This window comes from Dipteris shenzhenensis, chromosome 11 (genome assembly GCF_047967505.1).
Source record: "Dipteris shenzhenensis isolate YYH24624 ecotype China chromosome 11, Dip_SZ_1.0, whole genome shotgun sequence".
Taxonomy (NCBI): Eukaryota; Viridiplantae; Streptophyta; class Polypodiopsida; order Gleicheniales; family Dipteridaceae; genus Dipteris; species Dipteris shenzhenensis.
Window position 1 is genome coordinate 11,673,312 of NC_141606.1, and position 72,089 is coordinate 11,745,400.

General features: G+C 43.9%; 1 protein-coding gene across 4 annotated transcripts; it reads right to left on the reverse strand.

The window, feature by feature from the left end:
- Positions 1–4,322: 4,322 nt before the first annotated feature.
- LOC147896613 (Saccharopine dehydrogenase) lies at positions 4,323–43,354 on the reverse strand. 4 transcript variants are annotated; one of them, XM_087381325.1, is made up of 13 exons: positions 42,969–43,354; positions 36,104–36,201; positions 35,892–35,974; positions 35,625–35,751; positions 35,440–35,515; positions 13,162–13,259; positions 12,967–13,051; positions 10,441–10,564; positions 10,122–10,223; positions 9,945–10,009; positions 5,334–5,415; positions 4,999–5,078; positions 4,323–4,825 (listed from the first exon to the last, which is right to left on the reverse strand). In XM_087381325.1, exons 1-13 carry the CDS (start codon positions 43,217–43,219, stop codon positions 4,768–4,770), a joined length of 1,329 nt encoding a protein of 442 aa, XP_087237451.1. In that variant the 5' UTR covers positions 43,220–43,354; the 3' UTR covers positions 4,323–4,767. The 4 variants fall into 4 exon arrangements, 3 of the variants coding, with proteins under 3 accessions (XP_087237451.1, XP_087237450.1, XP_087237452.1); XM_087381324.1 differs by having other exon boundaries at positions 4,780–4,903; XM_087381326.1 differs by having other exon boundaries at positions 4,780–4,903; positions 36,104–36,146; positions 42,969–43,060.
- Positions 43,355–72,089: the final 28,735 nt, after the last annotated feature.

Consider the following 72,089-nt stretch of genomic DNA (forward strand, 5'->3'; position numbering starts at 1 on the left):
AGTATACGCCTTTGTTGCAGTGTTAACCTCTCCTTGGTGGACCCAGATAAGATAAAAAATGGAACATGAGAAATGTGACTGCAAAAAAAACTTGTTACAAATGAAGACAAAATGATTGAGCATTTGTCTACAATCACAAACTCTTGCTGGACTTTACACAAGGATATCTCATCCTCCGAAGAGAGAGCTACCAGTGTCAAAGCTGTGAACCAAAGGAACTTCTCTTAAACTAAATTCAAAACTATCGACTTCCAATGTGAGAAGAAATCTTGGACCCTTCAGATTCTTCCACTTGGATAGCAAAACTTGAGACTCCTTTCTCTATGGCTTTTAATTTGCATGAATCCTTAGAAGGAAAAAGTTATAATTTTGTCCCTTAGAAAAGCTCCCTAGAAAGGCAATAGGAAGGACAAAAGTATCAACAGACACAACACGTCCTAAAGACCTATCAACAAATTTGCAAACTTACTACTAGTAGTACAACTAGGGCTACTAAAAATGGCTAGTTTTCCATGCATTGTAAGGTTTCTACCAATGTCTTACATATGTAAAGGCCTTTTTCCTAATGTTTTCACATATTTCCAAGCAATCACAGGATGCTTCCAAAATCCCCTAACCCAATGATGAAGAGCACTCATAACTTGAAGTGACTTCAATATAGAACTTAAGTCTACCTTATCAAGCCTAGGAGAAGCAAATATAGTGATCATAAGCTCTTCTCGTAAAATGGGAGCACTATGAGACAAAGAGCTTGAGATAGTAGAAACTTACTCTAGCAACACTTTCAATTGAAAACAATGTTGATTTCTTAAATTAAGATCTTGACAAGAGAAGTTTTCTAAAGTATGTAGAAGCTTAAAATGAACCTTAATGTTATTAGAATATCTACCCAAAAACATAACAATCCAAGAATTGGGACCTTTTCTTACAGTCTATATAGGCAAAAATTCTCTAGTTTGCGTAGTCAGGAGAATTATAAGAAACATGATGTAACAGTCTAGAAGTAGATGCTACATTTCTAATAGAAGAATCAAAAGAAGCATGATCCATCAATCTACAAGTAGTTGCGACATTTCTAATATCATCATTAGGGGAATTGGGAGAAGTAATAGGAATCACAATTGGCCTTCACACTTTAGTTGGATTACGACGATAAGAAGAAACATTCTTAGTCTTTGGGAGTTCTCCAAACCATAGGATTCTTTTGACAAGCCTTTTTACTCTTCAATGAGCTGACATGCCTTCTAAATTAAAACCTCTAAAAAAGAACGTATGTAAAGTTTTCATATGCTCAATAGGAATTAGCAAAAGGATTCAAAACCAAATTTTCCCATTGCTGCATATATGGGTTTCAAATCTCTAATCAAAGAATCCTTTCTATGAACTTTCCTAGCTTCCCTAGTGTGCTTTTGAAAACGAACGAAAGCAATAAAATAAGTCTAACCTACATAAAGCATACTACTATCGTGAATATTGTAGATAACACACCTTAGTTGGGAGATATCAATGGACTAAGGGGTAGAAGCCTAAGACATCTTAATTTATTGAGAATCCTTATATTTTTATTTGTATAATGTGTGCTAACCAATATCAACTTAAAATTAGACCATCTGATAGAGCCTTTCCCAAAACCATGAAGTTTATTCATATTCGATCTACCTAGGAAATCAAATCTATCTTTGTACAGGTTTTCACCTATCTAGAAGCAAACAATTAGTGTAAGAGCCTAAAGAATGTACCGGATTTTGTAGAAATCATGTTTGATTTTCTAGTGTGTTTAAGCCAGGCCCGCCTGATCCGAGTTCATAATTGGGTGACAATGACCACACCGCCCACTCTTTTAGCGTGGTTGCTGCCAAAGCACCATGGCCCTAAAGAGGTTGCTCAATATTTTTGAGAGATCATCGACAATCGTGTGCAGTAAAGTGCCCACGGCTTCTTGTTAGAATCCCTACTTACTTCCCCCACACACCACCAACCTTTCAAGAAACTGCACAAGTCCTTGGTCCCCAACCCACTTGGTCCCCAAGCCACGAACGAAGAATAGCAAGATAGACACGAAACAAAAAAGAAGGAACTGCTGAGGAGGAAGAGAACAAGAAAAGCTTAGCAGCCCAAGAAAAATGGCACACATCCAAATAAGAAACTCAGCCAGACTAGAGATATCATCAACTAAGTAAATAAGAAAGGAGGGCAAGAACATAACAAAAGGGCAAACTCATTGAAAGGAGAAAGAGACTCGGCAAGTAGATGTGTTGTCCACTAGCTCACAATCAAGAAGAAGCTCCTCATCATTGCTGATGGGAAGACCAAGTCCAATTATTTTATCTATCAGCAAAGGAGGAGACTCGTCACCTCAAGTACAACGAGGCAAACAAAGGGGGCAAGTTGATAGCCTTAATTAATAGATCTAAAGATCTAGAATCTATCTACTTTCCCATCCTAAAGTGAACCCACTCTAAGCTAAGTAATAAATGAGGAAGACTCCTATGATCCACGAGGTAGGGACTGGAGGAAGAGAGAGGAGTGGTCCACAAAGAAACAGTGGCGTCTGCAATCATGCACACTCTCCAAGCCTGAGCCTAAGGATGAAGAGGGAGGCAGGAATGGAGGGACGGAGAAAGGGGAGTGTCTGGGACGTCCCCTAGTTTTAGGGAAGCCCACCGGATGTCTGCAAAGCTACACAATCATCAAGTATCTCAAGACTGTGTAAGGACCCTAACTATGAGCACGCTGTCTTCCTCTAGGGTGGCTGCAGAGGCTGCAAAGGGACAGTCCGAAGCTGAGGTATCTCAAGGACCTTACAAGGGCATAATAAAGAAAGAGCAAAGGGCTTGACAAATCAAAAAATTTTAGACAATCCAGTTTGAACCTTAATCTAAAAGCAGATTGATATAAAACCTTAGCATGATGAGTAGAGATCTGTTACTGAGAGGTGGCAGTAGAGATCTGTTATTGAGAGGTTCGTCGGTACTACCACTCTCTCATTTAAGATGTATTCCATTGCAGTAGAGCATAGATCTTAAAGACTTTTATGACCCTCTGTAAGCATTTCTACAACTGACCCCTAAGATCCTTGTCCTCTCCCATTTACGAGAATATGTATCCTCCATTCTTAATTCTCTTTCATCTCATCATAGATCTGTAAAGCTTGTCCAAGTTTTGCTTCTATCAGAGAAAGAAAGATATATTAACGTCGACAGAAGCCCTCGCGGGGCTATGCGACCAAACACACATTCAAAAGGGAGCTTACAATATCTGTATATGACCAGAAATTAGAGTGCCCATGGCAACTCAGCTCTAAGTTATTATAGCAGCCTATTCCTAGATTTTTCTTAGAAAAACTATAGAAAGGTGGCCTTCATTACATCAGTTTAAGACTGAGGGTCTTCAGGTTTGGATTTAAAATCCCTGATTAATGCTACTCCATCTCGGTAGACAGCCCATTTTCCAGCTTTGCATGCATCTTTCACTTTAGCTAGTTCTGTGTTCCGTTGCTTGAGCTGAGCTGAAGTAAGCTCCTCTGATATCCAAACTCAGGTACCCTTCAGCTTATTTGTCTGTGGGAGAATCTTTGTTCATCCTGCCCTCTCATTAAAATGTACTTGAAGCTGTTTTCCCTTGTGAGTGACACCGTTGATGTCTTTGGTATTCCATTCAACTTGTGGTATAGCTTTATTGAGACAAGTGATGCCCTCTTCTTCATCAAAAAAGTATTCCTCTTCTTCGAGGCAGCCAAGGCAGTCCTCTGGCAAACCCCCAATGCGTAGTGTTTTCCTATTGCTCACTATAGCTTCCTGTTCTTTTACCTTAGCATAAAGATCTGCTTTGTCGAGCTTGGTGCTAGCCATAGTGATAATTTCCTGCTTGGCTGAGCTAACTTCACTGGTGATCATCTCTTTGACCGTGGAGACAAGTGCAGGTGCGGGTGGAGATGTGCTGCATTTTTGTATGACTTCTGAAATGATGTCTTGTTTCCCATTTTGCTCCAGCTCCTTCACTTTCGTAGTTAGAGCTACGACCATTAGTCGGAGCTCCTTGACTTCCTAGTGTAAGAAATATATCTGTTCCTGGGGGTCAGAGGCAATCCTCCTCTTATAGTGCAATGCATAGAGGTTGGGTGTGTGTGTGTGTGTGTGAGAGAGAGAGAGAGAGAGAGAGAGGCCGAGCCCGGAAACACATAGCAACTCAAGTTGATTGGCCCGTAGTGAAACTGAACCAAAACTGACCACCTGCAACATCACAGGCTGCTTTTTGTTCCATCTCAAAACAAGCATACGTTTTAGAGAAAACAATTCATAAGTAACAACATGAAGACAGAAAAAGCATTGAGCTGTTTTGCTTGCTTGAGAGACCTGCTATGAATAAGGTTCAATTCCGATTCACCAAAATTTTTATTATGGAAAATTTGTATGTGGCCCTGAAAGGGATCTTCAGACAGATAAAATAAAGTGCAATTCAACCTACTTAATGTGCCGGAAACCTCAAGAGGCTATCATTTTTGCTGTAGCAACCGTAGAATGTTTGGCAAGTATCTCTGCTCACTCCAGGGGAGTAAAACTTCTCATCATCCTGTTGTGTACAGAAATCCATAAAATGAAATAGCCTGTACAATTCTGAAAAGCTAGTCCTCACATTTAGTCCTCACATTCTGAAAACTAATTTCATGATGAAGAGCGAGCAGCTAGCAGCAACCACCTCCATCTATCTCTGGGAAATTTTACAAGATTGTTTTCTTTCATAGCTCATCCAGCCTGATTGATTTGTTCAAAGGTATATGCCAAATCCAATTTCCTTTGGATCTTCCTCAATCATCCAAGGTGAACTGTGTCAAGACAGGCCATCACTCGAGTGAATACACAGACATAATAACAACGTCACAATTGAATCAATACCATGGATGCTGGCATTTAAACAGGCATCATGTTGGTACCATGTAACAGCAAATTGTGTAAATGTTCACATGCTGAATTAAACTGCCAGAAGCATGATAATGACCTGTTCAAGACAAAATTTGATGTGCCCTCTGCGGCACGTTGCAATAATTTTTTACGTGCCTCTACTGAAATGCCTTCAGGCTGTTCAAGCCAGGAATCTCTAGTTAATTCTTCACAACCATAGACTTCCAAATCATGTTAATAAGCCTGCTCTTAAAAACAATTGTATTGATAAAGCAGCTATCTTCTTTGCAATTTTATTTTATTTTTAGCTCTTGAAGCAAATATGACAAGATATGCACTTGAATTGGCTTTCAAAATCTTCAAGCAGCAGCAGCAAAAGTCTAAAGTTGCAAGCTAAAATTTCTTGTAATATGAGCACAGCTTAAATTCTACCTCCTCAGGAAACCAAACACCTGGCTGTGTGCTTCCTTCCAAAATCGCCCTCACAAATGCTGCAATTGCTACTCCTACACACCTGCAAACACATTAAATAGCAATCAAAAGAAATCTAGAAATTCAAATGAACAACAATCAATTACAACTTATCCATCCCGAAAAATTTTTAACATACATGGCATCCGGTAGTATGTAAATGACTGATAAAGCCCTTGTGTCTATAGGAATGTAGCTGCGCAGACAAAATCTCACTGATTACTTGGCATTTCTATTGCGCTTTTTCAATTTTTAGAGGAGATATTCATCAATAGGACCCATATATGAATTTTGTGGTTAACATTTGAGAGTTTAATATGAATGACTGAACAAGTGAGTATCAGTCAGATCTTATTTCCAGCATGCAAGCGCCTTGCTGTTTGGCCCTTCGTATTGCAGTTTTTTGTATCTTGGATTAGAGAATTCCTTTCAATGTCATAGTCTGGATTCTATGGACCTTGTAACCTTGTAACAAGTTTTGACTTGGGTATTCCAACTTTAATCACTCCAAACTGGAATTTACAAATTACACAATGTAGAATCTACATGAATTGTATCGCGAATATTTCAACTATAGTTTCCAAATTTCAAGTTTTAAACTTAAGTTTAAATTTGAGACTTATTTCATTGGCTACTTGCCATGTTCTTTCATGGCTGTATATTTGGGAATTTCAATATTTTTACATTGCAAATCCTATACGAATCTATAAAATTTTATTACTTTAAAATGCTCACATTTGTTTCAATTTTATTACTTTAAAATGCTCATATTTGTTTCAACAGCTTCTCTATGCAAAAGTTATCGAATATTGCTTGCAAATGAGTCCCCCTCTCATACCTATAGAATCAGCTAATTAGTTAAAATGTTTGCATTTGCAATACAGAAAAGAACTTTGTATTAGAAAATTGAGAAAACAATACAGATCAGCAGTCAATGGGATGCTTGACCAATCGAAAGAGAAAGCTGGCTGCTATGCTACCTGCTTCTCAGGACCCCAGATACTGCCTAGAGTGTCCCGGAAATAGCTTCCAACCACGAGAGTGGGGGGCTACACAACCAACGGATTCCTCAATCCGTGTTAAAAGGCTATGCCTTGCAGAAACACTTCCTAGATCCCTCTGTGCCTTGCTCCCATGTGGCCCACAGGGTTAGATGATATGCCATATGTTGACTAGGGTTGCTGCAGACCAAATCTGTTGTCCCCCCATCACTACACTGCAGCACCCTACCCAAATATTCCAGGATGTCACGCTGGCCCCTGGATATCCAAGCGAATGACACTCAGACCATCTATCCTGTAGGCTGGAGAGACCATCTCCATGGAGAAAGCAGGTTGTCTGTCTGTCAACCAAGCTACCATGCCCCAAGTGAAGTCCTAGTAGGTACGTCACATCCTGGCCACCATCCTGACAGAACAATGCCAGATCTTCTCGCCCCTCAACAACTCCACAAAGCAATGAGCTATCATCTCAAGGTCCCAGTGTCATCACAGGGATAGGCCCCATCTACTCTCATCTTATCAAGCAATGGTCCTACTGCATCCCTCCATGGCTACCAGCCAAAAGAAATAGGATATTTTCCTCATACAGAGGCTACTCCAGAGGCAGGCAAAGCTGGTAAGGACCTCATGCAGCACTTGTTCTTCTAGCCAGCCACTCTACAAAGTCTGTCCCTTTGCTCTGATTACATCTGGAGTAATCGACTCAAGCCCATTAAACCAGGTAGTGCTCACCATGGTGCTGTAGGTGAAAGACTCTGAGAGCTTGACCACACAATCACATGACGTCGGAAGACAATGATAGACACATGTCATCCAAAGACAACACGACGTCACATTGGATACATGCTTTAACCTATTACCGTATAGAAAATGTTTCCATGTTTTAAAGGCATGGATCACTGCACATAGCTCTGTATCATAAACTAACTACCTGGTCTCGGCTAGAATCAGCTTACATCCCATGCTACTGGATGGCCGTCCTGCTCTAGGCCTGCTCTGACAGCATAGTCACTGGTGTCGGTCCAAACATCGAAGGTTTGATCCCACTGTGCCAATGCATGGAACTATGATGATTGCTTCCTTCAACTGAGCGAAGGCTGAAAGGGCTGCTAGAGTAAAGGTAATGGGCTGTTTCTATGCCTTCGCCCCCTATAAAATATTGGTGATGCGCACCACAATTTTCGCCAAGTCTTTGATGTGCTTCCTGTACGCATGGCAAATGCCCATGAACATGCGGATCTCCTGAGCTGTTGTAGGAACCTCCCGCTCCACCTCCTGCTCCACTATGTTCCACCTTGCCTGGATCCAAGAGAGCACATGTCAGATTGATGATGTACCCCAAATAATGTACCTCGCCCAAGAAAAACTACTCTTCTTGGCATTAATGTATAGCTGGTTGTCCTTCAAGAGATGAAGAACCTATTGAACATGCTTCACATGCTACTCGAGATCCTTAGAAAACATGAGAATGTCATCTTTAAAAAACACAGCTCTTTTACCGATCAAACGTTTGAAAACACACAACATCATGCGATTGAATGTCGCGGGTGCCCCCATGGGAGAAAAGGGCATCACCACAAACTCATACTGGGCCTTCTCTGTGCAAAAGGTCGTCTTTGGGATATCCCGCTTTTGAATCCAGATCTGATGGTACCCACTCTTCACATCAATCTTTGAGAACATTTTGGCCCCTTAAGGCGCCCCAAAACGTAGTCGATCCTCGACATGAAAAACCTCCTCTTTATTGTGATCTTGTTCAGTGCGCGGTAATCCACACACATTTGGGCTGTACTATGACAGCAAAGCAATATGCGGTTGGATAATCCACTATTCGAGAAATGAAAACTTAGACTTTGCTCGTCACTATGCTCTAATGTAATTGTGTCACTTTGGTGACAACCTCAATTAGGTTGGTGTTCTAGAGGTTGGATACACTTGAGCCCACCTAAATAAAGGAGAAGGTTTTTAATCTCAATTCCTTTGGTAACTCTAGACTAAGCACGTGATAAAGGAATGCTGAGTGCCGCTCATAGATAAACTATGGAATCCCTTGTTACGTGTTGTGCCCGGAGTTGGTGGGTGTGTTAAAGGTATAGATAAGGGTTTACTCTCCTGTAATTTGTTACAGCAAGGAGAGATTGTGTGAAGCTGAATCTAGGATAAGGATTGCTTCTGTATCATGAAAATATGACTAAATGTTACTTTGATAAGAGTAAGCCTTGCAAACACAGATACTCAGCATTGAGTGAATCTCATGTCAAATTTGACATCGAGGAGTGAAGTTGTGTACTTGACTGAGTTTCCACCCCCGCCTCTCCCCGTATATTATTCTAAAGGGGGGAAAGTATGGAATGATTTTCTAGAATCTAGCAATAGATTCACAAGACAAAATGGATTTGTTTGGACCTTGACTTTAAATTTGGATCCTACCAAGGCCTATGCTTAGAATGATCCAGATAGGTCATCTGGATGGATGGTTTGTAGTGGTATGGAACACTACAGATACTATTGATGGATGCATTAGAATTCCTAAAATGGTAGGATTCAAAACCAATACTAAGGGGTCCTTAATTTCAAATAATGATATATGGTTTAATACCTTCCAAGTGGATTGGTATTTAGTATTTGGGCAATTTTTAGTAAAGTGGATCATCTATAGGGCCAATGTGATTATGAAAGAAGTTCTAGTTGAGAACTTCAGTTGCTTGATACTCTATAGTATCATGGTTTGCCTTGTGAAGAGACCTACCCGATGGATTTCAGGAGCCTATATTTCAGGTCATAAGTAGAGAGAGATATATATTGTAGTCATGCGCACAGGTCATCACACCATGACACTCATGCTTATGCTAACTACTACCTTTACTCTTTAGGTTGGAGCCTAGCAATGATTAGCCTTCAAGGCTATAAAAGGTATTTCCCTTCAGTAACGTCTTCAGTTCCAGCAGCAGTCAGTGCATCGGGACACCTCATCAGCTCCAGCAGCAGCATGAGCCAGAGTAGCTTCAGCAGCCCCAGCACCAGCAGGATCACACCCTGCAGGCAGCTAGGAGTCAGATCCCCCTGCCATAGCCTTGGCAGCAGCATCTGCAGTCCGTACAGCTGCAGTAGCCCATATACAGCCAGCTGCAGTTCTACAGCAGCCCTAGCTTCTACATGTGCTATCATATCATGGGATCAGTTGCCCAGACAGTTCGCCCCAGCCATGGACAGCTTCATAGCCTCGGCCTTGTCCTGAAGAGAATTAAAGAGAGGCTATCAGATTCCTACAGGTGCCATTCATACTTGTATTCCTACAGTAAGTTTTCAGGTGAAAAACAGAAATATAAATGTGCATCAGGACAGCCCTACAGCTCAAGAACCCACTACAATGTAGGATCGTGCTCTTTTCTTGAATCCTTTAACATTTTGCAAATGTTGGACCGGCCTGAAACTCCTTTGGAATCTGAAATAAGAGTCGTGAAGTTATGCAATAAAAAAGAGTCTTTAGGCAATCTATGGCATGAGTGTACCAAAACGAATGGATAAGGTCAATCTCACATTGGCAGGGGAAGGTTTAAATTTAGCTCACACAGATAGCTTTTTGTGAGTAAATAGTCCAACTGATTTTCGTCCATCGGTAGTTTCCAGATCAACCTGCATAATTTGAAAAATAGTCCTGAATGAATCTACTGGACTTCATTACAGGTCAAAATGCAAAGAATGCAAAACAAATCTGTTAAGAATCTAAACCTTAATAACCACTTACCCTTATAGACATAAGTTCACCAACAAGTCCATCAACAGCCCGGACAAGTGGGTCGGCCATTCGGACCAGCATTTCAACTTTGGCTCTGTCCTTGAGGAATCCCTGTATATGCCCTAAAGTTGAGACAAACCCTTCAATGCAAACCGCAAGATGAGATTTTCAATAACAGACAAGAACCAGCACCTCTTGATTTCTTTTGTTTTAGAGCAACTACCAAAAATAAATGACGTAGATTGTGTAGAGGATGACTAACAGATGTGGTCTCTTGCAAAATAAAAATCTCTCAAATGGAGAAAAATGTTATGAATCATTTTCTGACCGGAGGAGCTAATGTAGGGACTGCACCCATCATCCAGTTCCAGAACACTGGTGCAGTTCCAAAGCGGGCACTCACAGTAGGCACTCCCAAAGTTTTGTAGGCACTAGCAACTTCTGGTAAATTTCTGTCACCACAAAACAATATACCTCATCAAAACGTTTTCACCTAAGAATGCAACAAACACAACCCAAACCAATTAAAACAGATTTTGAGATCAACGGAATTGCCACTCTCTCTCTCTCTCTCTCTCTCTCTCTCTCTCTCTCTGCGTGGAAAATGACCAAGGTCTCTACTGCACCCTCAAGTGGCAGGCTGCTACATCCCACATGAGGCTCCTGTTCCTATCAAACATCAAATTACTTTCAAAACCAGCTGCAAAGGAAAGAAAGAACACTCCCTGGTCCAATACACCCTCCTAACTTTTCACTCTCATTTAACTCAGCACTTTCATTTTCTTTAAATTACTATGTCTGAGCCAATGATCACGTTACTGCAACACAGAAATCGCTTTCACAACAATCTGTGACCTTTCTTTTCCACAATCCCACCAACCAAAAATCAGAAATTCCACAAAGCTCTTGTTCCCTTGTCATGTGGTCCTTTTAAATTTTAAAAAAAAGGTTTGAAACCTTTGTATTTCTTCTGTGTGTATAAATATTACATAGGTCGATGAAGGTAGAAAAAACAAAAAATTTAGAACTGCAGAGCTGCCTTATTCCATTAACCTTTGCACCAACTCCCGTTCAAGATGCTCAATCTCTTGCCAATACAAGCCTCAAAAGCAGCTGTCAATCACCATGCACAGCCGCATTTGTCCATCAAAAACTATCACTGCTATGGTAATCGGACAGTGACTCATCATCCAACCTTACAAGCTGCTCCTTTGGAGTCTTTTGTTAGCTTGGACCTATTACCGTGTGTGCACACCACGCTCAATGGATAGAACAGGCCCACATGTATGTTAATCTTTAGGCTTCAGCACACCCAACCTATTCACTGATAACGAATGCCTGCTCAATGAAGGTATGTTAAAAGGCCCTCCTGCCTCTCCAAATCCCCCTGTTCGCTCCAGCATGCAGTTCAATCATCCAGCCAGGAACCATGGCTATGATACCAAATATTGACGACTGAACTCCTTGATTGAATTTCTTGCCACTCAGCTATAAAAGGAACAAAAAAATCAGGTGTACAGGGGTGAATCACCAATAATCTCAATCATCCGATGCACAACCTGTTCTATTAATTCTCATCCCTTTTTCCTTACGTGTTGATCCACCTCACCCTACAAGGATCTTAGCCTCCCACATTTAGGACCACCTCATCAAACCCCACCACTCGTGTTCTGCTATTGTCTTTATTTGGACATCATCCATATAATTATAGTGCCTGCCTCTTTTTGAACATGTTCCCATCTTGGGAAGGGTGCTCTTTAATTACTTCACCCATTCTCATGTTTTGTTTTTGTCTTTGTTGGACATTATGCTTGTACTTACAGGCCCACCTCTACCTTCTAGGGAAGCTGTGTAGCACATAATGGTGAACCTGTAAGCGATCTTTTCTAAGACCAAAGATGATAAGCCATTCATCATATAGAGCATACATTTCATATATTATTTAGTGTTCCAGAAAATTATGATCCATAGTAAACATCATATCCTAGCAAATAGATACTAATCCTGTATGAAATCTTATTTTGGCACAAGTTACTTTGTCAAAGAACAATTTACTTTCCTACAGGAAGGCGGAATACCGACATCACGATCAAAATCCTGTCACCAATCTGCTGCGGTCATTAAACTCTAGCATGTCTGACAAGAAAATTCTTCCCCTATAGCCCTACCACCAAAGTATGGATTGTCCCTGCATTGGAGTCACTCAACACTGAACAATCAATTACTTGCTTCTTGGAGAATCCTCTATGTTGCCTAATATGCCTATACAGTATAAACAGCCCACTTGAATCAACCAGGAACCAGCGTGCCATAGAGCTCCCTGCAATGTCAAACAACTGGTAGTATATGTCCCTCTTTCAAGTTTCCATCCCGATTCCCTCTTCACCTCATCCTCTGAAAGACCTGGTCAGAACATTCTTTCAAGATTTCCCATCGATTGTGCAGCTTCGAACTACGATCTTTCCATGAAAGAACACTTTCCAGTGTGTGGACCCAGCAACAGCAAGCAACGATCTTCCAGTCCTGGGCAGCATTGGCTCTTTTAAAGGCTCACACCCCGAGATAAAATTGACATAGTTTGCTCAATGAAGCACCCAAAACCCGTTCAGAAGAGCATCCTTCAGGAACATCATTCCAATTATTCAAAAGCTTTCAGATGCAAGAATATCATGGAAAAAAATTAAATAACCTTGGAGTTGGGGGAGGGGTAGGGCGGGGAAAGGGGGGGTTGCAAAGGGGCCATTGAGGAAGGTAAATACTAGAAACAATCATGAAAATTTACAAACTGCACTACGAAAATGTAATAAATAAGATGCCTTTTCCAGTTAAGAACAGAGTTTAACAGCTCACATACAGAAGATAAACGCTTCTTCGCCCAACACCTTTCCCAAAGTCCACATCAAGTCGACCAGTGTATGGTTTGAGCAGTAACTTCTCTCCTGATATGTGCACCATAGATAGCAGAAGATGTGTTAAGAAGGTTTTAGCATTACTGTGTGAACAAGGTTCTACTCAAGGTGTTACACTTTACAAGCAGGAGGAGAACTACCTCTCCGATAGGCAAGCACATCTTCACCAAGAAGTAGAAAACTCGTTGCAAGTATAGTTGGACCTGCTCCACCAGATCCCGCAGTGTAATATGAAAATCTGAAATATAAAATGAGCAGCTGAGTCAGAAACTATACTTTCCTCCTTCCAATTCCTCTCTTGAATGAGAAAGCTCTTGTATACACCCTTTCATCTTCCACTTTAATCTGAATGCAGTTGACATTGGATGTGGAAAATTCACAAGTTCTTCTAAATTGATCTGAGAGAAGCAATATTTTTTGATGCCATGTGGAACATGTCCAGAGCCATCTTCTATAAAACAGAACATACAGGAAGTTTTAACTTATGACAGTCGCCCTTGAGGTTAAAAAACAAAAATCATTCACGCCATCATGCGTAGCAGGGACTAGCTGCTGTGCCACCCTCATTGACGTCATCAGCCGCAACTGTAATTGTAGACCATAGGTCCATATGCTCACACACACATTTTAATGTTCAAACATAAGACATTCTCATTCATGCTACCTCAAAATTGTCATGTAAGATACCGACACTCATGTAATGTTACAAATCTTAAATAATGATAACTAAGTTGCTAGTCATCAGAAAACTGAAAAACATGCAAAGACATTTCATACCTGTTGGAGATATCATAGCCAAAGAGTGTGGTGATGTGATGTATTATTACGTAGTACTTGGTGATCTAGTACTAGTTCATGTGTGTGAGTCATGTGTGAGTGACACGTTGATAGATCGAAAAATGTAATAAGCTTTTTTGCACTGTACATATTGGTGGGTAGGCACATAGATGTACACATATTTTAGTTTTGGTGCAGGTTTGGGGATACAAGAGACTCTTTTTTTGAAACTTTGATGAATGGTTGTAAATATATGAATATATGCCTTTTGCAAGGACACATGGAAAATGATGAGAAGCAGTGTTGATACACCAGTATCTAGAGCATTTGTGGTATCCAATGTGTGACAAAGTTTTTTGTGTGTGACTTGATGTATGTTCTTTTATCACCCTATGTCTTGGGTTTCCTTGTTATGAGTGGTTTCTATTTGTTGGGGATCATATGAGTTCCGGTGTGTCCAGGATGGGTTCATTATATGTGATAGATTGTGGGCAAGTGCTTGTTAGAAAGGGATGTGTACTAAGTGAGTATTTGGGGGCATTTTTTGCCTTGGTGTATGCTTTCTGGGAAAGGGAAAAAGAGTGGTTTAATGCATGTGGTGAGGTGGCCAACCAATGTGGGAGTTCTGCATGGATGTTGCAAGGTGGCTACGTAATCAGGTGAAACACTCAGAGGAAGAGGGGAGCTGCCATAGTACGTGGTGGAAGGTTGCTGGAGTTTCCAAAACGATGATGGATTCGTGGTTGTCTCAAAGGAAGGGGTTGGCATGCAAATGAGGGAGGAGCCTAACATTGACGAGGGAGAGTGCGAAGGCAGGGAATAGAGAGAAGGATTTTTTACGGAGAGAAGCATTCCAGCGGGACCTGTTTTTTCTTCGATGATGAATGTCCTAAGGGAACTGGGCTCTCATCATGGAGTAGCGGGAGACAGCTGTAAATGATTGACGATCAGAAAATGCTGAAGCTTTGATCAATATTCAAAATAATACCTCGGCGTGGCTGTGATGATCTACGTGATGATCTGTGAAAGATCTTCCTGAAGGAATTGGTCGACTTCCTGGATCGTCTATTGCTGATTCTGATCTTGAGTAATCTTGTTTCTACTGTGACGTGGGGAGCTGGTTGTCCTACGGGTAGATAATGAAGAGATCTTCTTCATGTCATCGCATTTTTGTGGTTTACCTATGATGCAAGTTCATGGCAGATTTGCAGTTTTCGTTTGATGAGGAGAGTAGAACCTGGCTCTATTTAGTACGACCTGATCTGAGATATGAAGATGTTCGTGGTTGGTTCTTGATTCAGACACAGAGAGCTTCTCACCTTTGAGCTGTGGGTTCGTTTTTCTACATATCTGATTGTTCCTTGTCCTGACAAGAAAGTTCGTGGCAGATTCTCTGTCCCGAGGTTGTCATTTCATTTGGGATTGGTGCTTGTTGGGTATTTTGAGTGTTTCCGGGATTGATTGAAGCGAGTTTGTGCATGATACGACCACTATGATTGGATCCATGCTCTGGATGGTGTGTTAGGCCCTATTTCTTGGGGCCATTCCACACTGCTATACTGATTCTATGATGTCCCAGCCACCATATTTCTCAGTTGGATAGATATATGAACTTCTCCTGTTGTGTTACTTTTTTGTTGTATCAACGTGTCATTATGGGACTTATCCCATATACACTAGATGCTAGTGTGTGAGTGAGTAGCCTATATAAGGCTTGTACTTCACTTACCTTGATATACTTGATAAAGCCTTCATTATGTCTTCATTTGAGTGTCACTTCTTCACTCCCTAGCCTCTCTCTCTCTCTCTCTCTCTCTCTCTCACCATGTTTCTAACATGGTATCAGAGCCAAGTTCACCCTGCCATAGCTGCCACGCCACGTCATCCCTGACCTAACCCTAATTCTGTTCAAGCCTTTCTTCTTGAGGCCGCCTCAGGCCTGCTCATTTCTGCCTCAGATTCAGCTTCATTTCCGTCTCTTTTCAGCTGCCTTCCACCCCGTTTAGGGTTTCTGCACAGCCGCAATCTTTGCTGCCCTCATTTCACCTCTGTTTTGCAGCTTCTTGTGTTCATTTCGTCTCATTTAGCCTCTCCACAGCCTGCTGGTTGACACGCCTTCCAAGGGCCTCCTGCACGTGTGGATTTGAGACCCTTTTTGGAGCATCTTCATCCCCGTTTTTTGGGTTTCCAGGCTGCAGTAGAGCAGCCCATCCACGCACATTGGTTGCAGATTTTCAACCTATTTAGAGGCATTTTCGACCAGTTTTGGAGCTCCTGCTTGCATTTTCAAGGTGTTCTAGGGTTGCTGTTGCAAAACCACCTACAACGGAAGCATTTTCGAGCAATTCCTTGGCCTCCAGCACATCTACATCAGCCGTTTTTTGCATCAGAGACCTGCTCCAGCATTCGGGGCTGTTCTAGGGATCCGCCTTTCACATTGTTGACCTGCTTTTGCACTTTGGAGTGCCCTGGTGAGCCGTTTTAAGGGTTTCGGACCTGCTGCAGCACCTTGGGCAGTTATCACGTCCACAGGTGCTCGCCTCGAGGTTTATTTCTGCATTTCAGGGCATATACCTGCTGCTTTATGACTCAGGTTCACATTTGGAGCACCACTAGGCCTCTATTTATGTCCTCTTGCATACGTGGAGCCTCCAAGGTCATCGACTAGCTGATGGCCATGCTTTTTGAAGCCTTTCTTCAACTGCCTTGCATTTGTGAAGGCTGCTGATTCATTTCAGAGCCCTAGACCAGCCTCTATCATCCGTGATAACATGAGAACATGTAGCCGCTCCACCCTGGCCCACTCTGTATCCGACAAGTCCAGCCCCCAGCATGGACTATCATACATCCCTGCTGGACGGACCACGGAGTCCAAAAGCAACCCTTTGGTCCGTGGATCCTAAAAGTGAGAGCGGAAGCACTACATCTCTAGTCTAGCCAATGAAGCATATCCTCTGCTCAAGCATGCCTACATCGCAGGTCTCATAGTGAAGATGGGTCCGGAAAAGACAACCCCAAGATAAGTGTATGATGAAACTACCTCAACAGGTGACCCATCAAAAGAAAACTGCTCCTGGCGCATGACGGCTCAAGATGTATTGAAGATCGTAACCTTAGTTTTACCCAGGTTGACCTTCAAATCATGAGACTCACAAGAGGACTGTAGTGCGTCAAGGTGTCTCTGGAGCCCCTCTGCTGAGGAAGAAAAGAGAGCCACGTCATCTACGTAAAGCAATATCCGGATCAGCATACCCGCAAGAGAGCAACCTACCCCCCCGTGTCTGCATCACTGTCTCCTGTCTAGCCAGATCCTGCCCGGACTCTACCTGAAACTCTCTCGTAAAGTACCATAATAGCCCAAATGATCTCCTGGTCGTAACCCAAATTCTGTAGGCGCCATATGAGGCAGGCTCTCGAGACCGTATCAAATGCCTTCCGAAAATCCACAAGGCAACAGTAAACCCTCTTCTTCCGTGCCCTCGCCTCCTCGATGATACATCTGAGCGTGAGAATGTGGTCCATGGTCCCATGATCACGTCGACTGTCCTGCTGCTCTAAGTCCTCAACCCTCCGCAAATCTACTAACCTCGGAATAAGTACTGATGCATAAATCTTGGACACGACATGTCCAATCATAATGGTCCTGTAGTTCTCTAGGCTCATGGGATCCCCTGCTATGTGAATGGGTGAGATAGTGTTAATGTTCCAGGTGCGTGGAAACCCCAAACAAACAGCTTCATTAAATAGCTTTGCTAAGATCGGGGCTAGGAGGTTAATCCCATATGCAATCAACTCGGTGCATAGTCGGTCATGATCCTTCGCTCGGCCATTATGAAGTTTCAGTACAGCATCCTTTACCCCCCCCTAGTGAAGAGGGTGCAGGATGTGGGGCGTGGCATATGTGAGAGGTTAGGGACTGGCTGATTTGGGATATCATAGAGTGTGCATGCATAATCAAACCACACCTGAGTGTCAGTGAGTGGTGAGGGGGACCATCCCTCTAGAAATCTCCGCCAAAAGTCCTTAGAGTTCTTACTGAACAGAATGTTCAGTAGCTCCTCCTCGTTCCGGCGAATAAAGTCTAGTTTCTTTCTGCGCACAAGTCGACGGTACTCGCGTAGCGTCTCTGGTTTGCTCGGAAGACTATTTTTGGTTTCGAATCAAAGCTGACGGCGTAAAGCCTTACACTCATCATCGTACGAGCTATTACAAGGTACGGTCCCAAGGGGTGGTGGGCGGGTGGAGCGGGTGGTATGGGGGAAAGAAAGCATGAAGAGCAGTCTCGTGTAGTGAGCGGATGCCCGGAGCAGCACGATCCTCTAAAAGGGATATGAAGTCAATATAAGCGAGAAGTATGTACACACGGCCAGAGTAAGTAGGTGAGTGATCTCGGTCAAAGCGTATCTGGTGGTAGGTGGAGTGCGAACTCCGTGGGTGGAAGGTGCTATGCGAAGGGAAGTGGAGATACTAAAGAAAAGATAGGTATGATCAGCCCCTGGAGGGAGAGGTGAAGGCAAGGGATGTGAAGATGTGATCCTCACATTATGGGATACGCTTTGACTATGATGTTGAAGGCAAGGGATGTCAGTGATGCAAGATGTGAAGGCAAGGGATCCCATGATGTAATCGACAACGCTCGAGCCTCCCCCATGTAGAAAGCACGTGGGCCATCTGTCAAGACCATTATAAATCATGAGATCATGCATCCTGCCGAGGTCTAATGGGCCTGCCCATAAGATGTGAACGGTCCTCGTCTGTCAGCCAAAATCCATAGCATACCTGCCTCCTCAAGGTCAATGTCTAGCAATAGAGTGGAATCATCCCTGAAGTCGAGGAGTGGTGCCTGACGAGCGCCTGTCCTCGCGTTGAAGTCCCCAACTAGGAGGACTTCTCCGCAGCTAGAGAAGTCAACAATGGACTGATAAAGAGCAGCAAATGGGGATGTGTCATCCTCACCTCAGATATCTCTGGCAAAGTGGGAGGTCTCAGGAGGAAGTAGCAAACTGCAACAAACAATACCGGCTATCCATGTGCCGAATCTGGATCCAAAGAAACCTGGAATGTGCATCTCTCTGCTCCACTGAGATGGCCCCCATAAGTGTGGATCTTTAAAGGACTGCGACTTCTCCTCACCCTCGAATCTCTCATGTATCCCTCGTCTCATCTCTATAGGCAGACTCCCATGTATACCCGCTGACTACTGGTAGTGGGCGCTCTAGACTTTGATGTGTCTCTGTATAAAAGACTATGTCGTGACTTGTATAGGATTCCGAGAAGTTCGACCATAAGGTATCATTACAGTTCCAGATGGTGCAGGATAGGGTCTCAGATATCTGAGTCTCATAGACCCCACCTCCCTATGTGGGAGGGGAGGTGGGTGCCTGTGAGAAGGGGAGAGAGAGCAAAGGTGAGAGCAAGAAGCAGGAGAGTAAGAGAGCTTAAAACGTAGTTGCAATTAGATGATAGTATTACAACTGAATGGAGTGATAGGTTTTGTCTAAGTGACAAAACCTTATCCTTCACTAACCATAGTTAGTGAACTAGCTGTGGTTAGGGAGAAAAACCTCTAAGTGAGGGAAAAGTGCCCCTAACCTACTTATTACATTACATTGGTCACTGCTAAATTATAGCAATAATTCTAACACCCCCCTGCAGTGCCAATGTCATGTACAAGGAAATGATCAATCACCAAAAGGAGATAAGTTCAGGGCACTGCGAAATGCCTCAAACTTTTCACGTGGAAGTGCTTTGGTAAAAATGTCTGCAACATTGTCATGTGTTGACACGTAGATCATGCTGATCTCTCCTGCATGCAACTTCTCTCTGACGTAGTGATAGTGAACCTCAATGTGCTTCGTGCGAGCATGAAACACAGGATTCTTTGCCACTGCAATAGCACTCTGACTATTAGTGAGATTTGGAGAAGGACCCTCCAATGAAAGATGAAGATCAGCAAATAAATGACGCAGCCAAACACATTCAACTGTCGCTGTGAAAGCTGCCCTGTACTCAGCTTCACATGAAGAGGTAGCCACTGTAGATTGTTTCTTGCTCAACCAAGAAATACAAGCTTTGCCCAAAAAGAAACAATTGCCACTTGTGGACTGCCTAGTGTTATAATCTCCAGCCCAATCTGAGTCACTGTAGGCATGCATCTGCAAGTCACCCCCCCGGGAAACATCAAGCCAAAAGACTTGGTACCTTGCAAATAACGGAAGATGCGTTTTACAGCCTGCCAATGCATAGTCTTTGGGCTGTGCATATATCTGCTCACCTGAGAAACTGCAAACTGAATATCAGGTCGTGTATTGCAGAGATAAATGAGGCATCCAACAGCCTGACTGTAGAGTGTGACATCAAATGATTCACCTGCTTCATGCATTGTAAGCTTCAGCCCCGGCTCCATGGGAGTAGCTATGGGCTTACAATCCTGCATGTTGAATCTGTCCAAGAGTTTTTGCACATACTTGGATTGAGACATACCGATGCCACTTTGCTCTTGAGTGAACTGGATCCCCAAATAAAAGTGTAGCAGCCCCAAATCTGACATGTCAAAAGTGGTCTGTAATTCAGCTTTAAAATCTGCAATATTATCTTCATTTGACCCTGTGAGCAGTAAGTCATCTACATAAAGAATGATGACTAAAATATCCCCCCCATCCTTCTTGATGTAGAGGGTGCTTTCAGTTGGACTGTTGTGCAACCCATTGCTTGTCAGAAAGGCATGAATCTTTGCATACCATGCACGCGGGACCTGTTTCAGCCCATACAAAGCTTTATTCAGCTTGCATACCTGAAGTGCATTTCCTGAAATTTCAAAGCCTGGAGGTTGTTTGACATAAATCTCTTCCAACAAGTCTCCATTAAGGAAGGCTGTTTTTATGTCCAACTGATGAACATTCCACTGAAAATTTGCAGCCATTGCTATGACTGACCGGATGGTTGTCATTCTGGATGTAGGAGCAAAAGTCTCCTCATAGTCTATGCCCTTTTTCTGAGCATATCCTTTTGCGACCAGCCTTGCCTTGTACCTGTCAATGGTGCCATCTGGCTTTCTTTTAACTTTGAAAACCCACCGTGTACCTATGGCATGTTTACCTGGTGGCAAATCGACAACTTCCCATGTCTGATTTTTCTTAATAATGTAGCATCAATTTTACTCTCCCTGAGAGTCTGTAACAGCCAATTTGGGACTGTTTTTGCTGCATGTATATCTGCAATTTCTTGCTGAACAACCTCTTTCACGGCTTGTGGAGGTGGTATGGCATCCTGTGGCTGAATCGAAGCATGTGGAGGTATCTGAAAATTCTGATTTTCATCAAATATATCAGCACGGGAACCCAAGGCAATGGGTAGTAACCCCTCAAAGACATCACCGGAAGAAGAAGGCATATCAAATTCAGCTTGAGTGTGAGCTGAATATTCTGAAAATATTACATCTCTACTGACAATGATCTTACGTGTGACAGGATTGTAGAGACGGTAGCCCTTGCTCTCTGCACTAAACCCAACAAAAATGCATTTGATTTCCTTATCAGACAACTTATGCTGAAACTCAACGGGCACATGAGCATATGCAAGGCATCCAAAGACACGGAAGTGATCCACAGAAGGCTTTCTCCCTTGCCAAACTTCATAGGGAGTCTTGGTCTTCAAAGCTTTTGTGGGTGCCCGATTCAAAACATAATTGGCACACATGAGACCTTCAAGCCAAAATTTGTGAGGCAATATTTTGCTTTTCAGCATACATCTATCCATTTCCATAAGAGTACGATTTTTTCTCTCAGCTTTGCCATTTTGCTGAGGAGTTAGCCTCACTGTTAGCTGATGTACAATGCCCTTGTCTTTCAAAAAAGCATCAAAATCTGCAGACAAGTACTCCCCTCCTCTATCTGTGCGTAATGTCTATATCTTGAGTCCGGATTCATTCTCAACCATGGCTGCAAAGTGTTTGAAGACCATAAACACTTCTGATTTGCGTTTCAGCCCATAAACCCAAGTGTAGCTGGTGTAGTCATCTATAAAAGTGACAAAGTAAAGATGACCACCCAATGACGGAGTCCTCATGGGACCACAGACATCACTATGTATAAGCTGTAATTTTCGAACAGCTTTAACTGATCCATCCTTCTTAAAAGGAGATCTGTGCATTTTACCAAGAATGCATCCTTCACAGGCATGTGGAGGAGGTGTTTCAAGAGGAGGCAATGCATCAACCATGGCATGTTTTTGAAGCGTCATCAAGCTGCCATAATGCATGTGTCCATATCTCGCGTGCCATAACTCCGCATTCTGCATAGCAGCAGTAGGAGTGGAAACTGTAAGAGCATGTGCTGGTCTTTTCTCATACATGTCAAGCTGAATAAGACCACGCAACAGAGTGCTAGAAAATCTCAAGGCATAGTCATGCTCTCTATCATGGAATGCACACTTGTCATCTTCAAAAATGACCTGAAATCCAGCTCTGTTAAGAGTGGACACTGAAAGTAGATTTTTTGTGATACCAGGCACATACAAGACATTAGAAATTCTGAATGTTGAGCCATCAATGGCTGTATAGCTTTGTCGTGTATTTCTCTTTCAGTGAAAAGATTCATCATTCCACATATCCGGTCGTGTAAGACCTCAAAGGCAGCATGGGATATTTTGGAGAGCATGTATGCAGCTCGGAATGATGATAGGGTGTCTTTTTTGAAAAGAGAATTGTCTCATACACATATGGAAGAGGGTGACTCCATGTCAGTGCACCTCACAAAGCTACAGGATTTACGAGAGCAGTTGCTGAATATTGATGAGATCATTCCTGATTCAGAGATGATTACCACTACTCTGAATTCTCTTCCTGAGTCTTATCTCAGCTTTCATACCTCGCTGAATTTGTCGTTGAGGGGGGTGCAAATCCTCTCACTTTTCACGAGTTGATAGGACTTCTGCTGCAGGAAGAGCAGACCAGGAAAAACATGGCTTCACGAGCAGGTGAACATGCTATGCTCTCAAAATTCAAGCCTAAAGTAAAGGGACAGGCAAAGACTTCAGCAAATCAGCCTTCCAGTGGTTCAGGACAGCCTTCTCAAAAGGCTAAGGGTGATGCAGGTAAACCAAAGAAGAAGGGAATATGTCATTACTGCAAAAAGCCAGGTCACTACATTGGAGAATGCAAGAAAAGGCTTGCAAAAGAAAAGAAAACAGCTCCGGTATGGCTGTCTCAGATTCAGCTCCTCATGCATCTGACAATGAGCAAGCTACAGCCAACTTTGTGGAGCACGACTATGCCTTCTTGTCTTGCATTTCAGACTCTCAGTTGGCTGCTCGGGATAGTACAGCCAATTGTAATGATGACACTTATGCTTTTCTGACATACAGTTATGATTCTTCCAAGGATGCATCAGCTTTCAGTGTCAATGAGACACATAATACATGGTATTTTGACAGCAGTGCCTCAAAGCATATCACTTCCACGTGAATCCCATCTCTTCTGCTCTGGAGTGGTAGATATAACTGCACCAATAACTTGTGCTGCAGCTGTACCCTGTGCACGACCTCTGCCTCCTCCTTGTTGGGGAGGGGTATTAGGTGCCACATTTGCTGGCCGGAACTCATCCCCACTTACATAGTCCCACAAATTACGAGAAATCAGAATATTACGTACCATAAAACTCCAGAGGGAGTAGTTGGTACCATCCAGCTTGTCCTCTTGTGAGAGACCACTGAAACCGAAATCATTCTGATTTTGCTGGGCCATGTCTGAGAAAGAAAATACAGCAAATGCAAATCTGAATTCCCTTGCTGGGAATGGAGTGCACAAATCCCAAAAAAAACACAGCCAAACACTGGCTAAAAATGCAACTCAAATCTCTGTAATGTCTCTGTCAGAAATCTACCAGAGCATGCAATGTCTCCCAAAACCTGCCAAAAGCGCTTCAAAGCACTCACAGAAAGGCAGTGTGAACTGAAACCTGTCAAATTGCTCTCCCAACACAAAAGCCCCAATTTGTGGCTTGAAATTGCAACCAAAAAGGGGCAAATTTACTAAAAGCCCCAAATCTGCAATTTCTGAACAAAAGCCCCAAATTTCAGACTAGATTTGCAGATTTGTCTGCAAAAGCCCCAAATTTCGAGTTGAAATTGAGCCAAATTTCACTCAAATAGCTAATCTCCTGCAAAAGCCCCAATTTCTTGGCCAATCTTTGCAATTTGCTTGCAATGTGTGCCAAAATTTTTACAAAAGCCCCAAAATTGGTCTGCCAAAGCTCCAAATGTGTTCCCAAAAATACAGCCAAACAATGGTTGTATGCACAAGAGCCTGACCAAAAAAAACTTTCCAATATCCTCCTGCAAAGCAAATCCTGCAAAAATGTGACTTTCCAAGCCCACCTTCAAACTGTACGGACTAACAGTACGGAACTGTCAGTCCGGCTGTACTGCAATTTGTACGGAACTGTACGGAACAACCTGCGATTGGACTGTACGGTCCTGGACTATACGGTCGTACAGAATAGCAACCAAAAGGTATGGGTTGTACGGCGATTTACAGACGTGGTGTACGGATGAACTGCAGATGTACGGCGCCACACATGCGGTACAGACGAACCTTTCGTAGGAGCTGTACGGAATGTACGGCGAACGTACATACAAGTACTGCGTAGGAACTGCAGTACGGCGCATGTTTGTACGGAACGGGTAGTACGATGCACGTACGTACGGAACAAGTAGTACGATGCAGGTAGAGGCTGTACGGCGATGATGCAGGAGGTCTGGTACGGGTGTCGCATGTACTGTACGGACTGTACGGAATCTGTACGGACGATACGACGAGCTGGCACGGGAGCTTGTGGGCTGGAGCTGGAGGACAAGAAGAAAGGAGCAGGGAGCAGAATCAACCTGCTCTGATACCAAATGTGAGAAGGGGAGAGAGAGCAAAGGTGAGAGCAAGAAGCAGGAGAGTAAGAGAGCTTAAAACGTAGTTGCAATTAGATGATAGTATTACAACTGAATGGAGTGATAGGTTTTGTCTAAGTGACAAAACTTTATCCTTCACTAACCATAGTTAGTGAACTAACTATGGTTAGGGGGGAAAACCTCTAAGTGAGGGAAAAGTGCCCCTAACCTACTTATTACATTACATTGGTCACTGCTAAATTATAGAAATAATTCTAACAATGCCTAATCAGGGCCTGTAAGGAGTCATCCATCTCGTACTACTGCCCACTTTCCCTCCTTGCGGGCTTGATCCCGGCTTGATCCCGCTGCTGCATCCCCGAATAAGATCAGCTTGGTCTCAGATAGCCTGAGCCTGCTCTTGTATGAGACGCGCCTGCTCCTGGGTGAAGTGTGTCTGCTCATGTGCAAAGCGTGACAGCTCCATCTCGCGCTCTCAGATGCTATATACCTCCATCAGCAAGTTCTCCCAAGCATCTGATGGGTCAGCTCGTCCATGCCCTAGCGGAAACTGAAAGGAATGTGGCATGAAAGTGTGGGGATGGGACTGGAGGCTAGGTGATGACTGGGTGAGATGGGTGTGATATGGAGATGATAGTGGCCTGGAGGAGGCGATCCCAGCAGGGTGTGGGATCGTGGGCTGACTGAGAGACAGAGGGGAGAGAAAGGTCGAGTAATGCAAAACAATGCATGACCCCTTCAAAGTAGGTGTCATAATTGGAGAGAAAACTGTAGCAGGAGAAGAAGGGAGAGATGGAAAAGATGGTGTCAGTGACAACCCCTCTATCCTAGGGGAGGGTGGAGCAATCGATGTCATGGGTAGGGGTATATTAGTGCTAGTAGCTGTAGCTGCGGATGTAGAGGCTATGGATGGAAGTAGACAGCGACTATCATTTTGTGTGAGCTGCATTCATGCAATTCTATTGCAAAAGCCAACAATATTAACATCTTCTAGAGGCCCAAAGGGAGAAAAGGTGCACTCAAAAATGACACACACACACACTGTTGGAATGGTCAACTCCCCATCTGTAAGCCCCCATATGAGGAGAGCATGGGGGAGGTAGACCTGGAAATATTGGGGCTGCCACATGGGCAGCACATGAAAAGCTGTCAAGACAATGGGCAGGCCATGGACCTGCAATTGGAGGCGCAGCATGGCGATCTTTTTAGGCAGGCTTGTGCGCAGGGTTATTGCCTGCAGCAGGTCCTGAACAAGGCGCGGACCTGTATGGCTGCAGTACGGCTGCATGGCGGGGGTCTATGGGCAGGCATAAGGCCTGCAAACAGGCCTGCAATAGGCGCAGGAAGGGGCAAAGGCAGCAGCCCAAAAGGGGCTGCCAAAGGCCCTTTTATAGGGCTGGTTGGACCAGCCAACCAAGTCAGCTTGTGACAGACCAGGTCGGCCCAAACAGACCTAGGGGTCGGCCCTACCAGGTCGGTCCATTTCAGGGCCCCTTGGGGCCTATAAAAGGAGGGCCTCCAGCCCTCATTTTATCATCATCTAGAGCAGCAGAGCCTCAGCAGACTGGAGCAGCAGATCAGTACCTATAGGGCCTACATCCAGGAGGTGTATAGGAGGCTCAAGAGCTGCAGACAAGCTGAGTTAGGGCTGCACACCTAGGCTGACATCCAGGGCAGCAAGGTGTAGAGATCAAGTCTGGACAGAAAGTCTACAGACGCTCGACAAGGAGCACGCCGGCTCGAGTCTAGAGATAGCCAGCAGATAGGAGAAGTACCTTGTGGTAAGATCAGAGGACCACACCATTGGTGGGACTCTGGATCTATCTCTTTTGTATTGTGTCCATAGTTTTGGACGGAAATATATTATTTTGGTGGTTTCTCTATCTAGCTGGTTCATTGTCTATTGATGAGTCTGCACATCTATTTTATGCACTAAGTTAAGAAGTTTGTGATTCCACATCCCACACGCACACTGTGTGAGCTCCTGGGCATTACTATCAGTCTTCCGCTGTGCATACCCTCTATTGGGTAATTTCTAACATGGTATCAGAGCCTAGGTAGGAGGCTTACAGGTGTGGGAGCCTGAAGGCAGGGACCTTGCTGAAGGACGACCCTGATTCAGAAGCTCTACGGAATCGACTTTCACGATTGGAGGATTGTACCCTTGCGAGAAGGAGGGTGACTCAGGTTCAGTCAGGTGCGTTCAGAGTTCTGGTCTACTGAAATTGAGTTTGTTTGACTTCGTTGTGTGGTATAAACAGCAGAGATGTCAATCTCTACAGCCTCTTCAACCCCTGCTCTCCCTTCCTCCTCTCCCAGTTTTCTCTCATTCACTATCCCTAACTTTGGAGAGTTTGGGAAACTGGACGGGACCAACTACCCGATCTAGAAAGTGAAGATCCGGAGTCATTTAGTGGCTCGAAAGTTGTGGAAGCTGACCACGGGAGTGGAGGCGAAGCCAGAGGACATGGTGGACAGGCAAGGGGAGATAGTCATGGCAGTAGACAAAGAGGAGCTCAAAGCTTGGGAAGACAGAGATGCCCATGCCCTCGCATTAATCATAGGGACTACGGCGGACTCTGTTCTTCCACATATCCAGATGGTCGAGACGTCAGTAAAGGTGTGGGCCACTCTGAAGGATCTGTACGAGACAAACAACACCTCTCGGATTTTGCTTCTTCAGCATCAACTCTACAATCTTGATATGGAAGAAGGAGATACGGTACATAACCACTTGACAAAGGTCAAGGTGGTGAGGGATTAGCTGGCAGCAGTTGGTCAGAAGATAGACTCATGCCATTTGGCCTTGATGGTACTGAGGAGACTACCTCGGAGTTTCAAGAGCTTTGTTACGACTGTGACAGCAGAATAGAGGACCAAACCTCTAACGTTTGAGGAGTTGGGTCCATTACTGCTACAGGAGGAAGCTCGGGAGAAGCTCTACAACGAGGACAAAGACGACAAGGCAATGCTGGCGAAGGATTACGCTGGCAAAGGAAAGGGCAAGCCTAACAGTGGCAAGTCCAAGAAAAACGACTCTAATGACGAGGAGACTTTGAAGAGGAAGCAAAAGAAGAAGTGCTTCTACTGTGATACGCCAGGACATTTTGCAAAGGACTGCAGAAAGAAAAAGGTGGATCAGAAAAACAAAAAGGAGTCCGACTCAGATTCAGAGGGAGAGGCCAAAGCAGATGTGGTAATCAAAGAGTTGTTCCTGGTGACATCACCGAGTGTTACCGAGGTCAGATATGTTGACCAAGAAATCATAGTGAGGATGTCTGACATAGAGATGTGGGTCGACAAGGAGTCAGATGCCTTTGTGAAGGTGAAGGGCAGCATGGAGCGCTTGGTACCTTCCAGGTGTGTGGCTGTCGACACTGACACGAGGGTGGATTCCATGGAGGGCCCTGGGTTTTCATGGTCAGATGGATGCTGTACTTCAGAAGGGGATAGTATAGGATTACACAGGCTCTTGGTGGGTGCCTCAATGAGGTACAGGGTTTGCTTTCAGGGAAAACACACAGGCAATACAACAGTCTGGTATGTACTTGATATTTTGCATTTGAGCCTTTATAGCATGCTGTGGAGAGACTCTGCTCTTCATTTGTCTCAGGTGATACGAGATTGGAAGGAATTGGCCTTCTTCGAAGGCAGAAGGGGAAGTATTGTTGCTTCTTCAAATCTCGGACGCAGAGTGCTAGAAGGTGAAGGACAAAGAGTACTGAAGCCAGAAGAGTACCTGCTTGAGAACTCAGTGAGAGTTCATGATCCAAGTTATCTGGAAATATTCATTGGTTGCAGACCTTGCCAAAGGAAGGACGGGTTGAAACAGACTCTAAGAGCATGGTGCCTGGAAGACTCCAAGTTGTTCACTTATTATGGACATACCAGGATGGTGTGCGGAAGCAGAACCAGACCTGGTGGAGCAGAAGCCACTAAATGAAAAGCCAAGAAAAGATTTTGACATCGAAAAGTTCCAGAGGACTACTACGACCAGGGAGTTACATATGGGCAAAAAAGTGCATCCACAATAGAAGCGGATTGAGGTCTCTTACTGCTCAGTGTATAGCAGGCCCTTCGACGGAAATATATTATTTTGGTGGTTTCTCTATCTGGCTGGTTCATTGTCTATTGATGAGTCTGCACATCTATTTTATGCACATAAGTTCAGAAGTTTGTGATTCCACATCCCACACGCACACTGTGTGAGCTCCTGGGCATTACTATCAGTCTTCCGCTGTGCGTGCCCTGCTGTGCGTGCCCTCTGTTGGGTAATTTCTAACACACACACACACAAAGAAAGAAAGAAAGGTGTATTAACGTCTTCAGGAGACCTTGCGCGTCTATGAGACAAGATACAAGATATATGTAACCCATACAAGCCACTGTAAGCTGAAGCAAAGGGCTCACTAAGGCCCTTGCTGAGTGCTAAGTGCTAAGAATGCACAAAACTAGTACAACTAGTACAAAAAATGGTAGGGAAAAAGAGCAATCAACTGCTCAATATAGAGCCTCCAAGTACATGTGGAGGCTCTATATAGCCCGGCTCCCTGATGGCCCTCTGATGTGATGCAAAGAGCTCACGTATATGTGTATGTCCGGCTGTCTCCCGCGGTGGCGGGGGACGCGCTCTCTTGGATCTCTGTATCCGATGGGCTACATCAATAGTAATGCCTCGTCTTTGGCGGTCCCTCTGAGGAGGGCTCAAATAGGTCGAACCTCAATCATGTGTGCTCGGATCGCCGCACGTGTCGTGTGTGGTCTCCGCATCTCTCGTCCAGCCATATCGTGGTGGTGACGAATCTCACTACTGATCCATAGTGCTCGTCTCCTCAAGCTCCTCCCCCTCAATCTCATCTGGCACTAGCTTGGATGCGTAAGAATCAGTGGTGCGTGCCTGTGCTCGATCTAGCTTAGTGTCCTGAGGCATCAACTGTAGCTGATCTCTGGCCTGCCGCACAAGGGAATCTCTATGTCTCCGCATCTCAATCAGGTAGAGCCCAATGCAAAATTGGTCGGGGAAATGTATCAACTGTGTGAGTGGTCCAAAGCCGAGCCCTTCCTGAAAGAAACATTGGTATCGCCCTTGGATCTCATAGTAGGCCAAACAAACACATAGAAAATGCTCCTCTGTCTTGACCTCCCTCATCATGCATAGCCTACAGACCCGTTGCTCTCTAGGTATGCCGGCCGCTCTCCCAGCCTCAATCTGTAGCACAGCTGATGGGACGAGACTCATATCTGTCCAATAGCAATCCGCAAGGCGTGTGAGACTCTCCTATCCTCGAGGTACTGGGGCATGATGATGAGACCATGCTCCGATATCCTCAAAAAGTGGTCATGATAGAACTGGGTCTTGAAGGGGAACTCCTGATCCCCCCCCCCAGCCTGAGATGTGTGAAGCTAGAGAAGGTCTAACCGTATGATACGGTTAATCTCATCATGTGGAAGGAGCTCAGTGGTGCATCCATGCTATACTGAAAGGGGGTGAGCCTATCCATCTGAATACCGTGGCTATCAAGCCATGTGGACACTCGCGCATATGACCATGTTGTATCATATTGTATCAAAGCCTCTCTCTGCCAGGCGTCAGGATGACTCCAATGCCAGTCTCGGTAATCTCCACTGAGGTAGGGCCTAAACTCTGTGGAGAAACATCACAGTCTGCAAGAGAGTGTCCACCTGAAGCGGTGTCATGGCGAACTATGCATGTATGATCTGATAGGGAATTGAAGGCTTACTCTGAATCATCTTGGATCCCATGATCACCTGTAGCCTCTCAAATTCCTTCCAGTCAGTAGCTGAAAGGTCACTCCCCCAAAAAGGTGCCGCATACATGGCAGTTGGTCTCACGAGAGTGTCGAAAAGCCAGCCCTTCGTCGGTGGATCCTGGAAATGCGCCTGGAAGCATTGTCTCTCTAATCGGGCTAGGGCACCCTTCCCTCGTATGAGTCGCGCTTTGGCGGCATGGGTCATCATGAAGCCTGGTCCCGTGAATACCACCCTAGGTATGTGTAGGACTGCACTATCTCCACTGGCTCCCCACTGTAAGTGAAACTATGTTGACGTCGATGTTGATGGAGCACTACTTGGGATGTGTTAAAGATCATAACCTTGGTTTTCCCAAGGTTGCCTGTCAGGTCCCTCTCTCTCTGCAAAACATCTCCAAGGCCTCCAAGTGTTTCTGCAAACCCTCGCCTGAGGACGAAATGAGGATTATGTCATCTGCATGTAGTAGTATTTGTATCATCAAATCAGCCAATCAAATCAGCCAATAGGGAGCCCTTTCCTCCTAGGCGATCAACAAAGGATGTGATCTCATCAATGTATAGCCCGAAGAGAGTCGGTGAGAGAGGGCAACCCTGGTTCACCCCTATGGTGCTTTCAACCCAATCTGATAGCCCCCTAGGAGCGCGGAGTCGCCCTCTAACGGACTTGTATAGACTCATCACTCCCCAGATCATGACAACTGGGAGATGCAGCTCCTGTAGTCGCCTCATCAGGCGAGAGCGAGGGACTGTGTCAAAAGCCTTCCGAAAGTCCACGAATCAAGTGTAGACCTTCTGGCGTCTCGACTTCACCTCCTCGATGATGGCTCTCAGGGTAAAAATATGGTCCAGTGTGGAGTGTTGTCTCCGAAAGCCTCCCTGCCCAAGAGCCCACTGTCCACCATGATCCTCTGTATAACTACTGATCGCCCTCTCCAGTATCGATCCATAAATCTTAGCCAAAGTGTGGCCAATCATGAGAGTGAGGTACTTCCCAGTATCCATGGGGTCCTCTGCCTTATGTATCGGTACAATGGTGGTAGTGCTCCAAGTAGGTGGGAACCCGTGACATACTGCATGGTTGAATAGCTGCGCTAGAACCGGGGCCAGACCTCCTGTCCATGTGCGAAGTACTCTATACATAGCCCCTCATGGTCTGATGCTCTCTGGTTGTGCAGACAAAGGAGGGCATTCCTCACGTTCTACAAAGTGAACAAGTGAGAAGTAGTGGGTTTGGGCATAGAGGACATATCCGGTGGCATCTGACCTGGGATGTTGTATAAGGAGCATGCATATCTGTGCCAAATCTCTGGGTCCGTGATGGGAATGGGCCTCCCCAGCCGATAGTTGGGTCTCACCCTCGAAAAGATCCGACCACCTCATCAATCCTGCAAATGAGAAAAGTTCGCTTCTTACGTCATGTCATCCGACGTAAGATGTGATGCGCCTCAGATAAGGTCAGGTGTCCCAGGGCCTGCTCGCGTGTGAGGTGAGTTCTCATCTCCTTACACTCATCATCATACCAGGGGTTGCGTGCAAACCAGCATCTTTGATCACCTGCTGCTGCTAATAGTGCCATACAGGAGGACAATGCTAGCCACGCTACTATGCTACGTCCAGAAGTGCAATCTCCGCATCCCCTGACCCGATATAGGTAGGTGATAACCTGAAATGCTACATCAAGCTATCGTGGAGATGACCCAAACTCAGCCAAAATGATCTGGTGAGGAACTGACAGCTTACTGCGAATCATCCGTGATAGCATGAGAACCTGTAGGCGCTTTACTCGAGCCCACTCTATATCTGACAGATCCGGCCCCCAACTAGGACTGCCATACATCCCCGCTAGGTAGACCAAGGAGTCAAAAAGCAAGCCCTTGGTCCCCGCGTCCTAAAAATGTGAGCGAAAGCACTGCCTCTCTAATCTAGCCAATGAAGCATATCCTCTGCTCAGCCGGGCCTGCATCGTCGGTCTCATAGTAAAGATAGGTCCAAAGAAAAGAACGCCTAGATATGTATATGAAGAAATAATCTCAACCGGTGACCCGCGAAAGTGAACTACTCCCGGTGCATAGCGGCTCGGGATGTGTTGAAGATCATGACCTTGGTTTTACCAAGGTTAATCTTCAAGTCATGGGAATCACAAAAGGACTGTAGTGCATCTAGGTGTCTCTGGAGACCCTCTGCTGAGCAAGATAAGAGTGCCACATCATCTGCATAACTAGATCTGAATCAGAGTGCCAACAAAAGAGCATCAATCCCCCTCCCGGTGTCTACATGGCTGTCTCAAGCTCATCAATATATACGCCAAACAGGGTTGGTGCTAAAGGACACCCTTGTTTGACCCCAATAGTACTCATGATCTCGTTTGTCCATCCAGACCCTATCTGAACTCTACCTGAGAAGGTAGAGACCATCTCGTAAAATGCCATGACAGCCCAAATGATCTCCTTCCAGGTCATAACCCAAGTCCTACAGACGCCTGATGAGGCGGGCTCTCGGAACCATATCAAAGGCTTTGCACAAGTCCACAAAGCAGCAATAAACCCTCTGTTTCCGTGCCCTCGCCTCCTCAATGATACACGTAAGTGTGAGAATGTGATCCATGGTCCCATGATCACGTCGGAATCCAACCTGTCCATCTGCTCTAAGTCTCTGCATCTCCACGAAGCACCTAACCTCAAAATCAAGCACTGATGCATAAATCTTCGACATGACATGTCCGATCATAATGGTCTTGTAGTTCTCCGGGCTCATGGGATCCCCTGCCTTGTGGATGGGTGAGATAGTGTTAACAGTCCAAGTGTGTAGGAACCCCAGACAAACAGCTTCATTAAAGAGCTTTGCTTATGCAATGAATTCACTACATAAGCCCTCATGATCTTTGATCGGCCATTATGAAGTTTCATCGCGGCATCCTTTACATCCTCCCTAGTGAGGAGTGTGCAAGATGTGGGGCGGGGTATGTGTGGGAGGTCAGGAGCTGGCTGATTTGGGATATCATAAAGCGTGTGTGCATAATTATGCCAGACTTGAGTGTCATGAGTGGTGAAGGGGACCGTCCCTCTAGAAATCTCCGCCAAAAGTCCTTAGAGTTGTTACTAAACAAAATATTCAGTAGTTCCTCCTCGTTTTGGTAGGCGAAGTCCAACGTCTTTCTACGTACCAATCGACAATACTCGCGGAGCATCTCTAGTTCGTTCAGGAGGTGGTTTTTGGTTTCAAACCTGAGTTGACGGCGTAAAGCCTTACACTCATCATCGTACCAGCTATTACAAGAGACGGTCCCAGGTGGTGGTGGACGAGTGAAGCGAGTAGTGTGAGGGCAAGCGTGAAGGGCAGCCTCATGTAGTGAGAGGGAAGGAGACCTTGAAGGTGCAGACCTAGCTCACAGGAGGCTGCCCACCTAGGCTCTATCCACGTAGTTAGGTGGAGAAGAATATTATGGACAGAAAGTTTACAGACGCTCGAGGTGGAGCACGCGGGCTCGAGTCTAGAGATATCTAGCGAACAGTAGAAGTACCTTGTGGTAAGATCAGAGGACCACACCAATGGTGGGACTCTGGATCTCTCTCTTTTGTATTGTGTCCATAGCTTTGGACGGGAACATATTATTTTGGTGGTTTCAATATCTGGCTGGTTCATTGTCTATTGATGAGTCTGCACATCTATGTGATGCACATTAAGTTAAGAAGTTTGTGATTCCACACCCCGCACACACTGTGTGAGCTCCTGGGCTGTTATATCAGTCTTCCGTTCTGCGTACCCTCTGTTGGTCCATTTCTAACAGCAACAAGGTTTCTCTATGTCATCGCATCTCCATCAAATAGAGACCAATAAATACTTGGTCCTGGAAGGGGATTGACCGAGAGAGAGGCCCAAAACCATGCCCCTCTTGAAATAGGAAATGGTATCATCCTTGGATCTCATAGTAAACGGGGCAAGTACACAAGAAGTACTCTGTCTCCACCTCCTCCAACATGCAATCTACAGATCCACTGCTCTCTGGGCATAGCAGTGGCTGTCCTTGCCTCAATCCTCAGCTGATGGGACGAGACCCGCATCTGTCCAATGGAGATCCTCAGACTCATCTGTCCTCCAGATACTGGGTCTAATAATCACTCCGTCCTCCGATACTCTCAAGAAGTGATCACAAGATCTCGGTGGGAAACTCCTCGTCCCCCCAAGTCCATGACGTATAGAGCTGGAGTAGGTCCAACCGTATAATGTGGTTGATCTCATCCCATGGGAGCAAAGTATGAGCAGCGTCTAAGCTGTACAGAAAGAAGAGCGGGGGGGGGGGGGGGGGGGCGGGGGGACGGTCCAACTGAATGCCCTGACTGTGAAACCATTTGTTCTTGGTAATCTCCCTTTAGGTAAGGTCCAGACCCTGTGAAGATAAGTGACCGTCTAGAAGATGGCATCAACCTGAAGTAGTGTCATGCCGAACTCTGCCTATATAGATCTAGTGGGGGGATGAGGGCTTGTGCCAAATCATCGGGGCCATATATTGGCTGTAATCCTGCCCAATGCCCTTGTGTGGCCCAAGTTAGCACCACGGCTGTCGACTGTGGGACAGGTCTGCCCTAAATGGTGGACCTTCATTAATACAAGGACAATGGTGTGCTGCCCACATGGCAGCCTCTTCATCCCTCTCCAACCCCCTATTTCTCTAGGGGTGTCACTCCCCCATGCTCTCCTCATCTTCCAAACGGGGAGTTGACCATTCAGGACAACTTTTAAATAATAGAACTGGAAGATTATGCAAAAAGATGCAATGCTAATATCAGCCTTCCCCAACAAGCTGCTCACGAGGGGTATCTTGTAGAACTAATGCATTTGCGACTCTTATCTTTGTTTAAAACCATAGTATGACAGACTAATAGAACTAAGGCAACAGCTCTGGCAAATTTGCACGTCCCAGTGAGACGTTCTTTTGTGAGTAGTGCCAAAGATGGTGCATCGTTCCCTTACCTTAGAAATTCTGGCTTGACTTCCATATCAGGTTCTGAGCTGGTCTTTGCTAGACGCACAAGTTCAGCTGCCATGACTGCAATTTTTGAAAAGTATCAGATCTGTGCCCTGCTTTGTTCGTGCAAAAGAGCAGGAAGCTACAAAAACCCAAAACATGGCAATCTCAGAAAAGTATCGGAGGAGACCATTGCTAACTCCAGGATAAATTCCAGCAGTGGTTATAGCCGGAACATTTGCATCTTTTGCCTTCTCATGGAAGCTTTTCATGCGACAGGAGTAATCTTGATCATCACAAATGTCTATATATGCCACCTATCGACAACAATCAATCTGTCAAATTGAGTATCCCTCACAATTCTTCCAGGAATTACACACTCACACACAAATTCAAAATCTGAATATAAGCACCCTTATCTTGCAATACACCAACCACACACCACAATCAGTCTGACCTTGCTTAGAATGGCAGCTTCCAGAACATTGCAGTGCTCTTTGCGCTGAAATGGCCCTGCTGCATGGACCACAAGGTCTATACCTGTGGCATGTGTAAAGACACGACAGTACATAGATTAGAGCAGGAAAATATAATGCGATGAACCAAGTTGACAAATCATTGCTAAAGCCAGTGGTCTTAAAGAATGCAAGAACTGGGAAATTCAAGCACCGTCCATAGCTGCTCTCAGAGCTGTTATGTTGTCAATGTCAACCTGTATAAAATCAGCATCTCGATTAAGCTCCAATAAAAGCTGCTCTCCCTTTTCTCTTTTCAAGACAAATAGACAGAAAATTAGTAACATAAAATTGGCAAAGTCTTGCAAAAACTACGAAACACAGTCCACAAGCATTGTCAAAAGGTGTGATCATCAAGGCCGTATCAATCAATAAATAAACATGCAGTTCGTTGGGAAATTGACTAAAAAGTAAAAATGATCCAAAACAAAAGGATGAGATCAAGCACAGTAAAACCTCCACACTAGATAATAACAACAAATGCACACAAGGAGTGCATGCAATTGAGAACAAGTGGCCACCTAAGCTTTCTCACACGCAATTGTACAATATATTGCTTTTTCCAGAGAGAGTACAAATATGCTGCTGATGACTACCTGCTGTCAGCCTGAAGTAAGGTTTAGGATTCAGGTCTGCGGACTAGGGTCTAAGGTTTAGATTTCAGGTGAATGGTAGCCGTGAAGGAAAGATGTGATAAAGTCACCACAACTTGATCCATCAAAGCATGAGTCCATCAAATCATGAAACAAAGGAATTTCAATTGGTAGGATGATATGTTGTACGACCTGCAATAGCTGGGAAATTGATCAAATACTAGTAGCCATTCAAGGAAAGAAGTGACAAAGCCACTCAAATCCCAGTTGATCGATTGCACTAATCACAACAGCTGGGGCAGCACGAAAACAATTCATGTCTAAAACTTAAACAATCATTTGTGCTAGTTGTATGTGTTTCCACTTTAGATTCTTTCTTCATTACTATTGACTATAGGTCTGCCACATGGAGAGGATGCAAAGGAGCAATTAACTAACAACAAGACACTGACAAGATGAGTGCTTTCCTTCCATCTCTAAACAAATTGCACATGCCCTTGTGTAAAAAATTCACAAGAAAACATAAGAGCCTTATGCATCCATGCAAGGAAGATTGATTCCATTCGGAACAGTGGGATACAAACAAGGTGACTTCTTGTGTGTATAACATTCAACCATGTACCGATTGCAAGCCCATCGTGTAGAAGTAGCCAAAGAAATACTAAAATATGGCATGATCACCACTAACCAAGAGCCATTCCACAAAGTGCCATTTGCCATCTTCTTCTCGATAAGTGTATGATGAAACTATCTCAATAGGTGACCCATCAAATGTGAACTGCTCCTGGCGCATGATGGCTTGAGATGTATTGAAGATCATGACCTTGGTTTTACCCAGGTTGACCTTCAAATCATGAGACTCACAAAAGGACTGTAGTGCATCAAGGTGTCTCTGGAGCCCCTATGCCTCCCCGTTGCCTCTCCGCCCCCTCCCACTGCCTCTCCGCCCCCTCCCGCCCTGCCCTTCACTCCCGCTCACTGCCTCTCCCCCTGCCTCTCTCGCTGCCTCTCCGTCCCCTCCCAACACACCAGACATGGTACGCAAGTACCGACGTCTCGTACGTCGGAAGAAGCAGGCGTTTCTTCGTCGAAATGAGGAGGAGCTGCTGAACATCTTGTACAGCAACAACTCTTAAGGATTTTTGGCAGAGATTCCTTGAGCGTAGGTCTCCATCACCCCTCACCAACACGAGACTCTAGCACACGTATGCAGTGTGCACACCATATTTATGATGTCCCACACCAACCCGCCCCAGATCTCATACACACACCTCGCCCCACCACTTGCACGTTGTTCACCAAAGGGGGAGTCAAGGACGTGACTTTGAAACTGCACAATGGCCGAGCTAAGGATCACGAGGGGCTATACACTGAGTTTATCACATATGGGATCGACACATTAGCCCCGATCCTAGCAAAGCCCCGCACTTGGACACTCAACACCATCACCCCCATCCACAAGGCAGGGGATCCCATGGACCCGAGTAACTACAGGACTATCATGATTGGACATGTGATGTCCAAGATCTATGCAGCTGTATTGGATGCGTCGATCAGCCTGTTCGTAGAGATGAGAGGGCTCAGAGCAGAGGGTCAGGCTGGTTTCAAGCGAGACCATGGGACTATGGATCACATACTCACACTCGAGTGTCATTGAGGAGGCCAGATCACGGAAGGAGAGGGTGTATTGCTGCTTTGTGGATTTCTGCAAAGCCTTTGACACAGTACCTCAAGCTCGTCTCATCACACGCCTATAGACACTGGGATTTGATCAGGAGATCATCTGGGCAATCATGGCACTGTATGAGAGAGTCTCAAGCTGAGTTCAGACAGGCGCAAGTGGACAGATGAGATCTTGACCACCATAGGGGTCAAACAAGGTTGTCCCTTATCACCAACCCTGTTTGGCCTCTACATCGATGAGCTTGAGACTTTCATGGGGGTGTTCGGAGGGACCGGTTGCTCACTTGCCGGGATCATCATCAGGATTCTTCTTTATGCAGATGACGTGGCACTCTTGTCGTCCACACCTGAGGGGCTCCAGCGACACCTGGATGCACTGCAGGCTTTTTGTTTATCCCATGATTTGGAGGTCAACCTTAGCAAGACCAAGGTCATGATCTTTAACAACTCTCGAGCAAACATGCAACGGAAGCAGTTTACTTTTACTTTCGGTGGGTCACCAGTTGAGATCGTATCCTCATACACTTACTTGGGGGTCATCTTCTCCGACCCGATCTTCACGATGAGACCAGCGATGCAGGCCAGACTGAGCAGGGGATACACCTCACTGGCTCGGCTAGAGAGACAATGCTTCCACTCCCACTTCCAGGACCCTCGGACCAAGGCTCTTCTCTTCGACTCCTTGGTCCGACCAACCGGTATGTATGGCAGCCCTTGTTGGGGACCTGACATGTCAGAGATAGAGTGGACATGGGTAGAGCGCCTGCAGATCCTCAAGCTCTCACGGATGATCCGAGGAAAACCATCTGTACCACATCACATCATTCCAACCGAGTTTGGTGCTTCTCCACTCCAACTAAACGCAGCCTTTCAGACCATCACATATCTACACCGAGTTAGATCATATGGGGACTGCACATCAATGAGACAAAGATTGCCATGGTTGGCTCTCAGATGGTATGCACGGACGAGCGATGGTTTGTGATGCTGGTATGCACGGACTCTCAGATGGTTTGTGAGACTAGGGTTTCACATCGATAGGATACCTCCTTTTTAGTACAGTTTAGATGCCCCTCCAGTACTCCCACCCACCATCCTGATCAGGCCACACACCAACCAGGTCATTGGAGAGGATATCCTGCAGCTACACACCTTTAGGACCTGGTTGGAGCCGAGGGAGCTTCCATTGAAGCTGAGTTTCTACAGAGATTACTGTCTTCGTATTTCAGAGGAGGGATTCATCACACCACCGGGATACACTAAGCTTCATATGCCTCACTCACTATGGATCTCCATCGGACAATTTCGGGTATCATCACACCACCTCCGCATAGAGAGCGGCTGAGCCTCTGAGGGGATCCCTAGGGAGCATCGCTTATGCATATTGTGCAACTGTCAGGAGGTTGAGTCGAAGGAGCATTTTATTTTCAAGTTCCCAGTGTACTACGAGATCCGAGGTAGCTACCACTATCTCTTCAGAGACGGCTCCGGGCTCCTTTCCATATTCCTCGCCTACCCAGATCAGAGATGCCTCGCGGCCTTCATTCACGAGGGGGTCCGACACAGAGAGTACTTACTCAGGCGACGGGGCTTGGCCACATCATCAGACACCTCTCAGAGCAGGATCACATAGTTCTTCCCATCGAGTGACATTGATCGTCCAATCTCTAGCCGCAGACGTGACAGAGACCCCGACCCGACGATCGCAGCACGACACACGAGACATCGAGGGAACACACAGATCACTCTGGGGGACCTCCCGTCATTGTTTAGACCCGAGATACGTCCCACAGGAGTCACGGTGGCTTTGGTCTTGTGTCGAGCCTCGTCTAGGAGATCGAGACGCACGGCACCCCTTGACGAACGCCAACGTCCCATCACCGGCTATGCACCAGCCAGGGCGACATGACATACGAAGGATTCCGCTCCGCTTCAGTCTTTTTTCTTTTCATTGTCACACCCAGATGTATTTGATTATGTATGATCAGACTTAGGATTCAGCACAGGTGATGATGCTCGTTTTAGTAGCTCCACCCTTACTATGATTTGTATCACGTTTTCTTTTAGTCTCATAGACCCATCGGGCTTCCGAAGACTCTAATAAAATTTATTTCTTTCTTTCTTTCTTTCTACTCAAGAAGACAAGAGAGCCACGTCATCTGCGTAGAGCAATATCCAGATCAGCGTGCCCGCAAGAGAGCAACCTAACCCCCCATGTGTCTGCATCACTGTCTCAAGCTCGTCAATGTAGAGGCCAAACAAGGTAGGCGATAAAGGACACCCTTGCTTGACCCCAATAGTGCTCATGATCTCGTCTGTCCACCCGGATCCTGTCCGGCCTCTTCCTGCAATTCTCTCGTAAAGTGCCATGACAGCCCAAATGATCTCTTGGTCATAACCCAAGTCCTATAGGCACCATATGAGGCGGGCTCTCGGAACCATGTCAAATGCCTTGCGAAAATCCACAAAGCAACAATAAGCCCTTTGCTTCCATGCCCTCGCTAATGGGATATCTCAAGGTGTATGCCTCAAGCACACCTTGGTTTCTATGTGTGAGTGCTAGAGGCACAGTTAGGTGCCCACAAGCACAGTTAGGTGGTGGAAAGCCACATAGGATGATTGAGAGAATCTAGGAGCAGATTGAGGAGATGATTGTGGAGCTCTGAAGTCATCAGTGATGTCAGTGTGAGCATGTATGAGGTGCCTACAAAAGGACCTCACTCTTCTTCATTCCATAATGCAAGTATTCTGAGTTTGTGTCTACTCTTTGCTTTCCTTTCAGTTCACCAACATGGTATCAGAGCCCTTTGATCCCCCTTGAGCCCATTTCTGCCACATCATCATCTTCTTCTTCACCATCTCTTCCTCTTCTTCCCAATGTTTGCTTAAGCTTGTTCTCCTCCGGTTCTCAACCATTTCCCACGTCCTTCCTGCTGGAGATCCACCTCGAAGGGGCGAACCCCTAGCTGAAAGGAATCAGAGAAAGCCGCGCTCGTTTCGTCGCCATTACACGAAATCCGTCGACTTTTGCTTCTGCGTTTTCTCTCAGCATACTTCATCTTCCTCTAATTCCTTTCAAGGGTAGATTCTCCATTCCTTTGGCTATCCTGTGCTGAAATCTGAGCAGCAATGGCTGCATATTCAAGGAGAAATCGGTGAAAAACCAGTCGACTTTGAAGGGGCAAGCTATGGCGTCCTGACGCGTTTTTGCGCCTTCTCTTCCCAGAGGACCTTCTGTGGTATATCAGCTCTCTTTTGCTTCAGAAAGCCCCTCTTCCTTTGCTCTGAAGAGTAAGCTACAAGCCCTCCAAGTTCAGTCTTTTGGTTTTGACAGTTTTGACAAGCTTTTTGAAGATGATGCTACATAAGATGCTATTCTAGCATTTCTGGTTTTTTGAAACTTTCAATAACATCAGTACAAGTGTGGCTTCAGTTTTGCTTTGAATTGCTAGACCTAGTTTTGATTGGAAAGTATTCATTTTAGCCACCTCTATGAAGCATGTAAGAAGAAGCATCATTGATTGAATATTGGTCACTAGTCTTTGCTACATCAAGTGCTTATATTTTGGAAGCCTTTCAGTTATTTTTTGCCTTGTAAGAGAGAGAGACACTGCCCAATATCTGGGTTCAGATAACCAGACATACTTCGGCATCCATTTATACCAAGGTCTTCGTACTAAGTTTCTATTGGCAATCTAGAGGGGAAGGGCAAACTCAACCGAGACAAGGCTAGCACAAAAGGAGACGGCTAATCAAAAAGTAGTCCACATTCTCTCCATTCAAGCAACAACTGCTTGTGAAGTCTATACGACTTCATTTTAGTCGACCCAAAGCAAATTGCAATATCAACAAGCCACAACATGGATGAAAACCTCACAAGGTGAAATTTGCATATCTAAATGCCCAAACTCATCCTCTAAAAATACAACACAGTGTGTAGTCACAATCTCATAATAGTTACTCATAAGGTTGAAAACCATAAACACCATCATGCATTGCGGGGCTAGCTACTATGACATCCCTACCGAAGTCATGAGCACCAATAGTGGATGTAGGCCATGGTATAAACATATGATATCACACATACAAATCCACACACCCACAAGTACTTGAGCATCCATTTATACAATGGTCTTGGATGACACGTCAATTTCAGGATTACATATGATGGCACCCCAAGGATCATTGAAGGTTTTTCAAATGCCTCTATTGGGCACGTTTACCTCGGTACTTTCTCAGGCTTAGCCGAATGGTGCTCTAGCAATACAAGGGGGTGGTTACATAATCAATTAGCTAGATCAGGAATAATTCGGCGCCATTTGTTGCTAGGTAAGTCCATAGGGAGATAGAATCAATAAGAGCCCGGATTAGATATAACTAGGCCGTGCATGCAACACGCCGAGGTAAGCGGTGTTTTCACAAGGTTGTATTCTTCACCGAACAATCAAGCTTTCTGTTTCGTTATCTGTCGTTCTGCAAATTAGTCGTTTTCTCTCGTGTTTCCTAGTTCTACGGACAATAACAAAGGGCTGAAGATTTGCGTTGCTCTGTTGCAGGGCTACTAGAGTGAGAGTTTTTAAACCGAGGAAACGGGCAACTCGTTTGTCAGAATTCGGAGATGTAAATGCACACTCGCAAATTCATAATTTTCACGAGACTGTTCAGCTAAAGGCGACAATTAGCGCAGAAAACATGAGCACCCACAAGCAGAAACAGCGTCTCAAGAGGACTAGAATGCGGTACCTATTGCGACCAGCTAAAATGAGCTTAAGATTGGGACAGGACTTGGAGAGCGCACGAGCGGCAGAGCCACCTACGCGACCAGTGGCGCCGAGAATCAAGACTTTGGAGTTGGAGTCGGAAAAAGGGTCTAAGGAAGCAAAGCAAAGGGAAGAAGAAGGAGGAGGAGGGGAGGGAAATGAGGGACGTGGAGGGAAGGTGAGATTGGAGTTACTGGGGAGGAGGAAGGGGTGCTGCAACAGAGGAAGGATCATTTTGCTACTGCAGCTTCAGAGCAAGTGAGTGAATGAGGAACTCAAGGCTTCTTTTCTCTTTCTCTACTTCTGCACTACTCCCTCTCACTTGTGTGTGTGTCTCTCTCTCTCTTTGTGTGTCTCTCCCTTGTTGGCTCAAACTGCACCACACTTCACCACCCACTTTTGATCAAGGGCATGTACACGGTGCCATGTCACGCCACGTGGGCGTCTTCAAGAAAAGGCTTGGTGTGTATGCACATAGCAATACCTTTCTAAGTCGACTTGAATTGTGCGTCAGTGGCTAGGTGTGTAACTAGCCTAAGACTAGGTTCAGACCACATCCATCTCCCTGCCTCACAGTAACTCATTTCAGAGAACATCCATTCGAGGGAAGACACACTGACCCCGAAAACGTCTCCAAGCTAGGTCCCTCATGATTGTGATTGGCTTGTTCAAACCTGCTTGGGCCAAACAAAGCCACTTTCTCTCTTACAACTTCCAAATCAAATAGCATGCTGCCATACTCCTGCAAGATGGGTGGCATTCGGATGGTCTAATCTACCCTAAATCCACTCACCACCCATTGAATCATCCCTTGGAATGATGATGAGTCTTAAGCCTTGCACCCTCAACTCAAATTTGAGACCAAGCATCACCTTTCTTTTTTTTTGCAAAGAAAAGAACCTTCTATTAACGCTTGAAGGACTCCATACAAAATAGCAGCCCCGAAGGTGCTAAGTATGAAAAAAATCGAAAAAGGTTGAAGAAAAAACCGGCCTATTCCAGAGAAACCCAGCTCACTGCCTAGGGGATCTTTGGTACTGGGGCTAACAGCCAGGTGGGGGGACTACACAACCAGTGAATCCCTCGCGGAGTGGAGATTTAGAAAACTCATGCAGGCCAAGCCTTGCAGAAATGAGCACGCCTCATGACAGTCACCCTAGAGCCTAGGGTCCTACGCTCCCAGGTGGAGCGGAGGGTGTAGATGATATCCTACCAGATGATGACCAAGGTAGCCGAGGGTGGAATCGGATGGTCACCCATCACCAGACTGCAGCGAGCAACCCAAATGTTCCACATAGTGATATTGGCGCCATACGTTGTCCTCTAAAGAAGAAGAAGGAAGGAGGCTATCCGGAGGGACCCGCCTCATGGAGCTCTATCCTCTGAATGCTCTGACCCTGTATCCAGTAAGCTAATGTGTGTCCTCTCTTAGTCAACCAGGCGACCATCCCCCATGTGTAGTCCCTTTGAAGGCTTTGCATACGGGTCATAATCCTGAGGGCTCCCATCCAAATCCTCTCTGTGCTACAATAGTTCCAGAGGCAGTGAGGGCAGAAAACCAGTAGAGCAACAATGACACTGCCCCTCCACCCGCGTCTGCTCCAACCACAGGCCAATGGGCAAGCCTCCGTGGACGGCCAGCTAGAAGAAGTAGGAGATCTTCCTTGGCCGCAAACTGGACCATAACCACGTCCAAAACCTGGAACGGACCTTTTGGGGCACTTTGGGCCACCCAATGCCTCTCCCTTGAAGGGGTCCACATCGAAGAGTTCATCTAAAGCCTCCTGCCAATCTGTGTGGTGTAGGAGAAGAAGGGCACCTCGTCCACCTACTCGGTAAGGCCGCTCTTGGAGGGCAGAACCACTCTCTCGAATCCCACTGGACCTCCCTCAAGGGCCTACCTGCCCAAAGCCAGAGGTGCCATCTGGCTGGGGGCATCCTGCTCTGGAATACAATCTGCCACTCCTTCCCCAAATGTCCCACCACTCTAATCATCTGCCAATGAATCCCATCCATCTCGGGGTCTCTCTCAATGAGTGCCTGGAGTAGGCCTGCAGGTCCTACACGAAAAAAATCGAGCTACGTGCTGCCTCACTGCATCATCATCCTCAAGGGTTCACTAGTCCAAGAAAACTGGCCCAACCATCTGCTGTCCATTCACATGTGAAGTCCCTCCCACCAGAACTCGAGGATGGCTAGATCAATCTCTCTTATCTGCTACCCAACCCCTCGCAAATGCGCTAGAGTGCCAAGCCTCACCTCTGCCTCCATGGGTAATTTGCTCCATCTGTCGAAGGAGCCAGCTGGTCCAGTGTCCCACTGTGTCCAACCAATGTGAGTCCGCTGCCCAAGCATATGCCCCTCCTGATCCCTTATCTCTGGGTGCCAAACAAGGGGCTGACGCTCAAACTCTTCTATGCATCTAGGCTGAGCATGAATAAGGCCCCCTACTAATCTCTTCCACCCACAGTACGGTGGGAGTGAGGAAGGTGGAAAATGGGAAGAAGGAAGGTGGGAGTAATTGGTGGCCAATAAATGCCCCTCAAATGGGGCAAAAGTGATGGGGTAGATTCCTTCCTTGACTTCTTGTAAAATGAAAACTTGGACGTTGGTAGTAGCCTCATCCCTTAGACCCCCAAGCATGCTCAAAACAAATATTCAATGTGTTAAGTGCACATTTTTCATTTGAATTCACATGGTGATGCAAAATTCTGGCATGAAAAGTTGAAGGTTTGGAATACATTTCAAGAGTGGATAGAATCAATATATCAAAAGATGGAGGTGTTGGGATCTGGAGCCTCATCAAACCAATTTAAGTCAGACCTCATCCTCTCCATGGAACTTATAAGATTGAGCATTTAGATGATCTAAAGCATTGTTTTATGAAAGGCAAAGATTTAAGCCCTTTTATTTCGGTTTCAGTTGTTGTGATAGTAATTTTTCTTAAAGGTATCCATCATTTTTGTTGATAGCTTTTTATGAGTGTTGGTAGTTGTCCATTTTGTTCATTCACTTCTTCAGATGCTCTAATATCATAGGTAGAGTTGAGATTCTCCAATTTATTTGGGTTTCCTTTTTTTGAGATTGCATATCTTGTGCTATTATCTTTGCTAATTTTTTGTTTTTGGAGCTGGGCACTGCCTACAAATTTTACTTGCAATGTTTGAAATTTTATTCAGTGGCACATGAGATTCGCTTTTTGTAAGAATGGTAATGCTTGTACACATGTGGTGGCTGTGGCTAATATTGGTTATCTGAGAGAAGTCATCACAACTAGCAATACATAGCACTTGTTTGTGAAGGTTGGCAATCACAAACTATAGCATTTGCTTAGGTAGATTCTACCATTCCCTTACTTGATTTGGCTATTGCTCCCACACAGGCGCATGTGTGTGCATGTGCGTGCACACACACACACACACACGCACGCATGCAAGCATGCACACATGCACACATTCACACACGCATGCACACATGTGGGCGCACATGTGCATGCGCACATGCATACACACACGCGCACGCGCACACACACACTTGCGAGGGAAATTTTGATATTTTGCACATTCTTTGTCATGTCTACCAAATTACAAACTCAACAATACTTTGTATATATCTTTGATATGATATTATGGAGTAGCATGAGTTTTTAGGAGACCTAATATACTATAGAACACCAAATTTTGATAGTTCATTATGCTGCAATTTATGCTAGTTTAAAGATACAAGGGTTAACAAACATCATTAAAGCCATCAAATGTTTTTAAAAATTATACTTATAGAGTGCCTCTGAATGAGTGGCACAAATAAAAAATTTAAATCTATGGAACACTTATATATGGGATAATTCAAAACTATTAAAGTGAGATTTTAATGTGCAATCTATTTTAATATGAGGACCTACTCTCTTTTATTTGTAGCCTTTATTGTGATGTGGTGAATTTTAACTATGACAGAACTTTAGTATTTTTAATATATGACACTTTGTGGCTATTATGTCTAGTATATGAAGATGCTTATTTATGAAATGCCACTTATGCAAGGCTAACCATTCTTGTTAATTGCTAAATCAATCTTACCAAAATGAATTTTCAACAAATTTTTTCCACTCTTAGGTGTTTGTTATACTCTTTAAAACTTTGTAAAAAATGCTAGCTCACAGAAATCCTTTTATTTTCAAGCATGCTAGACAAAGTTTCAAATTTGTGTACTGCCTCATTCAAAAACTATGTTACATACATTTAGGAGAATCTTGTAATCACATAGAGATAAGAGAGAAAAGGAGAGGAAAAAAGAGGAGGAAAGAGAGGTGAAAATAGCGGAAAGGAGAGGGGAAAAGAGAGGAACAAAGAGAAGAAAAAAGACTGAAAAAACATGCTCCATCATGCATTCCCTCTTTCTTTATCCCGCCCTCATGCTTCAATCCAATTTTCTAAATCAATCTTACCAAAATGAATTTTCAACAAATTTTTTCCACTCTTAGGTGTTTGTTATACTCTTTAAAACTTTGTAAAAAATGCTAGCTCACAGAAATCCTTTTATTTTCAAGCATGCTAGACAAAGTTTCAAATTTGTGTACTGCCTCATTCAAAAACTATGTTACATACATTTAGGAGCATCTTGTAATCACATAGAGATAAGAGAGAAAAGGAGAGGAAAAAAGAGGAGGAAAGAGAGGTGAAAATAGCGGAAAGGAGAGGGGAAAAGAGAGGAACAAAGAGAAGAAAAAAGACTGAAAAAAAATGCTCCATCATGCATTCCCTCTTTCTTTATCCCGCCCTCATGCTTCAATCCAATTTTCCTCTTTCTTGGACCTGCCCTCATGCAATAACTTATTTCCATCATTCATGCAATCCCTTATTTCCTCACGAATGCTTAAGGGAAAGAGAAGGGGAAGGTGAAGGGGAAGGGAAAGAGAAGGAAGGGGAAGGGGAAAGGGAAGGGGAAAGAGAAGAACACATAAGAAAAACTTTCATAACACATCTATAGACACCTCTAACAGCGCGTCTACAGGCACGGCTGTCTATTTTTCCAAAAATTAGACACGTTGTTTGATGCATCTATAAACGCGCTTTGACGGATGCCTTTTTAAAAAAACTTTTTAAAAAAAGTTGAAAAGGACATGCGCCCGACCCCAAAAAGAACAACACTAGTACCAAAAACATCCCTTCCCTGCATATGACAAATTATGAATTCAAAGAGAGCAACTTCCAAAGAAGACCAACCGCCAAGAGACTTACCTTGGATAGAGGTATGGAAGCTTCTTGTCCTTCTTCAAAGTTGCTTCTCTTTCTTCTCTTCCTTGTTCACCCTCTTCCCTTGTTTGCTTGGGGATGATTGTGTAAGCTTGGAGATGAGTTTGGGTGCTTGGAGATAAGTGTGGATGCTTGGAGCTATGTCTGTTAATAGGAAAGCAAGCCGCGCGATGCTAAAAGTATGTGAAGGAAAGCAAGCATGCTAAAAGTAGGTTCGAAAATCAGCTCACAGTCTGCGCGTCTAAAAGCGCATCTAAACATGCGTCTAAAAGCGCATCTAAACGTGCATCTATCAATGCGGCTACACTATGTTTTAGACGTGCCTATAGACACATTCCACAGTACAGACGCGGTGTTAGACGTGCTTTTAGATGCTACATAGAGTTTTGACATTTACAACTCATGCAAGAAAACATTTTTTGGGTTGTTTTTCTGTAGGATGTCTTCATCTTTAACAAGTAGCTCCAATGAGGATGAATCCCTCCGTATCCACCATCGTGAAATGTGGTTGGAGCAAAAAATCAAATGTATGTGTGATCGATGTCGAGAAAACATATATCATGCATGTAGAATTACACTCAATCACGTCTCAAAGTATGGAGAATGGGATGCAACTGTAAACATGGTAAGTGTTATAGAGTTAAGGTTGATTGAGATACCTATGGGTGTTCATGTATTTGATATATGATCCTTTTTTAATTTGATACAGGATGCAGTGCCACACCCGCATATGTTGCCCTATGCTCGTCATGAGGAGGCGAAGCATCAACGATATGTGGTGGGATCTTCAGGAGGGACCGTTATGGATGCATGGAGTGATGGTGATAGTAGCCCTCCACCATTACCTCATGAGGCCATGGAGGAGGAGGTGTTTGATGATATGGTGTGGGATTTATATATCCATAAGTCCTCAGGTAGGGAAAAGCAATAGAAATCCCCACTTATGCATGAGCATATGCTTATGCTTATGGTTATGCATGAGCATATGCTCATATGCTCATGCATAAGCATAAGCATATGCTTTCTCTCTTTTTCTCTTATGCCTTTGCTTTTCCTTATGCTTATGCTCTTTTCCCCTCTTCTTTTTTCCCTCTTTCAATCTCTTTTCCCCTCTTCCTTCCTCTTCCTTCCTCTTCTTTTCCCCTCTTCCTTCTCCTTTTTCCCCCTCTTCCTTCTCTTCTTTTCCCCTCTTATTTCCTCTCTTTCATCCTCTTTGCTCTTCTTTTCATAAGCATATGCATTTGCCTATGCTTATGCTCATATGCTTATGCTTATGCATGAGCATATGCTCATATGCTCATGCATAGGTATAAGCATATGTTTTCTCTCTTTTTCTCTTTTTTCCTCTCTTTTCTTCTTTTCCCCTCTCTTTTTTCCTTCTCTTTTCCCCTCTTTCTTTCTCTTCCTTCTCTTCTTTTCCCCTCTCTTATCATCTCTCTTTCATCCTCCTTTCTCTTCTTTTCATAAGCTTTCTCTCGGCTTTCCCTCATATGCTTTCCCTCGTCTTTCCCTCATATGCTTTCTCTCGATTTTCCCTCATATGCTTCATAAGTAATTAAGTAATTAATTATCTTTCCGCTTCTTACCCACTCTTCTTTTTGTTTTTTGTCTTTGTGTTTGTGTCTACATTTGTCCAATCCCCCCAAATTAGACATGGGATCACATCGCACATCCGATGAGTACGGAAACCCTTATAGGAGGAGACATCATGATCTCTACTCTCAAGAGGACTTTGATTCCACTCAGGCGACACCTCAGGGGCCTACCCCTGTGACTCGACTCCTCTCGGACCTAGCACTACGACTACCCCTCGGGGAATTCCTTTGCTAGTAGCCCATGGCTTTGTCAGGAGTCCCGACAAGTTTGTCACACAGATGAGCAATGTGGAGGCAGCGATATTATTCTCTCTGCTATCCCAGAGAATCTCTTCTACACCGATGGCTGGACCTACTCGACAGCCATCCCGTCTAGCCCCTTCGACTGAGGGGTCATCACCTGGACATACCCATCGTAAGGGAAGGAGGAGTAAGAAAGGTCGCTCATGTTGTGTTGACTTGGGAGATGTAGACGAGTCAGCACACTGATCACATCCCTACAGGTCTCCACTTGGTCATGAGATCGAGTACCATTCAGGTCCCTTGCCCTCTCCCATTCTCTAGCTACTCCTCACTCGGTAAGCCCTCGCAGTAACACCCCTCGCTCTAGCTATGCCACTCCCATGACTCCTCCCATCCTCTGCGAGGACCTCTCCTATGATATCACTAGGACTAGAGAGATAATAGAAAATAAAAAGGGCGCAAGAGTGATGGCCACCATGAGGCGGTTGATGAGCCACCACTTCATGAGTGGCATAGCTACTGACTGGTGGTACCAGGATGACCAAAAGAAGCAAGAAGTCATCGAAGAATTGAAAAGGCAATACCCTAACCCCCCAAATTGGGAGTTTAGTGAGGATTACATGCGAGAGCGCATGGGTGGGATCTTGAAGCATCGTAAGTCAACCTTGCATACTTCCATTGCAAAGGGGAAGGCTAAATCCACAGCGGGTAGACAAAGAAGACTCCAAGGACATTTTTCAAGGACTATAGGGACCATCCTGAAAAGTTTGAGGGTCAGAGGAGGGCTATGAGGAGACGGCTGGACTTTGTAGGTACTTTGCACTCTGGTACAGGTAGATGGTTGGCGTTCGAGGCAACCGTGGTAAGTCTACTTCTTCTCATTTAATTTATTGTTCTATTTGTTTTATTACATATTGCATGCACTTTATCTAACTCTCATAAATTGGACCCACAACAAGCTGCGATGGGTCGCCTTCCCACAAATAAAGAGGCAAGATGCATAGTCTACATAGGAACAAAGCCATGGTTTATTGAGATGGAGGCCATGGGAGCGATGGTCGATTGGGTTGAGATGGCTGCTCGCATGGTATAAGTCTACTCCTACTTGTAATCTCACTTTTTAAATTGTTTTATTCTTTAAGTTCCAATCTAATTTCCAATTAATATGGTTTCACTCTTAGAGTGCAAGCTCGAATGTCCCATCAGCAGAGGTGAGTGGTGATGACGAGGGATTAGGCTTACATGGCTTCGACGAGGGCCAGGGATCAGGCATAGCTCACGAGGGCCAGGGATCAAGCCATCATAACCATGATGACGACGAGGACGAGGATGACGATTCGGATGAGCAATACTAGTAGTAGTATTAGTAGTAGTTTGTATATACTTCGGCATGTATATGCTTCTCTATGTCGGCTCGTTCGAGCGATTTTGTATCACCCTTTTCGAAAGGGTAATTTTGTAACAAATAATGTTGTATATCTTCAGTATGTATATGCTTTTGTCGCTCGCCTCATTTGAGCGATTTTGTATCACCCCTTTCATAAGGGAAATTTTATAACAAACATTATTCTTTTATAATTACTAAAAAAAAACATTAGTGGGGCAAAACAGGGCTTGTTGTGGCCCTATTTAGCCCCACTAATGTTTTTTAAAAGCTTTTGTTAGATGTCACTATATAGCGACGTTTACCAGTGTCGCTATATAGTGACGTTTACCAGAGTCGCTATATAGTGACGCTTATATAGCGACCGTTCTTTTTCGATGCTAATAGTGATGTAAATACCGACCTTTGCGCCCATCAAAAAAAACTTTTTAGTGTAAAAAGGGTCCTTATTTCTGTCAAAAAATGGCCTGTGTCTTGTAGTGAGGGATGTTATTGAATTGTGTTTTTAGATATGTCTTGCAGTGGATATTATTTTTATTCTATAGTCATGTTGACTATAATGGTAAAGTTCTCTTCCATCTTTAGTGTGCACTCGTGTATGTCCTTTAGCAAAATTATCAATAGTAAAAAAAAATGTAGTCATTGCCTTTTTTGCACCCCTTACTACTTTCTTATGCCTCTAGAGCAGCTTCATTGTATTCGTCTCACCATTTCGCCTCCAAGGCTTAGGGATTGACTCCTCTAGAGCTAGTCATGCATGACCCTTCCTCATTCAAACTTCAAGGCTAAAGCCTTAAACAAGACAAACCCCCTTGCAGGAGGTCAAGCTGGGAACTTTGAATTATCTTGATGTTCCAAATGACTACCCTAATGCATCAAATGTAAGTGTCATGATTGTGTAGTCTCAATAGTGACTCATGTGTCATGGGGATGTTGCCGATATGTTGGTTGGGAGCACTGGCGATGCGTGTCATCCGATGGTGTCACTCCAAAGGATTTTGGATTGTTGCTAGCCTTGTTCCACGAGAGAATAAGGGGGAGGGGGAGGGGGAGGGGGAGGGGAAAGGAGAAGGGAAGGGAGGGAGAGAGGAAGAGGGGGATGAAGGGGGGGTGAGACAATGGCAACACATAAGGCACTAGAGAGGAAACAAGTGAACACTCTGAAATGGAAGAAGAGAGCTTGTATTCCAATGTGTGCAAAACAACAATGAAGAACAAAGTCAACCAATTGGCCTTTTATACATGCCACCTTTTGAAGGGAGGGCCAACCCTATTCTCTTTCTACCACTCTCTTTCTTCATTCCTTACAATCATCTTGGGCCCATCTGGCTCCAAGGCACAATCCTAGCTCTGCATACTTGCCACCATCCATCAAATGGCATTGCCAACCAATGTGGTTAACACCCCCCCCTTCCTGTCCTTAATCTAGTCCCATGGATCGTGTAAAGGTCATAGTGTTGGAGTGTTGTTGATGAAGATCATGTGAGAAAATTTTCCTTTTATGCACTCGTTTGAACTTCTCAAGATACATTGCTTGATAAGCAATTCCACTATAATTTTCACCTCATGGAATGAGCGATTGTAGTGGACATTGGGTGGATTGATCAAAGCTAAGTACTTGTGACCGTTCAGAGAAAGAAGAAGAAGAAAAAAATCCTAAGATGTAAGTTATTAGGAAGAAGGTGTTGGTAAGGAATGAGATTAGATCCTACAAGTGTTAGTGTTAGTGAAGTAAGTATAAGTGTATTATAAGTCTCCTCCTCAAGTCCATTTGGTTTATGTAGGATTAGATTGGATTCTCCTCAGACTATGGTTTGGCTTGCCATGTTTGTATGTCTGAAGTTGTGCAGGACCTTTGTTTCTTTTTGACATTCATCGAGGCATTTAACTTGAATTTCTTTGATTGAAATATTTGTCTGAGTCATCGGATCCAGAGGAGTCTGATAATATACCATACAAACTCCTGGATTCACGACTATGGTGGAAGATGTTTATAGCATCTAGGATTCTAGGAAAGGCCTTTGATATTACATTGGGAGGTGTAAATCATTAAGTGGGACTAGTGTTCAACAGCAAAAAGAAAAATAATAATACTAAATTAAAATAAAAAGAAGAGGAAAATTTGGAGTTAGCTAATGAAGGGTGGTCCTAGTGAATGAATGCCTTGAGAGTCGCAAGAAACTCAACCAAAACTATTTTTGTATCATCAAGTTCACCTTGCAATCGACTGCATGCTCTAGAGATGTTGGTGTAGAACTGTTGTGTTCCATTCATGAACAAGTGCCTTGGGTCACCTAGGTGTCGATATGAACTTGATTGGCCCTAGAGCTTGATGAAGTAATTAGGGTTTCCTACCTTGTTGAACGCCATGAGGAGTATGAGTGGACTGTCCCAATTATTTGAGCCTTATCATAATTTGGTAATTGCTGGGAAGAGGTATCGTTGAGACATCGATGGTAACCTTTGGTTGTGCGGAGTTCTCTTGCTATGGTAGCAACATATCTTTAAGGTCTCTACTATCTTCCATTGCAGTAGGTTCTTGTCAATCTACTCCATTTGTAGGAGTACAGGTTCTTGTGTAACTAGTGTCGGTACTAATATACCATCTCTAGAAATATGGAGAAGACTCAGTTTTTTACCTTAATGAAACTAGAACGCAAGAGGCAAGACCCTATCATATACATTAACCACAAAAATATTCCACGATCAAAACTTTTAACAAAATGCGTCTCTAGTATTATTGAAAAAACAAGCTTCCCCCAACTTCTTAAAAAAAAAAAAAATTCATTAAATGCTAGATATATTAAAGGGCTGGTCAGGCCTCAAAAAAGGACCAATTACAAAAATGGGCCGACTACAAGGGGGGAGACCAGCAGCCTACGTTAATAGAGAAAGGAGATGGAGCAAAGAACCAATGCTGAGAAGAGACTCACTAGTCAAGTGGGGATTTCTCCCCTAGCATCAAACTTAGATCCCTCAGCTTCCCCTAACTTAGCATAATGGGCTTCAACCAAAAGAAAAGCCGTAATACTTGAAATCAAAACAGAATAGAGCTATATAGATATCATACTTCAAATCAAAACAGAATAATAATAGATCCATCTACCATAAGTATCCTGACGATCCTACTGGAGCTGCTGCCTGCAGGGTGCAGTGGTGAGAAAATTGGGTGAGGGAGAAGAGAAACCCACGTTGAGGAAGAGGTCCGTCATGGCCCTGTACATGGCGTCCGTCATGTGTATCCCATCCCAACTCACGTAGTGCTGGGGATCAGAACAAGACGTGATGGAAGGAGTGGCGGAGTGGGGGCTGCGTGGCTGTTTCGAAGAGAGCAGGACCCAAATCGAAGCAAGCATCCTTGATGTTAATGAACCCGTAATCAGAGGCATGCTCTAACACATGCAAGTATGCTCCTGTCGTATCCAAAAGACGAGCTCCACATCTGGATGGTTTGCCGCTGCTTCCTGCACCACCTTTAGCAACAATTGGTTGTGCTCATCACTCACTGCACTCACCCCTGCTACACAACGTCGTGGGCATCAAATATGCCCGACTCTGGGGCACTAGATGCAGACAGATTCATCAGGTGGATGTAGATGCTCATGCAACCCATAGGGAACTCCCCCTGCACCACTCCTCTCTTTAATCCGCTGCTCAGGATCGCTTCTAAGGAGTCGTTCAGTTTTTGGACCACCTATGGGACGAGAGCGGCTATGACGACGGGAGATTTTCCAGACAGTAAGGCGTAGTTGTAGTCATTGCCATCCATTCCCCCAAAGTATACCCACGTCTTTCCGAGATTACGACCGCCGAGTTGCGCTATGTCATCCTGAAACCATTTGAGCTCATCGTCGAGTGAATATTGCGTCAAAGTCGTTGCATTGGCTAATTCCTTGAGCACAGCCGGCGCCAGAGCAGTGGAGCTTGCTACGGCAAAGTTGTCGCTCGTACATATTCCAACTTGCTGCTGGAGGTGAGGAAGCATGAGAGACATGTTGAGAGCTTCGCACAAGAAGTGGAGAATGGCAAGTAGCACTCTGAACCCTAAACTTATTTTCACCATGGGATTTTCTTTTAGATGTCAGTCTCCAAGTATAGAGTAAATTCATCTTTGAAATGTGTAGGGTAGATTATGGAGATTCAACTTTCCTCGTATGTAGTGATCATAGTCTCTACATAAGAGACATTTGCATATGTGAGACTTTAGTAAATTTGAGATGGTACCATTCAACATAAACTCACATGGAGATGGTACTATTCAACAAACACTCACATGGAGAATGGCACTAGTGCCATTCCTTAACGAAAAATACTAGGTCTCCGGTGCAATCTAATTATTCTTATCTTACTGATGGGCACCATCTATCAATGAGACTCATCCCAACTCTTGGGATTGAGAGTGCCTTCTTGATGCTATTCTATCAACAAGGAAGAGACAAGGAATCCCAACCTTGGGATAAAGACTTTCCTGGTACTTCTGGGCTCCCACCTTCCTGTCCTTAATCTAGTCCCATGGATCGTGTAAAGGTCATAGTGTTGGAGTGTTGTTGATGAAGATCATGTGAGAAAATTTTCCTTTTATGCACTCGTTTGAACTTCTCAAGATACATTGCTTGATAAGCAATTCCACTATAATTTTCACCTCATGGAATGAGCGATTGTAGTGGACATTGGGTGGATTGATCAAAGCTAAGTACTTGTGACCGTTCAGAGAAAGAAGAAGAAGAAAAAAATCCTAAGATGTAAGTTATTAGGAAGAAGGTGTTGGTAAGGAATGAGATTAGATCCTACAAGTGTTAGTGTTAGTGAAGTAAGTATAAGTGTATTATAAGTCTCCTCCTCAAGTCCATTTGGTTTATGTAGGATTAGATTGGATTCTCCTCAGACTATGGTTTGGCTTGCCATGTTTGTATGTCTGAAGTTGTGCAGGACCTTTGTTTCTTTTTGACATTCATCGAGGCATTTAACTTGAATTTCTTTGATTGAAATATTTGTCTGAGTCATCGGATCCAGAGGAGTCTGATAATATACCATACAAACTCCTGGATTCACGACTATGGTGGAAGATGTTTATAGCATCTAGGATTCTAGGAAAGGCCTTTGATATTACATTGGGAGGTGTAAATCATTAAGTGGGACTAGTGTTCAACAGCAAAAAGAAAAATAATAATACTAAATTAAAATAAAAAGAAGAGGAAAATTTGGAGTTAGCTAATGAAGGGTGGTCCTAGTGAATGAATGCCTTGAGAGTCGCAAGAAACTCAACCAAAACTATTTTTGTATCATCAAGTTCACCTTGCAATCGACTGCATGCTCTAGAGATGTTGGTGTAGAACTGTTGTGTTCCATTCATGAACAAGTGCCTTGGGTCACCTAGGTGTCGATATGAACTTGATTGGCCCTAGAGCTTGATGAAGTAATTAGGGTTTCCTACCTTGTTGAACGCCATGAGGAGTATGAGTGGACTGTCCCAATTATTTGAGCCTTATCATAATTTGGTAATTGCTGGGAAGAGGTATCGTTGAGACATCGATGGTAACCTTTGGTTGTGCGGAGTTCTCTTGCTATGGTAGCAACATATCTTTAAGGTCTCTACTATCTTCCATTGCAGTAGGTTCTTGTCAATCTACTCCATTTGTAGGAGTACAGGTTCTTGTGTAACTAGTGTCGGTACTAATATACCATCTCTAGAAATATGGAGAAGACTCAGTTTTTTACCTTAATGAAACTAGAACGCAAGAGGCAAGACCCTATCATATACATTAACCACAAAAATATTCCACGATCAAAACTTTTAACAAAATGCGTCTCTAGTATTATTGAAAAAACAAGCTTCCCCCAACTTCTTAAAAAAAAAAAAAATTCATTAAATGCTAGATATATTAAAGGGCTGGTCAGGCCTCAAAAAAGGACCAATTACAAAAATGGGCCGACTACAAGGGGGGAGACCAGCAGCCTACGTTAATAGAGAAAGGAGATGGAGCAAAGAACCAATGCTGAGAAGAGACTCACTAGTCAAGTGGGGATTTCTCCCCTAGCATCAAACTTAGATCCCTCAGCTTCCCCTAACTTAGCATAATGGGCTTCAACCAAAAGAAAAGCCGTAATACTTGAAATCAAAACAGAATAGAGCTATATAGATATCATACTTCAAATCAAAACAGAATAATAATAGATCCATCTACCATAAGTATCCTGACGATCCTACTGGAGCTGCTGCCTGCAGGGTGCAGTGGTGAGAAAATTGGGTGAGGGAGAAGAGAAACCCACGTTGAGGAAGAGGTCCGTCATGGCCCTGTACATGGCGTCCGTCATGTGTATCCCATCCCAACTCACGTAGTGCTGGGGATCAGAACAAGACGTGATGGAAGGAGTGGCGGAGTGGGGGCTGCGTGGCTGTTTCGAAGAGAGCAGGACCCAAATCGAAGCAAGCATCCTTGATGTTAATGAACCCGTAATCAGAGGCATGCTCTAACACATGCAAGTATGCTCCTGTCGTATCCAAAAGACGAGCTCCACATCTGGATGGTTTGCCGCTGCTTCCTGCACCACCTTTAGCAACAATTGGTTGTGCTCATCACTCACTGCACTCACCCCTGCTACACAACGTCGTGGGCATCAAATATGCCCGACTCTGGGGCACTAGATGCAGACAGATTCATCAGGTGGATGTAGATGCTCATGCAACCCATAGGGAACTCCCCCTGCACCACTCCTCTCTTTAATCCGCTGCTCAGGATCGCTTCTAAGGAGTCGTTCAGTTTTTGGACCACCTATGGGACGAGAGCGGCTATGACGACGGGAGATTTTCCAGACAGTAAGGCGTAGTTGTAGTCATTGCCATCCATTCCCCCAAAGTATACCCACGTCTTTCCGAGATTACGACCGCCGAGTTGCGCTATGTCATCCTGAAACCATTTGAGCTCATCGTCGAGTGAATATTGCGTCAAAGTCGTTGCATTGGCTAATTCCTTGAGCACAGCCGGCGCCAGAGCAGTGGAGCTTGCTACGGCAAAGTTGTCGCTCGTACATATTCCAACTTGCTGCTGGAGGTGAGGAAGCATGAGAGACATGTTGAGAGCTTCGCACAAGAAGTGGAGAATGGCAAGTAGCACTCTGAACCCTAAACTTATTTTCACCATGGGATTTTCTTTTAGATGTCAGTCTCCAAGTATAGAGTAAATTCATCTTTGAAATGTGTAGGGTAGATTATGGAGATTCAACTTTCCTCGTATGTAGTGATCATAGTCTCTACATAAGAGACATTTGCATATGTGAGACTTTAGTAAATTTGAGATGGTACCATTCAACATAAACTCACATGGAGATGGTACTATTCAACAAACACTCACATGGAGAATGGCACTAGTGCCATTCCTTAACGAAAAATACTAGGTCTCCGGTGCAATCTAATTATTCTTATCTTACTGATGGGCACCATCTATCAATGAGACTCATCCCAACTCTTGGGATTGAGAGTGCCTTCTTGATGCTATTCTATCAACAAGGAAGAGACAAGGAATCCCAACCTTGGGATAAAGACTTTCCTGGTACTTCTGGGCTCCCACCACCACGGGGTAGGGGTCATTGCACTAGGCAATGCCCGTGGTGGTGCCACTATGTCTGGCAACTACAATCTAATCTCTCTTGCCTTGTTGAGGGACACCATCTATCAATGAAACTCATCCCAACTCTTGGGATTGAGAGTGCCTTGTTGATGCCATTCTATTAACAAGGAATCACAACCCTTGGGATAAAGACTTTCTTGGTACTTCCGGGTTCCCACCACCATGGGGTAAGGGTCATTGCACTAGGCAATGCCCGTGGTGGTTCCACTATGTCTGGCAACTACAATCTAATCTCTCTTGCCTTGTCCCTCCCATGGTTCCCCTATGTCAAGCAACTACAATCAAGTCTATATTGCCTTATTGATGGGCACTATCTATCAATGAAACTCATCCCAACTCTTGGGATTGAGAGTGCCTTGTTGATGCTATTCTATCAACAAGGAATCCCAACCCTTGGGATAAAGACTTTCCCGGTACTTCCGGGTTCCCACCACCACGGGGTAGGGGTCATTGCACTAGGCAATGCCCGTTGTGGTTTCACTATGTCAGGCAACTACAATCAAATCTCTATTGCCTTGTTGATGGACACCATCTATCAATGAAACTCATCCCAACTCTCTAATCTCTCTTGTGTTGTTGAGGGACACCATCTCTCAATGAAACTCATCCCAACTCTTGGGATTGAGAGTGCCTTGTTGATGCTATTCTATCGACAAGGAATCCCAACCCTTGGGATAAAGACTTTCCCGATACTTCCGGGTTCCCACCACCATGGGGTAGGGGTCATTGCACTAGGCAATGCCTGTGGTGTGACAAAATATGAAGAGGGGAGAGGAGAAGAGTGGAGATGAGGAGAGAGGGCACAGCTAGAGAGCACACCACAAATGACTAACTGTACACTAGAATTAGTTGAAAAAATAGAATATATACAAACCCTTTTAGGGTTAGGGTTAGGGGATCTAACCCTTTCCTTTATAGCACTCTATAAGGTTAGTGCTATGCACATATGATCACGTGATGGTGCTATGCACACATGATCACATGATGTTGAGCGTGAACTCTCAACACCTTCCCTCAAGATCAACATCATGTAGGCCTTCCCTCAAGATGATGATTCTGGGGAATCGAAGAAGGACTGAGCATTACATTCCATCACACCCCTTTAATGGGAATGTCCTTCCTCTGCATCAAACCAAGAGCTAGTCGGTGTTTCTCGAAGAGCTCTTTACTGAGTGGTTTGGTAAAGATGTCTGCAACATTTTCTTTGCTATCACAATGCTGCAGTGTGATGTCACCAAGTAACACTCTTTCTCTGATGAAGTGCTCTCTGACATCAATGTGCTTTGTCCTGGAGTGATATACTGGATTTTTGGCCAATGCTTGAGCCGATTGATTATCACAGTATATTGTTGTTGGCTTTGACTCATCAAAGTAATCTGTTTCTGACAATAGTCTTCTGAGCCATATAGCCTCACATGCACCTGTAGTGAGTGCTCTATATTCTGCTTCAGTCGAAGACAAAGAAACAGTTGGCTGTTTGTTTGACAACCATGATATAGCACCTTGACCAAGGAAAAATGCATATCCTTGTGTCGATCTCCTGGTCTCATGATCTCCAGCATAGTCACTGTCACAGTATCCATGCAACCGTGGATGACTTCCTCTGTATTCTATCCCAAACTGTCTTGTACCTCTGATGTATCTCAAGACTCTTTTGGCTGCATTCCAGTGAGACTGTTTTGGATTTGCCATAAACTGTGCTAGTGAGCTTACTGCATAACAAATATCTGGCCGTGTGATTGTCAGATATATAAGAGATCCAATGAGTTGCCTGTAGTATCTATCATTGACTGTAGGCTTTTCTGAATCTTTAGTAAGTTTCAAACTCTGTTCCATGGGAGTGGCTGCAATCTTGCAATCTGCCATATGAAACTTCTCCAGGAGACTGTCAACATAATTGAGCTGACTCATGAATGTGCTATCTGAATCTCTCCAGAACTCAATTCCAAGACAATAATGCATAAGTCCAAGATCTTTCATGTCGAACTCTGCAGATAAGTCTTGTTTTAGCTTTCTGATGAAGCTATCCTTGCTTCCTATCACAATCAGATCATCTACGTACAAAAGTGCAATAGTAATATCTTCCCCTTGAACTTTGTAGTAGAGAGTATGATCTGCATTGGACTTCATGTATCCCAGATCAGCAAAATACTTGTCAATTCTGGTCAATTCTGCTGTACCAACTTCTGGGTGCTTGTTTTAAGCCATAGAGACTTTTCTTGAGATGGCAACCTTGTTCTCCTTTCCTGGTTCAACATAACCGGCTGGTTGTTGCATGTAGACTTCCTCGTCTAGATAACCATTGAGAAATGCATTCTTGACATCGAGCTGATACACATTCCATTTACTGAGTGTCGCTAGTGATATCAAGAACCGTATGGAATCCATCTTTGCTACTGGAGCATAAGTCTCATCATAATCTTGGCCATATTGTTGTGCAAATCCTTTTGCAACTAATCTGGCTTTGTATCTCTGAATACTCCCATCTGGAAATATCCCGTCAGTTTCTTAAGCTTCGATTTCTGGGCTCTTCAGGGTCAATATCAGAACGACCTTCATGGGCTCACCTTCCAAGATCAAAGCGGCCAAGCCATAATATCTGGGGATTATCTTCTTACAAATGTTTTCGAGATTGACACTCGCCGCTCCAAATGGTGGGATTTGAGTGTGATATTCGCAATGGTGTTCTTATATAGGGTTATTTTCTTTGTGATGATCAAGGTAAACGAAGACATAACTCCGTGCGTGAGGGGCTATCTGGCGAGGAGATCGCTCAATAGGAAGAAGGCAATTGGGATTCCGAAGCTACAGTTTGTGAAGCATGCTGCTTCGGCAAACAAAAGCGAACCAACTTTGTCAGAAGTACCTCTCGTGCACGAGGTATTCTTGATTTGATTCATACAGATGTATGGGGTTATGCCCAGACCCGCAGCATCAATGGTTCACTTTATTACTTGACCTTCATCGACGACTACAGCAGATATTGTTGGGTCTATTTTTTGAAAGAGAAATCTGAAGTGTTTGCCAGATTTCAAGAATTCAAAGCCATGGTAGAAAACCAAACAGGCAGAAAGATTAAGGTCATGAGATCAGACAGAGGAGGTGAATACATGTCTTCAGCATTCATGAACTTTTGCAAAAATCACGGCATTCGAAGACAATTCACATGTGCAGATACTCCTCAGCAAAATGCAAGAGCTGAAAGGAAGAATGGGACTTTAGCAGACAGTGCTAGAGCAATGCTTAGTGAAAAGCATCTTCCGAATCAATATTGGGCAGAAGCAATAGCTACAGCTAACTACTTGCTTAATCGGCTTCCTACCGAACCGATACAAGGTATGACTCCTTATGAAGCATTCACTGGACACAAGCCACGCATTGGGCATCTCCGCATATTTGGTTGCATAGCATATGCCCACATACATGATGATCATCGCAGGAAATTGGATGCGAAGTCACGCAAATGTATCATGGTTGGCTACAGTGAAGAAAGCAAAGCATACAAATTGTATGATCCCATCAACCGCAAAGTCATTATCTCCAGAGATGTAATCTTCGATGAGGAATCAGAATGGAAAACCTCACCTACACAGGAGATAGAAGCATCGACTTCACAGTCATCTACAGAACATGTTGATGAAGAAGAGCAATAATTGCCAGCAACACCCCAAGCAGCGTCACAGCCACTCAGACGGTCTACTAGGGAAAGCAGACCACCAGCCAGATTGACATATGCTCAGAAAGGCAAAGCAATTCAGGTGGAAACCACCAACTATGCTCTTATGACTACCATCATGGCTACAGAAGAGCCAGTGTACTTCGAAGACGCAGTAGATAAGCTAGAATGGCAAACTGCTATGAATGAAGAAATGGATGCTTTGTATAAAAATAACACTTGGGAATTATGCGACCTTCCACCAGGAAAGAAGGCCATAGCCAACAAATGGGTATACAAAGTGATGGAATGTAATGCTCAGTCCTTCTTCGATTCCCCAGAATCATCATCTTGAGGGAAGGCCTACTTCATGATGTTGATCTTGAGGGAAGGTGTTGAGAGTTCATGCTCAACATCATGTGATCATGTGTGCATAGCACCATCACGTGATCATATGTGCATAGCACTAACCTTATAGAGTGCTATAAAGGAAAGGGTTAGATCCCCTAACCCTAACCCTAAAAGGGTTTGTATATATTCTATTTTCTCCTTATCTATCTCTCATAAGGATACACTCGAAGAACTCTTTCACATGATTCTCTTGCAGAGATCACTCACAATCTCTCTTGCTTTCAATCAAGGAATTCTCTCAAGAACAATGACGGAAATTTCTTTCAATGGACGGAAATTCTCTCAACGGAAGTGAAGGGAAAAAATCTCACAATCACTCAAGAGAACTCTCAATCTCACAATCTCTCTCACACTCTCAAGAATCTCAATGTCTCAGTGGAAGACAAGGGAGCTTTGATACCATGACAAAATATGAAGAGGGGAGAGGAGAAGAGTGGAGATGAGGAGAGAGGGCACAGCTAGAGAGCACACCACAAATGACTAACTGTACACTAGAATTAGTTGAAAAAATAGAATATATACAAACCCTTTTAGGGTTAGGGTTAGGGGATCTAACCCTTTCCTTTATAGCACTCTATAAGGTTAGTGCTATGCACATATGATCACGTGATGGTGCTATGCACACATGATCACATGATGTTGAGCGTGAACTCTCAACATGGTGGTTCCACTATGTCAAACAACTACAATCTCATCATTCTTGCCTTGTTGATGGATACCATCTATTAATGAAACACATCCAAACTCTTGGGATTGAGAGTTTTTTATCAACAAGGAATCCCAACCCTTGGGATATATACTTTCCTGATACTTCTTAGCTTCCACTGCTATAGGGGTCATTGTTCTATGCAATACCTGTATGGTTTCACTTTTTAGAGAAGTACAATATATTCAACCATTCCTTGCTGATGGACACCATTCATCAACCAAATGCATCCCAAATCCATCCTAACTTGGACTATGGATTGGACATTCTTCATGAAACCCACATGGAATTGCTATATGTGACAATGCCCACAAACTCACATGGGCAAATCTATTCAACCCCCTCTGAGGCATAGCATTGATTCCTATGTTAGTGGATCAATATAGTCATATGGTGTTGTGGACAATGGCACCAGTGCCATTCTCCAACCATCATCTATGACATCATTGACATATAGGAATAATTTGAATTGTATATGAGTTGAAGTTTGAAGAATGGCACTGGTGCCATTCTCCACAACATCATATGAATATTTTAGGAATATCACCTATCCCATTCATGCATGGAGAAATGGAGAATGGCACTGGTGCCATTCTCCTCAATCCATGTGCTTGATGCCATAGGTGCTAGTCTCAAATATATAATCATATGTTGTTGAGGACAGTGGCACCAGTGCCATTCTCTAACCAACATCTGTGACAACATTGACATACCTGAATAATTCTTATTCTGTATGAGTTGAAGTTTAAAGAATGGAATTGGTACCATTCTCCACAACATCATAAGAATATTTCAAGAATAGCACCAATGCCATTCATACAAGGATTGCCATCTCCTCAATTAATGGCACACATGCCAGTCTCAATGTATACATATGGTGTTGTGGACAATAGCACCACTGCCATTCTCTAACCATCATCTGTGACAACATTGAAATCTAGAATATGACTACATGAAAATTGTCATGAGGGTGTCTTCTTTCCCTAATCATGAGGCCATTCTCGAATTTCGGGTTGAATTATTCTTCTAACAACATTATATGAATATTTGGAGAATGGCACCAATGCCATTCATTACCTAGAGAATGGAGAATGGCACTAGTGCCATTCTCCTCAATCCATGTGATTAATTGCACTTGTGTTCAAGATAATGGCACTAGTTCAATCCATTCTCAATATAATCATACGGTGTTTAAGACAATGGTACTAGTGCCAATCTCCAATCATGTTGCTCTTTCTTCTACCGAGGCCGAGTACAAATCTGCATGCTTTGCTTCTTGCGAGGCAGTGTGGTTGAGGAGGATTTTGGGGGACATGGGTGCAGTGCAGAACAAGCCTACGCAGTTATCATGTGACAATCAGAGTTGCATGGCGATTGCAAAGAACCCGGTGTTCCACGCTCGCACAAACACATTGAGATTCAATATCACTTTGTATGCGAGCTCATCATGGATGGAGAGGTTGACTTGGTATACTGTCCGACTACAGAGAATGCTGCGGACATCTTCACGAAGGCTCTTGGAAGAGACTTGCTAGAGAGGCATCTTCATCGACTTGGCATTGGGCCGAAAAAGTAAGTTCACTTGCGGGTGGACATTGAGGGGGGGTGTTAGATATCAATGCTCCACTCTCGTGTAACTACGCGGGAACCAGCGAACTCTACTTGTAAGCCCCCCATATGAGGAGAAGGCATTTGAGTAGCTCAGTTATCCGGTAGGTCCTGGTTTGGACACTAGATGGGGGCCATGTGTGGCCTGATGGCTAGACGGCTTTAGATAGAGTTGGCACACCGCCAACTAGGCTACATGCAAGTGCGAGAAGGCATCCCTTGACTGACCGCACTGAGGGTAGATGGAGCATTTCCCAGGGTAGCCCACTCTTGAGTTGCGGGGCCCATTTGGAGCCTCAGATGATCCCGGATGGTGGCTCTGGGCCGAACGGAGACCGTAGGTTAGTTGCTCTAATTTGCGCACCGGTTCTATCGTATGGTCGGTGGCCTATTTCGGGACCGACCCCTAGTCGACCGTTTTGGGCGGACTGGGTCGGTCACCCAATTGAGCCTAACCAACTATGACTAGTGGCTATATAAGAGCAAGCCCGTGAAGCCCATTTCATCACTAGCTACAACAACCCTGATTCCTTAGCATCCAGCCTCCGTCTTCTACTATTTCCAGCACGCCATCGAAGCTTCTTTCACAGGAGTGCACGGTTGGGAGGCAGCACCATCTATTGTATCAGTTCTACAGTAATCAAATTTTTGATTCTCCATACTATCTTGTTTTCTCTCTTGCGTACGAGATCCGGTTATCTGTTGAGCACAGACGTATTATTTTCTTACAAGCCCTTCATCTAGACACTGTAGATTTCTTGAGCTGGTCCTTCTTGTCGAGGACTTCACTGCAAGGACATGCATATGCTAGATACCACTCGACTTCTAAGACACTTCCATTCTACTACTGGATATGGACCTGGATGATGCAAGTATGATGTGAGTCTCCATCAATAGGCAAGACCCTATCACATTGTATGGACATGCACTATTGGATATGGGTAAGATGCATGATATAATTGCTTAGAATGGTCTTAGTAGGTGGCCTTCCTCAGATGATGCCACATGCTTCCCACACGAGGGATGCTCCAGCATAGTTGACTACCTCATGGGATCCCCAGCACATTTCATATAACTGATTTCTCTGTTGCATCATGTCCCCGTGCGGTAGACCACTCTCACCTCTTCTTTAGCATCTCCACCCCTCGTCTAGCTATACCACCCACACCACCAATCAGTCACATTACCTACCATGACATACATTTTTACTGTAGTCTCTCACCTAAGTATTCAACCCGCCCATACACATTGCTTACATACATTGATTACATACCACTATTAGAGGATTGTGACTCTCTAATCACTCGTTCACTTCACAAGGCTACCCTCCACACCTTCTCCTAAAGGCCTCTACCCCTTGGTTCTATTCCCTTTGCAATAGCTTGGTACCATGATGAATGCAAGGCTCTTCCCTGTGTTAACTCAGATTCGAGACCAAGCATAGGATCTCAAGCAAACTGGAGATGATGTGTGAGTATCTCTGCTTAGTACGTCGGAAGAAGCAAGATTTTATCTACCACAATGAGGAGTTTAAAAAAAAAAAAAAGAGAATCGTAACGAGGAGTTACTGGACATTTTGTTTAGCAACAACTCCAAGGGCTTTTGGTGGAAATTCCTTGAGCGAAGATCCCCATAACCCCTCATAGACACCCAAATCTCGCACGCTTACTAAACGTTTTCTTTAGCAACAACTCTAAGGAATTATGCCGGATATTCCTTGAGCAATGATCCCCGTAAACTCTCATAGACACCCAAATCTAGCATGCTTACACATGCACATTATATGACATTCCATAGCACCTGACCTCTCACACAGTGTAATGATTTCATACTTGAAAGGGTAGATTTGGCTCAATATTTTATGTGTGTCATTCTAGGGGATAAATGGCTGAAATAATTATAGTTAACAAAATGGTTGGACTCATTGTAAGGGACAAATGGTTAGACTCATTGGAAAAGGGCATTCTTCATTGTCATAAGAAATCAAGGACATGACATTCCGAACAACATTTCAACACCCAATAGTCCAAACCCAACATTTATTTTTCCCTAAGGAAAAGGAGTGGGAAGGGATCTCAATCAACTACTCCCAGTCTGAGAATCTAGACTAATTGAAGGAAGAAATTAGTAATTTGATATCCAACCCAAAATTAGTAGGTGATTTGATACTTGCCATGGGGGAGGCATGCTTCTTGTCACCACAAAGAAGGCCACATGTACTAGGCTCAAATACTCTCACCCTAAAATGGGGGACACAAGGGTCAAATGTAAAAAATGAAGGATCACATCTAACCTTCATCCCTCTAGGTGCTAAGCTCTTGTGGGAGGCCCGAAAAGCAAAAATAGATACCTCAAGTGCTCCTACAATAGAGAGGGCCAAGGCTACAATTGGCCGACAAAAAAACATCCTTCAAAACCCCTCCATATCCTTTTAATCTACAAAGGAAATGATTATAATAAAGCTAGTTCGTCACTAAAAAAGGAAAGACAATTGTGTGAATTTAGGGCATGGTTTAACCATCATAGAAATTTGGTGTTTGAGCATCGTTACTACAAGGTATTTGATGTAAGAAGAAGTAATGGAAAAGATTTTGAAGTGAGAAGTAATGGCAAGGCTTCTAATTGGGAGATTGTTGAGAGTCCAAGGAAGCTTAAATGTACGTAGCAAAGACAAAACCTCTATGTGAAAGATCAAAGATACATAGAGGGTATCAAGGCTTTAGGGAGAAGCAGAAAGGTATTGGATCCCAAACTTAGAGGGTGCTATTATCAATAGAACAACAATTATTGGAATTTACATTGAGTTTATTCTAGGACAAAGTCCACAGTATTAGAATGCCCTTGTGAATAAGCACATAGGCCACTGGCATATGGGTGCTTCATCTAAGTGGCCATCTAAGTGGCCATGTTTTGATGCCTCCTTGCTAGCTTTGCTTAGCTACTTGCTAGCTAATGCTAGATTTTCAAGCTACTTGCTTACCGACTCATCTTGTTATGAGCTTCCCTAGCATAAGAATTAACAATCTCCCTTTATGTTTGATTGTATATCTTGCAGCCCCAGCATAGCCTTGCACAACTCAAACTTCCTACCATATCTACCTACTAGCTTGTAGTGCAAAAGATGAGACCACCTTATTCTAATGCAACCTTTTCCCCAATAAAGTGACATTGCACTTCAATGCACTCGGCCCTTGCATGGAATAAGATCATTTTCCAAAAAATTTAGACCTTTTATTTTCACAAAACCCAACTATAGCTCCATTATGTGGCATCCCAATCTCTCTAAGAAGAAGACTCAACCATGTGGCTTCTCATAATCTCATGCTAGCTACCTTATATTCCACTTTAGTGGAAAAGATAATGCAACAATTTATTGCTTCTTACTACTCCAAGTGACTTCACCTAATCCTATTGAGAACGCATACCAAATAGTAGATCTCCCTTCATCCCCACTGAGCTAGCCAAGCCTACATTCTAAGTAGAAAAATTCAAATTCGTGATTTGAAAAAGTCGAGAAAATCGCTCGAATGATTCGAATGGAAGAAAAAATCGATTTAAAAAACGGTGACGTCACATTTTTTTAATAAATTGCCACATCATCACCACATATTCATACGAATAACTTTTATTCGTACAAATAAAGTATTCGTACAAATAAACTTATATTAGGACGAATATGTTCCTTCAATTTTGCATATAATCTCATTGTTTGCCAATTTTTCTTATCTCATGCTTGGTTCCTCAGCCGACGAGCATAAGAGATCTAAGAAGGAAAAGAAGGAGAACGGTCCTCAAGGTTGTGAAAGCAATCTAGAAGGTCCGAAATAAGATAGATTTTTGTTAGGGAGCTTTAGGATCTCATTCTGAGTTCCTAAGATCTCTTGTTTGGATTTTGGTTTTGGTCTTTTCTTTTGTTTGTAGGAGTTCTAGGTTCTCTTTATTGAGTATCTTCGATCTCTTGTGATAAAAATATTTTAGATATTTATGTGTTTGAAATTTGTTTGTGGGAGTTCTAGGTTCTCTTTATTAAGTTCCTTCAATCTCTTGTGATAAAAATAATTTAGATATTTATGTGTTTGAAGTTTGTTTATGGGAGTTCTAGGATCTCCTTGTTGAGTTGTTTTTTGTGTCTATGAAATTTATTTGTGAGAGTTCTAAGATCTCCTTGTTGAATTTCTTAGATCTCATGTGAATATATTTTTGTACGTGGGAGTTCTAGGATCTCTTTGGTGAGTTCCTTAGATCTCTTGTGATGAATGGGCTTATTTTTGTGTCTATGAAATTTATTTGTGGGAGTTCTAAGATCTCCTTGTTGAGTTTCTTAGATCTCATGTGAATAGATTTTTGTACGTGGGAGTTCTAGGATCTCTTTGGTGAGTTCCTTAGATCTCTTGTGATAAATGAGCTTGTTTTTGTGTCTATGAAATTTGTTTGTGGGAGTTCTAAGATCTCCTTGTTGAGTTTCTTAGATCTCATGTGAATAGATTTTTATACGTGGGAGTTCTAGGATCTCTTTGGTGAGTTCCTTAGATCTCTTATGATAAATGGGCTTGTTTTTGTGTCTATGAAATTTGTTTGTGGGAGTTCTAAGATCTCTTTGTTGAGTTTCTTAGATCTCATGTGAATAGATTTTTGTATGTGGGAGTTCTAGGATCTCTTTGGTGAGTTCCTTAGATCTCTTATGATAAATGGGCTTGTTTTTGTGTCTATGAAATTTGTTTGTAGGAGTTCTATCAAGCAAAAAGTTATGAGCAAAATACTGACAGGGGGTCAAACTGTCATGAAAAACACCTACTCCTTCTACTGGTGCCGACTTAGGAGAATACTACATCCATGTTTAGACTTCATCAACGATCCAAGTCCCATAGAGGTCAGCTAGGAGGGAAGGAAGATCTCCCTTTGTGACTTGGGAAATAGATAAACCATGTATGCACAATGAGTGACCGAATAGACAACACTTTTGAGCACTTTGGAAGAGAAAACAGTGGAAAAAGGGAAGAGACACTCAAGAGAGAGAATCTGAAGTGACCTTCATTACCAATAGAGTGAGACTCCACTCTAATGCAACTCAAAATACTACAAACACAAGGGAGAAGAAGAGGTTTCATACGTACAAGAGGGAGCAGAAGCTCCAAGACTACTCATAGAGAGAGAATGAACTAGAGAGAGATGGACTCAAGAGTCTACATGAGAGAATATCTACAAGAGGGAGAGAAGGCTCATGGAAGAGGCTTGAGGAGACTAGAGCTATAGCAAAATGAGGCCTAATGGTGGAATTGATGATGAACAAGGGAGAGGAGGGCTCCTTTTATAGAGATTTTGTCACCCTCCTTCACCCATTTACAATTGTTGCCTGTAGATTCCTTTCCCCATCAATCACATAAGCCCGTATGTCACCATCCATGTCCTTTTTGGCTGCTCTTGCCATGTGTCCCATCAAAATATGCTCAAGACTCTTAAAATATTGAGAAAGTCAAGAGTCTCCCCACTTGGGGCCCATAGGGACCCTCTCTTTTCCATATGTCCACATCCTCCTTATTCCACATAGGAATTCTAGAAGGATTCCTCTTGACTCCACACTCCTCCACATGCCTTCCACATGCTTGGCATGTGATCTCTCTTATATTATTGGAACACATGGATATGAGCTCACCTCTTTATATGACTCACTCTTCCTATTTTTCTAAAAGCACCGTAATATCCCATACACAAATAACTCTCACCCCTTACCAAGGTATTTATCATTCATACACCTAGTATTTACAATGATCCATTCCACTCATCCTCTCAATCTCATACAATATCTTAGAAAATAGAAATAAGTGAGAGCCATTAGGCTATCACTTGATACTCAAACTCTTATCAAACATAGAAGAAAACAATACCAATGCAAAATAAAAAATATCAAAATTTAGCTTCATAATAATCAACAATACATGATAGGCTTCTTATATAGAGAGAGCCTTTAGAATAGTCAAACCATGTAGGATCCTCTCATCCACATTTTTGCTTGTGGATATCCTCGATCCACATCTCCACATCATGTAGTCCATATCCTAGGTAGGCCACTTTAATTCTTTCCTATACCATACCTTAGCCTCTAATATGTGCTTATGGCACCATATCTGAACAAGGGTACCTTGAAAGACAGACTGAGAGAGAGAGAAGTATTCTATGTTTTTTGAAATAATATTTTGTTTGCTTTTGTGAGAGGTTTAGTTAAAGGAGAGAGGGAAGGAGGGGGGGGAGAGAGAGAGAGAGAGAGAGAGAGAGAGAGAGAGAGAGAGAGAGAGAGAGAGAGAGAGAGGTATAGAGAAAGAGAGAAGAGAAGACATACATTTTTGAAGGTCTATGGAAGTAGAAAGAGGTAGAAAGAGCTAATTTTAATCATATGGTACAAGGGCAGAAACTGTGGAAGTAGAAAATGATAGATATAGAAGTAGGTTATAGTCTATTATATTGAAGAATGTTAATAATAAGCATGGGGAATGGATTCCTCAACTCTATAGGAAATATTCTTGGATCACAATGCAACCCACTAATCGTGGGTGCTACAAAGTGGGTCGGAAGGATGCAATGGACATCTCCGAAAATTGTGCCAGATGAAGATAAGCGTGCCCCT

What these genes read in the sequence shown, in the direction of transcription:
- LOC147896613 (XM_087381324.1), bottom strand. Translation starts at nt 43,219, where the DNA reads ATGATCCTTCCTCTGTTGCAGCACCCCTTCCTCCTCCCCAGTAACTCC. An exon ending in CGAAGAAGCGTTTATCTTCT is followed by an intron (nt 10,565 to 12,966) that starts GTATGTGAGCTG and finishes TTGTGGTGACAG; the next exon opens with AAATTTACCAGAAGTTGCTA. An exon ending in GTGTTTGGTTTCCTGAGGAG is followed by an intron (nt 5,079 to 5,333) that starts GTAGAATTTAAG and finishes TGGCTTGAACAG; the next exon opens with CCTGAAGGCATTTCAGTAGA.